Source organism: Salvia hispanica, chromosome 5, assembly GCF_029641045.1.
Source record: "Salvia hispanica isolate PSC_SH4W2 chromosome 5, Shi_PSC_v1, whole genome shotgun sequence".
Classification (NCBI taxonomy): Eukaryota; Viridiplantae; Streptophyta; class Magnoliopsida; order Lamiales; family Lamiaceae; genus Salvia; species Salvia hispanica.
The window spans coordinates 15,472,578-15,527,086 of record NC_142696.1 but is presented as its reverse complement, the minus strand read 5'-3'; the positions used below and the strand labels follow the sequence as shown (position 1 = coordinate 15,527,086).

Below are 54,509 nucleotides of genomic sequence, written 5' to 3'. Positions count from 1 at the left end.
CCGACGAGGAAGCAGAGGCAATGGATAACGAAAAAACCAAGTACATTCAAGAAAGGAAGAGGAAGGGGAAAGCCCTGTCAAGAAGAAACAAGTCATGAAGAAACAGCGCACTGCCAATGCAAGCATAGTGATCAGAGAGCCGGAAGAGAAAGAGAGATCAAGCGACACCGACTACACTTCCAGCGAGGATTCTGACTCAGAGAGTGATATCTCTCTGGAAGGAGAAGACTATCATGAGCAGCAGCTCCCCGACAACCACCTTAAACTAGTCCATCCTCCGGTAGAGAGGATCGTGTACCGGCGGTGGAGGGTAACGCTAACTGATGAGCTTTTGGAGGACATGAAGCACTACGACACCAAAAAGCTTCAAGATGCATTTGACGACAAGGATGACAGTAGCAAGCAAGTCAAATGCGGAAAGGTACTCCATATACCCTCTTTGGATGAGTTGTCTATTCGTGATTCCTTCCTGGCCAGTATGGAAGCATTGGGTTTTGAATGGCTGTTAGAGAATAGGGACCCAGAGATATCTGTGAGATTAGCGAAGGAGTTCTTCACCACGTTTAGATTCCAACCCACTACGGATCTAGACGAGGTGTCAATTTCCTTTAGGATATTCGGTGGAGAACTGTCGATGAGTCTGATAGAGTGGACTGTGCGATTGGGTATGTGTAGCCTGGAGGAGGCTATAGGTCCGGACTGGAGAAGCCGTGAGAGGGGGGTACCGAGGCGACATATAGAATTTGAGCCCCAGGAAGCCTGGGAGGAGCTAACCCACCCCAATGCTGGCCAGTTCGCCTCCACAAAATCCAGATCCACCTACTTCAACAATTCCATGCTGCGATTGGTGCAGCTCTACTTAGGCTATAACCTACTGGGGCAGAGCAACTCCGCTGCAAGAACGTCCATGACCGAATTGTACTTGGTATGGTGCGCTAAGCATGGAAGGAAACTGCACCTAGGGTTTTGGACAGCCTACCAATGCCACCTGATAGCCACCTACCCAGCCAGAAACTTGTCGCTCTGCCACATACTAGGAGCCTTCGTGCGCAACAACATCATCATAACAGAGGCAGAGGACCTGTCTCCAATGTACATGGTCGACGCTCCTGGCATATTTGATATACCCTTCTTCGTCCGCACCAACTTGGTATACTACAGAGAAGGTGTACCACAGTTCTACCCAATGGGAGAAGCCCCTGGAGGAAGGGCAAAACAAGGCCAGGAGGTGCAAGTTGCCCAGATCGACCAAGCGCAGAGGCTGAGGCAAGAAAATCTGGAGCGGGCAGTGACTGAGCTGGCTGAGGAGAATAGACAATCGCGAGCAGAGATGGCGAAACTGACAGCCCTAATGGAGAGCGTCCTAAGGGAGTTGGCAAGAGGGAAAGCAAGCAGTGGAGCTGGAACAAGCGGACATGGAGGACAGGAATAAGAACCCACCGGACCTGAGGAAGAAGACGGCGATGGACAACAGGAGGATGATGACAACCAACCCGGACCTACTGAAGAAGAACCAATGGACCCACCTGCACAGAACCCTGCCCCAAGAAGGAGCAGGAGGAACATCTGACCGAACCACCCCCAACTGACTAGTTAGTTTTCTTTTTAATTTTTAAGTTTTTCTTTTGTTTATGTTTTCGTACTTTTATTAAATAGGTAGATTTATGTGTTTTAATTGTATGCAAACCCCATTCATAACACTTAGCCTATTTAATAGTCTAAGTGTGAGAAGTAAAGGGTTTGCTACTTTGGTGCATGTATGTTTATTATGTTTCTCTTTGTGTTTTGTCGTGGGCATGTTACCTCACACTTAGCCTACTGCGTAGTCTAAGTGTGAGGAGTTTATATGTTTATATTTCATGTTTGTAAATATTTTGCTCAGCTTTTGTTTATATATCTAGGTACATATCTGAGACTCTCCCACTTAGCCTATTGCATAGTCTAAGTGTGAGAAGTTTTTAGATTTAATATGTGTTTGTTATAAGTGTGTGTTTGTCATACTAGCCATTCCCAATTTTCACTTCACAGCCCGTATCTGGGGCAGACACTTGTGAAGTGAGAGGGGGGAGCAAATGGCCAGTATGACATGTATATATGTGTTATTTGAGTCAGTGCATGTTAGTTTTTTTTTAGGGTTTGTTTAGGTCTAGGAATTATGTGTTATGTTTTATGAATGGGCTTAAAACTCAACTGCCTCGAACTGACGGTGAGGGGAATTGAGGGAGATAAGGCATGCCGAAAAACAGAAACCACCCCCTCCAGTAACCCCTAGTCAGTATAGATGATGCAAGTATGAAGGAAAAACCCACCCCTTAGGTCAGACACGAAAGCCCTCTTAAAAGGTGAGTTAGAAACCCCAAAGTGGAACTACTTTCCAATAAATACTGGAAAAAAAAAAGAGGCTACCACATGATGTCTAGGGCAAGGTGACCGCGTGTAGCAAACCCTGAAGGCAGTAGGAAACCCCCTTGAAAAAGAGATAAAAAAGAAAAGAAAAACCTACCCTTAGAACCCCATTTTCTAGCCTAACTTATACCCCGAAATAACCCATCAGCCACTGGAACTGTGTGTGTACAAGGCATGAGGCAAGGAAGCAACTGCCCAGGAGGACATACAAAAGGGACCAACTGAAGAAAAGAAAAGCAAAGAAAGAAGGAGAAAATCGATCTGAAATTTCCAGATACAAAAAATATATAAGAAGGAATAAGGGTGGCAAAGCCACAGACAAGAAAATTGAAGAAAATGGTCGCAAGTACTTGACCACAAAAAGAGAAAGGAGAAGAAGGAATAAGGGTGGCGAAGCCACGAAGAAGCTACTGACCAGTTGGAGGCCAATGTCAGAAATTGTCCAGCCAAAGAAGAAGCCCTAGCCAGAAGCCCGAATGCACACAGTTCTCCCTCATCAAATAAGTAGTTAGTTTTTGAACCCTAGAGCCTTAGGGACAACTACCCCAAACATTACAAACCACTAGCCCCATTACAAGCCTTAAAGACCTTCAGGAGCTGCATGTGAGATCTGAGTCCGAAACATCTGTGGTTTAACATTGAGAGAAGACAGTCCTAACATCCCCTGTGAGGATTGATTGACTGAGTGAACCCAGTGTTTGGCCTAGAATTGGGTGATCCTGACAAGCAGATATACTGACTGGGGAAGAAAAGGGGGGCGGCAGAAGTTCAAGGCTGCCTAAGGCCGGATTGCACCTGATCTCGAGGGGAAGGGTGGTTGAAAATATAGCCCATTCTATGTGTTTAAGTTAACTATATGTGTTATGTGTTTGTGTCGTTATTTTGTTTTCTTTTCTTTTGCGTTAGAGTCTTGAGTCTAGCTAGGTAGAGTCGGTCATGGGGAGTAACCAGGCTCGAATTCGACTTATTGCTTTTTGTTTGTCTTCACGCTTGAGGACAAGCATGTGGTAAGTGTGAGCAGTTTGATAAGTCGTATTCTAAGCCTTGGTTACTGGTCAGTATGTCGTGAAATGCATGTATTATCTGCAAAACAGTTGCTTAAGTGTGCAGGATTAAAGGATCCAAGTCAGTAGGAGACGATTCAGGTGACGCAAGTGAAAAGGGCGCCAGAAGGGTGCGATACTGACCAGGATGCATGCCAGAGAAAAGGCTCGAGATGGAGAAGGAGGATAGCTGGGATGATCATTGACAAGGGCAAAAAGGTCAAAACGCGGGAGAAGTCTACCCTAAAAGCAAGGGCAAGCCTTCCTATAAAAGAAGCCACTTGGAGAGAGAGAAAGAGTTCGATCCACGCCCCTTTAGAGTTGGTTCCGTAGAGTTCGATCCACGCCCCTTTAGAGTTGGTTCCGTAGAGTTCGGTTCGAAGTTCTCAGTTGGACAATCACACTTAGTAGAATTATCTCTAGAAGATCAGTTCCTTCAGCATTATCCCACCTTTCGTTCCTCGCCACAGCCATGGTCACTTGACGTCCAAGAGTCTGCCGGAGAAGTCATCAGTTCTCCGTTTGATAAGGCTAATTTCATGCATCGGTAATGTACAAAAAAATGTTATAAATTGCTGGGTCTAACACGTTTCCTAAGCCAGGTGTGTGAAGAAAATCGCTAGATCAAGGAAGTAATGAAGGAGATGGTCTAGCGAGAGAAAAAGGACGAAATGAGCAGGATTTACAAGGAAAAAATTGGCGTGACGGGGGAGTCTACAGCTGAGGGCAACAAAGTCATTATCAATACCTCGCTGGACCTACTAAAGCGCCTATAAATAGAGAGGAGCATGCAGCGTAATGGGATAGTTTTTCACTCTTCTTAGCTCATACATTTTACACACACTTGGGAAACATTCTGGGGGATAATCGTGATAGGGGGGGTACTTTCTAAAGATCTCGAGTTTGGTAACACCGTCCCAGTGAGGGCGAAGATACATTTGTTTTAATTTCAGCTGTTTTTGCTAGTTTCCACCGTCGAACTTCACTTTTGGGAGTCGACTTTGATGTTGATGATGTTTAACTGCTTATCGCTCATGGATCTGAGTTTAGCTGTTTAATTTCAAGTTACTTTTGCTTAGATCTCTCTACTGTTAGCGTAATTCTTAAATTGCTATGTCGATCTCTATTTATTTCGTTATTGAGGTGTTTGATGTGGAATTGGGTGACAGATCTGTGGTTGATTGAGTGTTCGGAGCTTAAATTTGTAAATCTGACGTGATGGAGAATTCCTTCTGTTTGGAGTCCGTGTCGGACGCTTGGATCCGGAGTGGATTTAGCGTCTGAAGTTGGTTTTGGCGTGTGAAAGAAACAGTAGTGGATAGACTTGTTTTATTTCCTTTGTTTTCTATTTCCCTTCGTCTAGGTATGCAGATCTGTAAGTTCTTCGTTATTTATGCATAGATTTGATTCCAAGTTAGTAGCTCTGTTTTTTATTTGCTTATGTGTTTTCTCAAGAAGTTTTATGCGAATTTGGTTGTAGAAGACGATGTCACTGTCAGTTAGTACTAGAGTTAGTTATTCTGCCACTTTCCAGTCGTACTCTGCTTTTTCTTAGATGTGGTCCCATCGTAGAATTATTTCCTAGGTCTAGCTGTTAGGTTAAGTTTCTTTCTAATATTCCCAAGTCAAGTTAATTTTAATTTTTCCTCAACCCAAGAAAATGCGTGGCAGCAGCCAACACCAAAAATACTCCCAAATCCTTGATTACGATTCTTACGCATCCTTCTCTGTGGGATCGATCCCTACTTCCCTATACTAGGTTTAGTAAAGTGGTTGAGGGTTTTTGAAGCGGGGAAGTACTTGTGTGTCCGACGACCGGGATTCCGCACAACCTACGAGTTCCTAGACCAAGTGATCTAGTGGACTTGCTGGATCTGGGGAACCTGCCTTATTTGAATATCGCAACACTGCACACACACCACACTTGTACTGTCACATCCACACGTAGCTTCAAGTGGCGCCGTTGCCGGGGATGGATGGCGTTTGCTGTTATTAAGGATTTGTTGTAAATATTCTAATTTTTGTTATTTTCTTTCTCCCTGACAGTTTATGAAAGCGGGCTTCCAATCTGGAAGTTGGGCAAGTTCATCTGGAGCAGGGAGTGGCCAGTACGAGTGGCGAATCAAGCAATCTACATTTACCATCACTACTAGATCAGGATTGAGAACGGAAGATCCATTCCCGTTCGAGTCAGAAAGTGAAAAGGAGTGGAATTCATCGACAGAGGAGAATCCAGGGACATCAACAAAACCAGAGCAATCCGAGACCGAGGAGGAGAAGGACCCACATATGGCTCATCTACTAGACCCCGATCCGGAAATAGGGTAGCTCACCGCACATCTTGACGGTGAACCCGCTCATGCTATAGTTTCGAATCCACGACGGAGGTCGATCGACATCAAAACAAATGTGCTTGGAGTTCTACCTACTTTCTCTGGGCGTAGGAATGAATGCCCTTATGAATTTCTGAACGAGTTCAGTAAACTATGCAGCATTTAGAAGCGACCCAACGAGGCAACAGAAGAGGACTACCGTCTTCGAGCAATTTCGTTTGCTCTCAAAGGGGAGGCGAACACTTGGCTGCTGAGCCTTCCACCAGACTCGATCAACACGTGGAAGGATTTTAAACTAGAATTTTTGGATTACTTTTTTCCATCTAATAAGACGAATGCCTTGAAGAAGGAGATTCAGGAGTGCAAACAAGAATACGATGAGTCCCTAAGTTCTTATTGGTCCCGCTTCAAGGGGCTGCTGGATGCTTGTCCAAACTACAGGATGATAGAAGCGGAGACTTACTATTTGTTCTATGAAGGTGCAAACCCTGAATCAAAGGACTTGATGAACTACTCGAGCGGGGGAAATTTTACTAAGAATAAAGCAAGTGAAGCCAGGGAAACGCTGGGGAGATTGATTGAGGCAAAGAAGGCCTATGATAACCCGCGAAGCATATTGAGGAGAGGATCAGCTAATGCAGTGATGGATCAAGAAGACAAGAAGGTGGAAGATAGGATCGATAAACTGGAAAAGGCCTTGCTAAGTGCAATCGAGAAATGCAATCCGCATGCCCCAGTGGAAAATGAGAAATCCCTTGGTCAAGAGGAAAGGCAACTGCAACCATACTACAGCCAACCCTACGAAGGAGAGTGCCACGCTCAAGCAAGTTCGATGGGAAGTTGGAATCCCGATGGAAGTTGGAATCAAGGGAGACAGAGGGACGCTCCATGGAGGACTCACCCAAACTTCAGATGGACTGACCATGATCAAAGCCAGCCACCTCCCTTGCAGCTCACGAATTTTGCACACCCTCCGGAGAGGCAGTCCAATTGGCCAGGGAAGGGTCAAGAAGGACAATTGCAGCTGGGATACAGGAATCAGGATCAAGCTAATTGGGGAAACAAAAATCAAAACAACCCAGGAAACTCCTATGTGCCACCTCACCAAAGGAATAACCAAGGCAATTTTCAGAATTCCCAACAGAACCATCAAGGGAATCAAGGGTCGAGTAACCAATACAACAATCATCAAGGAAATTTTCGACAGAACCAAGGTCAAGGACAAAATTTTGGTCAATCCAACTTCAGACCACAACGGAGTTTGGATGACATGGTCCATGATTTGGTAAATTCACAGCAGTTCATGCAAGGTAACCTACATTCCAATAATGACATGGTGCACAAGTTACAAGATGCTCAGTCAGAGCAAAAAGCCGCCATGGACATGATGGCAAAACAACTTTCCCAGATCGCGGTATCTTTGAATGAGATGCGAGGGAATGAAGGTAAACTTCCTGCTACCGTCAAACCGCCAGATCGGGCAAATATTAGTCAAATTACTTTGAGATCTGGGCGGGGTTATGAAGGGCCAACGTTGGGAGCCGATGAGGAAGCGCCTATGCAAGCCAAAGAAGGGAAACAAAGTCAGAAACAGCATGAAGGAGGCGCTGAACCAAGGGAGATCATTGTTCGGAGAGACCCCTAGAAGGAAGATTTAGGGGGATCTCTACCTCGACCAAGGGACCCATTCTTCCTAGACCCCCAACCTGAGGAAGTAAGTAAGGAAGGAAACAAGGGAGTTGATGAAACCCAGGCTGGGACGTCCACAAATGCAGTAAAGTGAGCAAAACCATTTCCATATCGTGGGGAGGCGAAGAAGAAAAAGGATGATACAGAGGATCTCATGGAGATTTTCAGCAAGTTGGAAATCAACTTGCCATTCTTGCAAGCCTTGACAATGCCCACCTTCAGTAAGTTCATCAAGGAGTTTATTGCAGGGAAAACCAAACTAGATGGGAAGATTGTGATTTGAGAAACTGTGTCTGCTGTGATACAAAAAAGGATGCCCTCAAAATGCACGGACCCAGGTATGTTTACATTACCCATTTCTTTAGGGGATATCAAGGTTGAGCATGCCATGTGTGATCTAGGGGCGTCAATAAATGTTTTGCCTCTTTCAATCTATAAAAGGTTAACTGGGGTAAGAATGGTTGATATCAAAGTAGTAATCCAACTAGCAGATAGAATTTGCATTTGCCCTGAAGGAGTGTTGGAAAATATTATAGTCAGGGTGCATGAGTTTCTATATCCGTCTGATTTTTACGTGATCAAGATGAATGATAATGAGTCTGCTGAGTCCAGTGGGGTACTTTTGGGGAGGCCATTTTTGCGTACGGCTAAGACCATTATCGATGTGTTTGATGGAACAATTTTCTTGGACTATAATGGGGAAAAATACACCTTTAGCATAGATGAGGGGATGAAAAGACCTTTGGATGTTGAGAATATCTATGCTATTGATGTTATTAACCCTTTAGTCCAATAATATCTTGAGACAGAATTGATACAGGAACAGATTGATAACTCGGAGTTGAGCCATTCGATTGACAAAGAAGTTGTGGGATGGTGTGCAGCAGTGAACACAGAGGAATTGACAGATAAAGAGCTCATGGAGGCCATAATGGAATTCTGCAGGAACCCGGAATCAGCTAGGTCCAAGGGATCGGCTTATGTGGCCAGTTTGGAAAAATCCCCTGGGTTAGGGAAAGAGACTTCACCAGAAAATTCAGAAAAAAATCCCTTGCCCCAGGAGACAAATGGAACGAAAAAAGAGCTGAAAACACTCCCACCAGGCCTTAAGTACGCTTACTTGGAGAAGGACGAGACATTTCCAGTAATAGTCAACAGCAACTTGACCAAGGAACAGGAGAAGGAGTTGCTAGAGGTCATTAAAAGGAACAAGAAGGCAATAGGATGGACTCTCTCAGATTTGGTGGGAATAAGTCCAGATCTTTGCATGCACCACATCCGTCTGGAAGAAAGTGCAAAGGCTCATCGAGATGCACAACGGAAGCTGAACCCAAACATGCGAGAGGAAGTCTTGAAGGAGGTATTGAAGTTGCTTGCTCTAGGAATCATTTATTCCATTCCTGACAGTGAGTGGGTCAGTCCTGTCCATATGGTGCCAAAGAAGTCTGGGATACAAGTCGTCAAAAATGAGAAGAATGAATTGGTACCCACCAGATTAGTGACAGGGTGGAGGATGTGCATCGACTACAGGAAGTTGAATGAAGCCACAAAGAAGGATCATTTTCCTTTGCCTTTCATTGATCAGATGCTGGAAAGATTGGCAGGCAAACAGTATTTTTGTTTCCTTGACGGATACAGCGGATATTTCCAAATCTACGTTAATCCGGAGGATCAAGAGAAGACCACTTTTACGTGCCCTTTTGGTACATATGCATACCGAAGAATGCCGTTTGGATTGTGTAATGCAACGGGGACTTTGTGCGACCCCCAGAGGTGTTCAGTGTTGATTATTTCTTCAACAAGGGGTTGCTGCAGACTCAAGGCACCAAAACTCTCTTCTATTCTTTAGGAGACAAGGTGAAGGCGGAGCCGGAGGAAGCAGAAGAGGCCATACCAAGTGAAGAGATCGAGGAGCTGCGGAAGGAAGTCCAGGACATGAAAAAGGAGATGCAGATAATGCGGAAGGATATGATGAAGGAACTCGGTGGGATAAAGAACGAATTGATGGGGAATCGGGAGGCAGTGCAGACCCTGAGGGGAAATATTGCTGATTTGGCAGTGAAATGTGCCAAACAGAATGATAGGATGACGGAAGCGGTGGAGCTTTCAATGAAAACGTTAAAGTGGATGCAGCAGACGCTCCCCTTGGCCCAGTTGAGGACAACTCCTGGGTCCAGCAGTGAAGTCAGGCAGACCACCCATAGCAGTCCCTCCGTCAAGCTACCACAGCAGTCGCTTCAGATGATCTCCCCGACCATTCCCGTGCAAATTCCAGCCCCACCAAAATCAAAATCGATCGTGAGAAAGTCAGTACCGGAAATCCCAGAGCAGAAGGAAGAAGAGCTGGAGCAGCCAGCTAGGAAGAAGGTGAAAGTAACCCGCCCCGGAGTCCCACCCCAATCTGGCTCCCGAGGGAGCCAGCCCCAGAAATGATCGAACATCTCTTGACCAAGTAACTTTTATTTTTCGTTCGTTTCGTTTTTTTTTATTGTCCACCTGTTATATATGTGTTTAACATTTATTATATCTTCTCCCACTTAGCCCACTGCGTGGTCTAAGTGTGAGAAGTTCGTGTTTTCTGTTGTTTTATTTGTTTTTTTTATGTTTTTCTGTGTCTTTCTCCCACTTAGCCCATTGCTTGGCCTAACTGTGAGAAGTTTTATGATTTTAGTTTTGCATTGATCTCTCTGTTCCCCCCTTCACGACGATGGCTTAAGGACAAGCTTGAGTGAAGTGGGAGGGGGAGAGGAGTCAATGCATTACCCGTTTTACATGTTAAGAGTTTGTTAGTTTTAAGTTTTGTCACATGAGCCAGTGGATTTAATACGGCATGATTCCCTTAGTGAAAGTAATTGAAGATAGGAGGCATTTCAACTTAGAAGCTTTTTCCTTAAATGAGCCTAGTTAATTTGAATGAAGCAAGAATGACGGAGAATGCCTCTACTTACTTAGTTGTGAAGCCCTACTATATAGTGAGTTATAAACCTCAGATAACTTTGAGCTAACAAATGTTTAAGGGCCACCACTGAATGCTTAGGGAAGAAGAGCTATGAAGGAGAAAGAAAAAAAGGGGGAATTGGGTTATGAAGGCATAAGCTGGACGAAGTCCAGGAGAAAAAAATGGAGGAACAAGCTGGACAAAGTCCAGATAAAAAAAAAAGAGAGAGAAGAAAAGAAAAAAAAAGAGGAGGAATAAGCTGGACGAAGTCCAGAGGGGGGAATGGTCTAAAACGGGAATAATGATAGCCTGCGCCAGAAAGGAGATAACTCTCATAACCCAACGCTTCAGTGGTGTAGCATTAACTTAAGAGAGAATCGATCCTAACATCCCTGGTGAGGAATGAGTGATCGAGTGAACCTAACAATTGGGTAAGTAGAGAGCTATCTTGACAAACTGACAGATTGGCTAGGCAAAGGAAGGGAAAGGGCCTATTTGGAGGAGTGCAAACTATTGGAATGACCTTAATCTTGTGGGGACAGATGCCTAAAATTGAAACTAGCTCATGTATATATGTGTTTTGCGTGTTTGTGTGATTTTCTTATATTTCTTAGTTTTTCTTGAGTCTAGGTCTAGGAGTCGGTCAAGAGATAACCTCGCTTGAAATTTGCCTTATTCTTTTTCTTTTCTTGTCTTTATACTTGAGGACAAGTATGGTTTAAGTGTGAGCAGTTTGATAAGGCTAATTTCATGCATCGGTAATGCAAAAAAATGTTATAAATTGCTGGGTCTAACACGTTTCCTAAGCCAGGTGTGTGAAGAAAATCGCTAGATCAAGGAAGTAATGAAGGAGATGGTCTAGCGAGAGAAAAGGACGAAATGAGCAGGATTTACAAGGAAAAAATTGGCGTGACGGGGGAGTCTACAGCTGAGGGCAACAAAGTCATTATCAATACCTCGCTGGACCTACTAAAGCGCCTATAAATAGAGAGGAGCATGCAGCGTAATGGGATAGTTTTTCACTCTTCTTAGCTCATACATTTTACACACACTTGGGAAACATTCTGGGGGATAATCGTGATAGGGGGGGTACTTTCTAAAGATCTCGAGTTTGGTAACATCGTCCCAGTGAGGGCGAAGATACATTTGTTTTAATTTCAGCTGTTTTTGCTAGTTTCCACCGTCGAACTTCACTTTTAGGAGTCGATTTTGATGTTGATGATGTTTAACTGTTTATCGCTCATGGAATGAGTTTAGCTGTTTAATTTTGAAGTTACTTTTGCTTAGATCTCTCTACTGTTAGCGTAATTCTTAAATTGCTATGTCGATCTTTGTTTATTTCGTTATTGAGGTGTTTGATGTGGAATTGGGTGACAGATTTGTGGTTGATTGAGTGTTTGGAGCTTAAATTTGTAAATCTGACGTGATGGAGAATTTCTTCTGTTTGGAGTCCGTGTCGGACGCTTGGATCCGGAGTGGATTTAGCGTCTGAAGTTGGTTTTGGCGTGTGAAAGAAACAGTAGTGGATAGACTTGTTTTATTTCCTTTGTTTTCTATTTCCCTTCGTCTAGGTATGCAGATCTGTAAGTTCTTCGTTATTTATGCATAGATTTGATTCCAAGTTAGAAGCTCTGGATTTTTATTTGCTTATGTGTTTTTCTCAAGAAGTTTTATGCGAATTTGGTTGTAGAAGACGATGTCACTGTCAGTTAGTACTAGAGTTAGTTATTCTGCCACTTTCCAGTCGTACTCTGCTTTTCTTACATGTGGTCCCATCGTAGAATTATTTCCTAGGTCTAGCTGTTAGGTTAAGTTTCTTTCTAATATTCCCAAGTCAAGTTAATTTTAATTTTTCCTCAACCCAAGAAAATGCGTGGCAGCAGCCAACACCAAAAAAATACTCCCAAATCCTTGATTACGATTCTTACGCATCCTTCTCTGTGGGATCGATCCCTACTTCCCTATACTAGGTTTAGTAAAGTGGTTGAGGGTTTTTGAAGCGGGGAAGTACTTGTGTGTCCGACGACCGGGATTCCACGCAACCTACGAGTTCCTAGACCAAGTGATCTAGTGGACTTGCTGGATCTGGGGAACCTGCCTTATTTGAATAACGCAACACTGCACACACACCACACTTGTACTGTCACAACCAACAGGTAGCTTCAATGATATCTTTTAATTTAGGAATTAAATAATCCTTAAAATATTCTTTCATCGATATCTTATCGTTCGAGGTTTGCACGAACGATAAACGACGAATATACAACGACGATATGCTCGCCGGAGCGGCAAGTTCGCCGCCCAGCCACCGCCGGTCAACCCGCGCTGGAGACGCGGCGCTTCCTCTCTCCCCTTTCTCCCGGCGAAAAGACGCCGCAAAGATCTCCCCGTCGACGCCGCTTGAACGCAACAATGCTGCGTCGTCTGGCGACTTCCCATCATCGCACTGCCCTCGCTTGAACCAGCAGCAGCCGCGCTCAGCGGCGCTGCTCCGTTCTTGCGTCGCGTGGCTGGGTTCGACTAGGGTTAGGGCTTTTCTAGGGTTAGGGTTTCCGGTGGCTGACGTCTAGGGTTTAGGGTTTAGGGTTATTTGAAATGTGCCATTTGAAGACTTAGAAATGTGCAGTGCAGTGTGTGATATTTCTCAATCTAACAGGTCCAGAGGATTCAACTAGTTCACACAGGGGTCGTTGGATGCACTCTATTTCTTTAAAAACCTCAACCCACTAGACTACAACTAGCACATGGAAGTAAATGATCGATCCCACGAGGACGGATGTGTTACGAAACTGCATTTGGGATGTTTTGGGAAAAGGGGTTGGCTGCTGCCACGCAATTTGTGGGTCGAGCACATAAAACTACTGGGTCTGAGAGATTTAAAAACTACTTTAATCTACCTACTGGGTCTAAGAAATGAGAACGTACAGAACATGCATGACTTTGAGAAATGAAATATACGAAAGTCCTAAGACAACTAGAGTTAAACTAACTAGAATGACTTTCCTAATTTAGACAAACAAAGGTAAAGCAAATAGTGGGGACCAATTTCCTTAAACGACCAGGGTTTGGAAAAGCATGCAGAAAAGTAAAAGATAGGCAGAAAGTACTGATTCTAACTACCAACAAACCTCATCTTCTTCATGAACCAAACGAAAATATCAGAAAGAACAGAGCATTTAACACCATAAAAACAGAGCAAACTTCAGATCTAAACTTAAAACGAGAAATTAAAGTCGAAACTAACAGATCTACGCTACTGGACCTAGAGAATGCAGAAACAGAAAGTAAATAGCCATAATCATGCAAAACATAAACAGCAAACACCAGATCTACGAAACTCTAACTCAAATGCACCACGATTTAACAAATCCAAACACCTCCATACGTAAATCCACAATCTCCAACAACAAACCAACAGATCTCAGCTCCAAACATCCAACAATCAACAAAAACGAAAGCGAAAAGTACTAAATAAACATCAACTCAGCGAGATCCAACAAAAACCAACATAAACTTCCATAATAACGAGAAATAGGTTCGAATCCAGCAGATCAAAGTCAGAAACTAGAGTTACGAAACTTAAAAACCGACAAGTACTTGAAACAAAAGCAAACTAAACAAACCAAGATAAATATTGTTTCTTCGCCTTCACAAGGCGGTGTTACACGACAGCAATATGATGAGAACCACGACGGCGGCCAGAAATCACCCCATCTCCAAGTGCGCAGCAAGTGAAACGAGTTTGAAGCGTGAAAAAACAGGGAGCTAAGAGAGTATGATGTGTTGAAGTTGATAAAAAATATCCTCTTTCTTCCTTATGGTTGAGCTCTTTATATAAGTGGGGTTCTGATCCCTAGGGCATCTTTTTTGTGATTTGACGCTTGTGCCCTTGAATAAGACGCTCTAAAATATCTGCGCTCTGCTTCTTGCTGCTCCTGTCGCCAACTTCTTATTCTCCCAGGTCCGGACGACGACATCTGAATTTCACCTCAATCTCCTCTCTTTTGCATCTGCCAGGTTAGATAACAACAACTCCTAGGTCCGGCAGATTTATTACGCACCTGAACTCAGAAACACAGATTAGTGCCCCAAATGCACAGAATTTTAACCCAAAACCAATGCATGAAACGAGCCTTATCAGTTATAATTGTATAATGTACATACCGTCTTTGAATAATGTACATTACAATGGGTTTAATGTGTGACAGAAGTTAAATTCATTCCCCAAAGGGTTTAGCAATCCATGGAGCTAGAGTATAGTACCGACTCACTAACAAAACCTTGACTACGGGAAGGGAGTTAGAGTCATTCCCATAGGGTTTAACAATCAATAGGGCCAGGGCATATTACTAACCCATATATCAAAATTCATTTTTGAATTATGTACGTGTTTTAGGGAATAATGTTTAGGCTAAGTAAAACTAATTAATGTACACCAAGTGACCTTTAATGTACATGTGTAATACTAAATGATGTACCTATGTAAGTTTAATGTTTGGCGAACGTTGAATCCATACCCTTTAGGTTCAGCAATCCATGGGGCTAGGTTGTAGTACCCACTCACAAACGGAACCATCACAAAGGGCAGAGTGTTTGAATCATTACTCTTAGGTTTAGGAACCCACAGGACTAGGTTATAGCATCACCACATGAATTAAATATCATTTTTTAATGCGTTTAAGATTTGGTAAATAGTATCTAATAATGTGCACGGATCAGTGAATAATATATAGATTGAAGAGAATAATGTTGAAAGGAACTTGAATTCATACCCTTTGGGTTTAGCAATCCATGGGGCTAGGTTGTAGTACTCACTTACATTATTTCATGTATTGTCTACATTATTATATTAACACATGATATTATTACTCTACTTTACTGATTACTAAAGGTTTACATTACTTTGAAGTATATTCACATTATCAAAATATTAGGGCACCAACATATGTATATGTATGTTCAATAATAATGTATATGTTTTACATAAAGTAATGTAATGTTGGGATCCTCTCTGTCCACATTATTTGATAGATAAATGTTAAGTACACTATTTAGATGTGAATGTACATCACAACTCTTTTACATCTCCAAAATCTAAGTTTAACCGTTTCAAAAACATTCATTATTTTCTGTTTCCATCATATTACAAAAAAAAAAAAAAAAATCTAATACAAGCGGACTCCTCACTGTCATCAAATTCGACCCGAGACCTCTTTGTACCTATTCATAAACATATACATTGATTTGTCAAAATGTTACATTACTGGTTAATACGGATTTCATTACTACAAATAACAAATAACACTAATGTAACACATCAAAATAATGTTGATCAAACAATGTCTAAAGGCCTAATGTATGCATATTTACTGTAACCTTATGAAGCCGGTAATTTAAGTAAAAAAGTGTATTAATATAACACACCCTTATATAACACACAATAATGTAGCACATCCGTATCAAATAATGTAAAATGTTTGAGTAAATTAAATAATGTACCAAAAAAATGAAAAAATGTAACAGATCATACTATAACACAAAATAATGTAGCACATCAGTATGAAGTAATGTAAATATTGGGTTAAATAATGTGCATATGACTTTTGAAAGAAGATACAGAGGACCATATAGAGCAGAAACTGTAACACAATAATGTAGCACATCTGTATCGAAAAATGTAAAATTTTGAGTAAATAATGTACAGTAAAAATGAAAAAATGTAACAAATCATACATTCATACTATAATGTAGCACATCAATATGAAGTAATGTAAATATTAGGTAAAATAATGTGCATATGCCTTTTAAAAGAAGATACAGAGGACCATATAGAGCAGAAACTGTAACTCAAAAAATTTAAAAATTGGATCCCAATAACAACCCATTTAAATTAAAGAGTGAACTACATAATTAATCTCTGATCTTGTCATAAAATACACCAATGGTCCCTAAAAATTTTTATAGCATTTTTGGTACCTGTCGGTCTTTTATACCCTTCTGCATTTGAAAAATCTCCTAAATGCCATCGAGTGCATTTTCGTATCTGAAAATTACAATTTTGGTACCTCTTCAATCATGCAATTATTTTGAACATACATAAAAGCACCTTTTACGACAAAAATAATTTTCTTTTGAATTAATTCACTTGAATTTTTTAAATAATTACTTCAATAATGTACAGATCACTTTAATATTTTTAGTAAAAAAATGTTACTTACAAGAGTTCGCTTTAATTTATATTAGATATAATTCACTTAAATTTTAATAATTATATTTAAAAAATATTCTTCACTATACTATATTTTAATTAACGAAATTAAATATCTATTTTTCACTTAAGTATAGTAACATTTAAATATTTAAGTAACATTTTTTAAATAAAAAATTACTATAGTTCACTATAATATTTTTTCTTCTCAAATTTTAAAAAAAAATAGTAAAATTTTTGAGTAAAAATAAATCCCACAAAGAATTTTCTATAATTCACTTTAATATTTATATTTAAAAATATTACTATTAAATATAATATTTTCTTCGCAAATATATATATTAATTCGTATAAAAAATATTTTAAATTTTAAAAATAAATAAAGCATAATTAAAACATATGGTTTCTTATTTAAAATTTTGAAATCATAAAGCATCAAACATTATTTAAATGAAAGTATAATTGAGTTTATAAAAGAAAATGGTGATGAAAGAAAAAATTAAAAAAATTAAAAGGGGAATAGAAAGGTCTAAAATGCCCCAGAACTTAAAATATTCACACTAGTGGTGCCTAGGGTTACTTTATACCAAAAATTATATAAAAAAATTTTAGGAACCATTGGTGCATTTTTTGACAAGATCAAGGACTATTAGTGTAGTTAACTCTAAATTAAAATCAGAATAATGTAGTAATAAAATATTTCACAGAAACACATAACTATGCACAAGAAATGACCAGCAGCGTTGACAAAAATTGGATCCCAATAAGAAAATGTATAAACGGCTTGAAACAAATAGATAATATATCAATTTCATCAAATAGTAAATCAATTAATCCGGCAGCTTTGAATATGAATTTACACTAATTGCATGCATCAATTTCATGAACTAGAAGATTACATTATTAATCATTACTTCGGCGGACGGAGCCGGTGACTTTTGATGGACAATTACCTTACTTCGGCGGACGAAGCTCTCTTTTTGGCGATGATCGGTGATTTTTAACGGAAGATTGCAATACTTCAGCGGATGGAGCCCTCGATTTGGAGATGACCGATGATTTGACCACGTTTTTACGGCGACGGACGAAGGCGGCAGTTACTTCTCGACGCCAATTTGGGGCGACTAGGGTTTTTTGTGGAGAGAAGAATTGAGGGACGTGGTTGATGGGAGAGAGCAGAATGATGGAGTGAGAAGGGCATGTCAATTAGTTCCCAAAAATCCCTTAATTATTGGATCTGCAGTTTTTAAACGCGTGATATAAATGCTTTGTTTACATTTCTACCCTTATAATGTACAAATTCCATCTAATAACGTAACGCGAAACATGATCTCTCCTCAGCATCTAGTCCGTCCAAATCCTAATCTATTTTTAATTCTTTATTGTATTCGATGTCAAGAGTTTTATCCCCTCTTCTATCAACTATTTATTCCAGATCAACATTATGTTATAGTAGTATATTCTAATATCTGAAATATTATTGTTGATGTCAATAATTCTACAAATTATATAAAAACTAAAGGTCAATCAATTCCTTTTCTCTATAGCTATAAAGAAATAATTAAAAATAAATCAATATTTGATTTTTAAAAAATGAAATATTAACCACATTTGTTTTCTATATATTGGAAATATGAGATGGTGTACTTGGTGGGGCAGAGATATAAACTAGAGGCTGGGATTGTGTATTTGTGTATAGACAACACTAGCCTCAAAGATAACAACCCCATCCATCCCCCTATCAAACCAAACAAACACCACCTCTCATCCTCCCATGGCTGCCGCGCCACTCCTCTCTCTCTCCTCCCTCCTCTCCATCTCCAGAATTTCACCCTACAGACCCCGTGACATCCTTCCCTCCACCGCCCGCTCAACTCCGTTGAGGCTCCGAGCAGAGGGCCCCAAAAACATCGACATCCTCGGAGACTTCGGAGCACGGGACCCTTTCCCCGCCGAGATCGAGAGCAATTTCGCCGACAAAGTTCAGGGAAACGTCAGCACCGAGCACAAGATTTTGATACCCAATGCTTCCGCCCTCTCCCTCGCGCAGATGCAGTGCGCTGCCATCGCCGACATCCACCACGCCTTGTCCCTCGACGATGCCAAAAAGCTGCTCTTCAAGGTCTCACTCTCTCTCTTTCTTAACCTTATGAGGATTATATAAAGAAATTACTCTTTTCTGAAATTAAGGTAGTTGGATGGAAACTGCTTGATGAGGAAGATGGTTTGAAGCTTGAAGGGGTGTGGAAAGTTAGAGATGAAAAGTGTGGGGAAGAACTCATCAATCGGATCAATAGCAAAGTCGAATCCACAGGGCATCTACCTCAACTTCATTTTGAGGCGCCAAATCTAGTTAGAGCTCGCCTTTGGACTCCCTCACTTGGTATCATCTTATTCTTATTTTATCTTTCTTTTACTTTACATTATTTACTAAATCTTGTGAACTAAAAGAAATGACTCTACTGTTAAAAAATGATTGTGTGGTCACACTATTAAAAATGAGAAAAGTGAAAGTAGCAAATTTTTAGAGACAAATGAAAATATAAATATGGACAACTTTGATATATTGATTTTATAATAGAATGCGAGTATAATGGGTTAATTGAGAGGTCTATTTACTTAGAATGAAAAAAATGTAAATTGAATCTAGAACATCCCGAAATGGCAAAATGAGACGTTACTTAACAGACGGAATATGGCAAGTGGAGTATCTAACTATTGTTTGTCTGGTTTATGCAGGTGGGCTCAGTTTTAATGACTTCATCGTTGCTGCTAAAATAGACGAGATTAAGGTATCAGATCTTCAGCCGAGGCTCAGAGTGTGGGCTTAAAAAGTTCTCAAATGCTAAATTTTCATAGATTTGTATTGTTTCTTACGCTTTTATAATTATTACATACTAAAATCTTGACAATTATAGTACTACTATAGTAAACAGTAACAATACATGCCAAAATACAAAGCAATATCCAATCGTTACAATTTTCAAAACTGCAAACAATTTAAATAAAGTCAATCAAGAGGGAGACAGACTTCGACGCTGGTGGTCTTCACCATACCGCAAACAGGGCAGCACTTGGCGGCAGCATCACAGCGTTTGCAGACGCAGACGTGGCGGCACGGCCACACCATCATGTTCGCCAGCTCCCTCTCGCACACCTTGCAGTCGAGCCTGACAGGCCCCACGCGGTCAGGGTCCTCGAACGACGACTCCCCCTCCTCCTCCACCGCCTCAGCATAGTGGCCCGCCGCGTTGGCCTCCTGCAGGCCCTCGCTGAGCGACATCACCGCGTGCTCCAAGTACCTCACCCTCGCCAGCAGCCGCTCCGCCTCCCCCTTGTACATCGCTGCCAGCCTCTCTAACTCCTCGTTGCGCTCCGCCTGCGCCTTCACCCGCTTTGCCACTGTCTCCTCCACCATCCCCACCACTGACTGCCGCAGTTTCTCATTCTGTCAGAAACAAAATTCATTAATTAGTTACACTAACTGAACTAATAGTAACATGTTTGGTAGCACAGATAATTCATCTATCTGTCCTACCAAACATGCGTTTAGTGCTTAAAAAGTTCGTCATGTGATTACATGGTAAGTTATAATTTGATTTATTTGGTCGCTCTGGTCCATAATGTTGTCGTTGTCGTCAACATCGTCGTTGGCGGTCAACAGGGCCATGTACGACAATGGCGCGGCGGCGGCAGCGTTGTTGAGTAATTTGTGAACATGAGAGCGGCGGCGATCGACGGGAGTACTGGTGGAAGCGAAGTGAGGATTGAAGGTCTCAACTTCTCTCACCTTCCTTTTTCCTAGCCTCTTCGCGGCTGCAGCGTTGCTGGGAAACATCGTGTATTGAACGATGTTTGAAGCCGGGAAGAAAAAGTGAGAAATGGGAAGAAGAGAAACCAACCTGTGGAAGGGAGGGAGAGTGGTGGAGGGGATCAACGAAGGAGGATTATTATAAAGAGAGGGAAACGGTGGAGGCGATCCATCCCAACTATTCATTACCAACAGACGCCTACTTCCATGAAATATGCTTCCATCAAAAACAACAATTTAACGGACTTGAAAAATAACTGACCAATTTGGTTTTAGTTTCTTTACAATAATCTTTTTTAAATATTTAAAAAGTAATTAATTCACTTCTAATTATGTTTAGAGAAAAAATAAATGTACATAAATTGTATATGATATCCTTAAAATTTACAAATTTAATTAAACTTATTTAAAAGTTAGTTTTGTTATTTATTGTATTTATTGGTTTTAGTTTCTTTATCATAATATTTTTTAAATATTTTAAAAGTAACTAATTCACTTCTAATTATGTTTACAGAAAAAATAAACGTATATAAATTATACACGTACATGATATTCTTAAAATTTTTAAATTTAATTGAATTTAATCAAAAGTTAGTTTTGTTATTTATTGTATTATATGTAGCAATTAGAAAGAAGCGATATTAGAAATTTATGTGAAATCGTAACATGATTTCGAGCTTGATTCGAATTAGGTATACAATATTTAGTGAAAAAATATTTTTTTTTCTTAAATTTACAAATATTTAAGTTAAAATTTCAATTATTTTTTGAAGTGTTGCAAACTGATTAGTAGTATGGAATTTATTTTAAATCAATTACTGTTTATAAATCGATTTTCAATGTAAAATGTTAAAAAAATTTGATTATGCACGTTTATCACTACCCGTATGTTTAATACTCCTTTTGTCCTATTAAAAATGAAATGTTTTCCTTTTTGGATTGTCCTATTAAAAATGAAACATTTCCTAAAATAAAAATAACACTACTACTTTTTCATCTCTCTTACATTATTATCTCCTCATCAACTCACAAAACAACACCACATAAAATTTCATGCCAAAAAGCAAATGTTTCATTTCTAATAGGATGGAGGGATAAGTGTTGATTAAAAATATCCTCTAATTTTGATGCATAACGCTTGCGTACTACAAACCAATGGAATAATTTTCCCGCCCTCAACTAAAATCAATATTTTCACTCTTGTAGTTAAGTCATTTGTAAAACAATTCAATTTGTGATTGGAGGTTAATTTTCTATTTCAGTCCGTTCGTGTCCGTCCATAACTTGAAATTTCAATTCATTTTACTACTCTCTCCGTTCCACTTTTAGGTGAATCATTTATTTTGGGATATCCCACTCTAAATGATACATTTTTAAAAATAGAAATATCTCTCTCTATTTTTTTCCTCCCTCTCTTACTCTCTTTGTCTCATTCAAGAGGTCTACATTCTTGAATGACACGGGATTTAAGATGAAATAGTTGAGTGTGATAAAGTAGAGTAGAAAATGTGATTGAATATTTTAGTGAGGAGAGAAGAAAGAGAGAGAAGAATATCTTGAGTGAGACAAACTCAAAAGAAAAGATGGACATCTTAAATGATATAGAAGAATATTTTATTCTCTCTACTTAACTCATAAAATATACTACATAAAATCTCATATTAAAATAAAAATGTTATACTTAGAATGGGACGGAGTGAGTATAAATAGTAAACAGACTTCGTATGGTATTAGTAATTCATTTTCTCAAATTTTATGATATATAAAAATAAAACTCGCAATCTAATAGTAGTATTCTATAAAGATTACCCCACTTTTGGAGGAAATAAAGTAAGATAAATATGTTTATAAATGTGTTGAGTATACCAAAAAAGAAATATCTCAGCGAACTGAAATGTTCCATATGATGCTAAGAGGATAATCTTTTGACATAACCTAAGACTGAAGTCCTTCCAGAACCTCGTAGCTCGACACTACTGTATGATTTTGTGCACCACAACTTTACAAAAACTAATTCTGTACTGCGTTGTAGTACATCATTGTACTGCAAAACTCATATTCATACACTCAACTACGTTTATCTCGTGTCACACACACGCATTGCATCGTAGCTCTCCTTTTCTCTAACATTTTTATCTCAAGTTATGGCAGCGGCTGTTGCCACTCCTTTAAAATTCACCTTTTCCAGTTCCCACGGCTCCACGCGCCACCTTCAATGGCGGAACAATCAGGTTGGTGCTCGCTTCTTTACTTCCATTGAATTTCTGATTCCTATTGTTAGTGCGGATTAGGTGTTTGAGTAAATGATGCATCAACTTTTTGAAAAACTAGCTTCTCTGTTGATTGCTGAATTGATTTCCTCATTGCAGCGAAGCATCAAGAGGCCTTATCGCGGTGTGATAACAGCGAAGGTCGAGCATAAGCCCCCGCCTTACTCACTTGTAAGATAATTGAACATTGCTATCGCATTTCTCAATTGGTTGTATGTATATCTGCTCAGGCTTGGTGTGTGTTAACTATAATACTATCTCTGATAATTTCAATGATGGGGCTTTGTTGAATTGAATGTGTAGGAAGCTCTAGAACCTCATATGAGCCGTGAAACATTTGAATATCATTGGGGGAAGCATCACAGGGCATATGTTGACAACCTTAACAAGCAAATTGTTGGGACTGAACTAGATACATTGCCCTTGGAGGAAATCATACTTGCCACTTATAACAAGGGTGATCTCCTTCCTCCCTTCAACAATGCTGCTCAGGTATATCGTATTCATCTTCAGTCAGCAATTGGAGTTGTCAAATGTCATCATCTTGTTCATTATTGCTAGGTGTGGAATCATGAGTTCTTCTGGGAGTCAATGAAACCCGGTGGTGGAGGTCAGCCATCTCAACAAGTTTTAGATTTGATAAAGAGAGATTTTGGCTCTTTTGAAGCTTTTGTCACTGAATTCAAGGCGGCTGCAGCAACGCAGTTCGGTTCTGGTTGGGCTTGGCTCGTGTGTAAGCATTTCTCCTCTTACATTGTCTTCAAACTGATAACGAGAGTTGATGGTTCTGGTTTCTACACGTCGCAGATAAAGCAAATAAACTCGACGTTGGAAATGCAGTGAATCCTGTTCCATCGGAGGAAGACAAGAAGCTAGTGGTGGTGAAGAGTCCAAATGCTATCAATCCTCTTGTCTATGATTACTCTGTTAGTAAACTTTATTCTCCAACTCGTCTCATCGCAGTCTTTCAATTGGTATATGTTTATTACAGCTGTGCTTATTTTTATACATATATGTTGTTTTCTTTTTCGTTTTGGCTATGGTGTTGCAGCCGCTGCTGACGATTGATGTTTGGGAGGTAAGCAAAATTGATAGCTAAGTAAACACTTCAAAATTATAAATGGAAGGCCCCAACTAATTTGCTTTCTTGTTGATTTTTTCAATTGTCTCTGTTCAGCATGCCTACTACCTTGATTTCCAGGTAAATCTTCCATCTGTTTAACCATGATACTCGTGTTTATGTGCTTTGTCTGTAGTGATAAAAAAGTGAATTTGTTACAGAACCGGCGGCCTGATTATATATCGACCTTCATGGAGAAACTGGTTTCTTGGGATGCCGTGAGTTTGAGGCTTGAAGCTGCTAAAGCTAGAGCTGCTGAGAGAGAAAGAGAGGAAGAGAGAGCGAGAAATGAATATGAAGGGGATGACAGCCAATCTGATCCGCAACCGGTAGAAATGTATGTGACTGATTCGGATGATTCTGAGGCTGATTGAGTTCAATCCCTATTTCCCACATGCTGTTATCAAAGTTTTGATATAATGGCGGAATCTTAGAAATAGCCAGAATGCGTAGAGCTGTCTGTCCAACAAAACTATAATTTGTTAAATATAAATTTCTGGCATCACTATCTTTATGGATTTTCTCAGTGATCCCAAATAAAATAAAAAACTGAGATGAACGACAATCACAACAAAATAAGGATTGTTGCAATAATACTGTTTGCAACAAATTCAGCTTCCTTGAGTTTCCCTTGAACTTCAAACTCATTTCTCAACTCTTCAAGGCAGCTGAATCCCTTTCTCAAGCAATTCATAGTATAGGCTAAATAAATGCCTCCGTTAGCACAATGATGATTGAATCTGTAAACGTGATGGTTTGGGCTCATCTTGCATGCGTTCCACAAGTAGACTCGAGTATCATTTGCACCACTGGCTAGCATGCTCCCTGCGGCCGACCATTTCAAACCAGAGACTTCACCCTTGTGCACTTTCACATGGCACACTTGACTGTTCCTCACTCTCACTGTCACAACAATTTTTAAGGATAACTGAGTCTTGAGACTATATTAAGGATGAATAAAGAAGCAACCTCATTTACCATCATGGTTGATGATAGCTCCACTAGAGCTTCCACAAGTTAGTGTGTGACCATTCCACGCTATCCCACACGTCCACGCTGCCCCTCTAACAACCTCACCTACGTAAAAAGACATAACAAGAACTGAAAACCAACGTCGTTAACAGATAAATAGTGCGCAATCAGCTTGTTCATCGGGCCACTTACTAGATGGAGCGACTCAGCATCATAGAGATGAATTTTAGAGCAACTATACCCCGCTGCTACAACTTCTCCATTTTCAGACCAGTTTACACTACCAAGATAGTCGGCTCGCTCGCTTCTGATACTAATTCAACTTTATAAGTATTTGCATTCCACAAGTATAATTTTCTGTCAAGAGAGCAGCAGCTAGCAGGTTTGTCTTCCCCCAATCAATAACATTGAGATAATAGTCGTGACTGATTCTTGGCTTGGCGCATCCAAGATACGAGCTTCCCCCTGGCACGACAAGCTAGTTATCATCAAAGGAAGACGAGCAAGATCTTGGAAACACAACTATTTCAGTGAGTCTGAAGAAGCAAACGTAAGGTAGTTAAAGGAAAAACTCTTCACTAATAAGGGTATGTTTGAAAAATTCAGAAATATTAATAAATGATTATGAGCTATTAGAATCAACAATTCAATACTCCCTCCGTTTTTTAAAAATAGCAACTCTTTTCATTTTAGTCCGTTCTTTAAAAATAGCAACTTTCAAACTTTCTATTTTAGGAAATCTTTACACTCCTATACATCAATTTATTTACCATTTATACCACTATAATTAACAACTTAAAGTGGATCCCATGATCCACTAACATTAATTCCATTACTTTTTTCTCTCCCTCTCTCTTACTTTACCAATTTTTCTACACCCTCTCTTACTTTACCAAATTGTGCATTAAAACCCGTGTCGTTTCAAACCTCCCTATTTTTAAAAAACGGAGGGATTATATAGCAGTCTACGGAACCATACAGCACATCAGACAATATAGCACAGCACCCAAATAATTGCAAACAATCAAGTACAAGGTTTCTGTGAAGTATAACCTATTTTCTAGGAAAAATATGGAACTCAATGTAATCCACTGGAATGTTGGCATCTTTCACTGCTTCCATCTTCACCTATACTTTGCTGAAGGCACAATACATACAGTAGAAAGCTGCAAGTAGTGCAACAGCCACATTTTGCAGATGTAAACACTTTAAACTCTGTGCCTAATGTTACAAACACTAAAAATGGAACAAAGAAAGGAAAGTTACCAGAATTTGTTTTTTTAAGTTTTGATCACCACAAACCCAATTTCATCATTGAGCTAACAAACCGTTACGAAATAAGTGCTCACAATAATCCATCTATTATACCACCATTGCAAGGTCAGGAATTGCACGATTGTGATTGCGTAAATCCAAGGACGCTATAATCAGAAGCCATGCATCTGTAAAACATAAATTCAAATAAGAATTGAATGGTTGAAAAAGCATGACCGAATGACAATTGACAGAAACCACATTATTTATAAGATAATCAGAAGTAACAAAATTAATGTTTATTCAATCCAAGTCAGGCAGAATTTCTTCTCTGTGAATAAATTAAGATGCAAATTTGAAGAAACTACAAAAGCATCACACCTTCCTTCAAGATCAGATCTAGCTTCCGAAACAGAGCAAAATGCTGAAAAAGCTACCAAAAAATCAACAAAAAACAGAAATAAAGGAATACATATAAATAGTAAAGAGCAGCAGCATCTTAAGCCAGCAATGAAGTTTTAAATCCTGACATTAATCAGAACAGTAAAGAGCATCGCGTTGCAAGCTTGAAACCTTTAATGCAAAAATGGAAACCATGAGGGAGTAAGAGAGTAGTTACTTACTGTAAGTGATGCAAGAGCTTAAGCTAGAGAGAGAGAGAGAGAGAGAGAGATTTGTGTTCGTCCCTTTCTGTTGATCCCAAATAAAAAACTGAGATGAACGACAATCACATACAAAATAAAGATTGTTGTTTCGATTCAGAGTGTTGCTAGCATGCAATAATTCTCTTTGCAACAAATTCAGCTTCCTTCAGCTTCCCTTGAGCTTCAAACTCATTTCTCAACTCTTCAAGGCAGCTCACAGGTAGCTGAAACCCTTTCTCAAGCAATTCATAGTAAAGGCTAAATGCCTCCGTTAGCTGTCCAGCTTCACAAACTCCAGTCACCACTGCAGCGCACACCTCCACGTCTACATTCTGGTCATTTTTCAGGCTAAACCCCAGCAGCTTCGATGCCTCCAAAAACTGATTATCCTTGCAGAGGAAGGATATCACATGTCCTATGTTCACAACAAACCCCTTTTCATACACACTCTTCACAAGCTCAAATGCCCGCTCCTTCCTCCTAGTCTTGAACAGCAAATATAATGCATCGGTCGATAGATTGATATTCGGTCTAATCTCATTGTTCAACATCAGCATCAACAAGTCTGCAGATTCACTAGCACGTCCCTTTTCATTGAGCTCCATAAGAATACGATGGAACGCAGACGTCCTTGGGAGATGAGAGCTTCTCACCATCCTCTCCAAAGTGTCTAGTGCAAGCGTTACCTCACCTTCTCTCAACAAACCATCAATCAGTGACTCGTAAATCTTCATACTAGGCACCAAGTCTCTTCTAAGCATCAAGATTAGGAGCTTGTGCCCATCCTCAAATGCCCCCTCTCGACACTGACCCAAGATTAAGGTTTCAAAAGCAAGAGGATCCGGCTTCCCTCGTCTCATGAGCTGCCTAAACACTCTCTCAGCTTTTTTAGTCTTTCCATTTGCACACAAATGCTTAAACACCGGATTGTATGACGCAGTAAGAGGTGTGCTGCTCTTATCACGCAACAAAATCTCCTGCTCGTATACCTCATCAAGTAACTCCTCCGCCTTGTCAAAACTCCTCTTGTTGCACAAGGCGCGAATGAGGATGCTATAGGTAGCTGAATCCTGCTCGACCTTCATCTCCTTCATCTTCTCAAAAACATTGAATGCCTCGTCCAAACTCCCCCTATCACAATGTGCACTCAAAATCGTGTTAAAAGTACACGAATCTGGAACAAATCTTACACCATCCTCATCCCCTAAAACCTCTTTCACCATATCCAACCTCTGAGCCTCACAAAGCCCTTTAATGATAGTGTTGTAAGTGATGTGGTTAGGCTTAATTCCTTTACCAACCATCTCCTTCAACACATCCAATGCCTCCTCAATCTCTCCCTTCCCACAATATCCTCTTATCAAAGTTGTGTAACTAACCACATTTGGCCTCAAATTCTCACATTTTTTATGCATACCATTCATCACATTACGCGCAATATCAACCTTCCCAGCCCTACACAATCCATCAACTATCGTGTTGTACGTCACCAAATCCGGCTCACACGCAAATGTATCCATTTCCCTGAAAAATCTAAACGCTTCATCAACCATAGAGTTCTTGCAAAAGCCCCGAATCAAGACGTTAAAGGTGTACGAATCGGGCTTCACCCCGAACGTCTTAAGCATTTCATGATACAGTTGGAAGACCTTCCCAACCCGCCCCCTTTTCAGCAGGATCAAGAACAAGCTATTGAATGTGACAATCGAGGGCGAAATGGCCATTGACTTCATGGCCTCAAATACCTTGACGGATTCCTGAAGAAGGCCAGCATCGGCGTAGCTCCGAATCAAGCTGTTGAAGAACTTGTCGGTGAGAGGGACGGAGTTGCCGGACTTTTTGGGTATGGATAGGAGGAAGTTTCGGGCCGGGTTGAGGTGGCGCGCCCGGCCGAGGATTTCGAGCATCATGAAGTAGGAATGTGAGTTGTGAGTGAAGCCCGAGTGGTGGGCCCAATTGAAGAAACGGAGGGCTTTGGATGGGGTTTTGATGCGGCGGAGGGTTTGGAAGAAGGTGGTCTGAGAGAGAGGGGTGAGGAGCGAGAGACGGGCTTGGAGCTGGGCGGACCAGGGGCTGGTGTTGATGAGGGCGGAAATGGTTCGGGCTTTGTTGCTTTTGAGGGGATTTGCATTGTGAGTGGATGTGAGTGGCGGGTTTTGAAAAAGATGTTTGAGAGTGGGAGGGAAGACTGAGGTGGAAAAAGGAACCTTGAATTGTCGAAATTGAGTTGTTGGGTATGCTTTTAGTTTCGTGCGGTTGAGAGCAATGACGGATCCACCCAGAATCGTCCGTCGACCCATGCTGCTCCAGCTCCGACGCCGCGCTATGGCTGAAGATGACAAGGAGAAGAGAGCGCAGCGCTCTTCTGTTAAACCTATGCTTCTTTTTTTAATTTCTTTTCTCAAATTTTTAACTTAATGAATAAGTATACTTTAATACAGTCTAAGTTAATTGAAAATTATACAGAATATTATTAAGAAATTGGTAATAAATACGACCCATTAATTTAAATTTTATTTTGAATTTTAATTTTAGGTTTTAGGGGACCTTATCTTTTGTATATTTTACAATTAAAATTAAAAAAATTACTCTTCCTCAAGGAACCATTGTGCATGCTCTTATTTTTACGATATAATTAAGAGCACCCACACGCTATGCAAAAAGAGGGGTCATACTGCACCTGGGGTCCGGTTAGGGCCTGGCGCATTGGAGGTGATGCTGGAGCGGCCATGGATGCGCTCGGGGACAATGGAGAGGCTGGGGGCTGCGCCCGTTTGCGGCCCGTCCTGGTGTTGCAAGTGCATGCGCTAAACTCCATGTCCATTTTTTTTTTTATAAAAAATCGATTTTTTGCCTATTTGAATTCCACAACATTTTCACTCCCTCTACATTATTTTCTATGAATTTTTTAAGTAGAGTTGTTCAACGTTTTCAATTTTTAGAAGTTGTAATTTTTGAATTTTAGGACTTGAAATTTTTAATTTCTAGGGTTTGTAATTTTTTTAAAATTTCTATGGTTTGTAATTTATAATTTCCGAATGAAAAATGAATTTTTTAAAATATAATTGTTCAAAGTTTTTAATTTTAAGAATAAAATAGTTTGAAATTGTAAATATTGCAATTTGAAGTTTGTGTCTGAATAGAGCCCGCGGGGTTGTGGGAGTTGTAGTCTATGCAAAAAATGAGTTGAATGATGACGTGGCAGGGACTTGAGGCATGATCCCGAGATAGGATTGTGGAGCCCGGAAATACTCAAAACTGCTGCAATGTTCACAAAATTCTCAAAGTATACGAAAATAGGGAAAATTCTCAAATCCATGTCAATGGATTTAGCTTTCATTTTTTTGGGTCTTGGGACGAATAACAATGTCAATGTCCTAAATAAATTTGCCATAGCTATCAGATTTTAGATGGTAGAGCATCGACAATAGCTTTCACGGCCAACGGCTGACAATACAACATGAGATACTATCTCGCCGATTGTATCTATCCGAAGTGGACGACCTTTGTGAAGACAGCAAGAGACTGCTCAAAAGGATGTGTAAAGAGTGTTCGAGGTTTTTCAAACACTATTCGCGATTATCAAAGCCCGTGTAGTATATGAAAAACTTCTCCTACATCATTTTTCCGTGTATTATCATACAAAACAAGATAATTGAAACCAAAGGGGATGCAACAAATTTGTTCAATGATAATACCCCCAGTAGCTCCACCACAAGAACTCTCCCACGCTAGGATGCACCAACACTATTTTGTGAGCTCCTAGATCGTCGGGCATCAGCGCACGATTCCACTGCTCACCGCTAACTCCAGGATAATCTAATCGAACATATTTGGTCGGGATTTGACAACAAGTAAGAGTTTCGGTCAAGTGAGAGCCATAAATAGTGAAAGGAATGGATAGTTTATGGATGTATAATTGCAGGTGTAGTCTTTTAAATAAGGAATGTAGTAAAAAGTTGTGTGAAGAGGGAAGAATAGGAGAGGAGTTAATTGTTATGAATGCTCTTACATCTTACCAAACCATGTTACCTGACAACTAAAATCATCTTCAATGGTACACTAAACTTAAAATAAAGCAGGAAAATAGATTCAGTGGTACTTGAAAAAAATCTTATTTTTCATTTTTGAGTAAAATATACTCATCTTTAGGTTAACATTTTATGAGTAAAAAAGGTACTCTCTCTATCCCATTAAAAATGAAACGTTTTCTAAAACAGAAATAACACTATCTCTTTTTCTTCTCTTTTATTTTACTTTCTCTTCATTAACTTACAAAACAACATTGCGTAAAATCTCGTACCGGAAACCAAATGTTTTATATCTGTTAAAATAGGAGTATAATATAGAGAATATTCTTTTAAATTTAAATATAATATAAATAATTAGAGTAAAATTACTATTTAATAGTACGATATTTACACTAAAATGTTTTAATATTTTTTTTCAAATAGTTGGAGATTTCGATGGGTAAAAGTGATTTTGAATATGTAGCACAGTAGTCAGTATTATTGACGATCGTGTTTATGGGCCTTCTTCGTATTAAAGCCCACTAAATATCGTCTAAATTTCTCAAATCGCAAATCCAATTTTGTCAGTCTCCTCTCTCTCTCTCTCAAACGAAATCGACAACTGAAACAAGCGCCTCTCTCCCAAAATGCTGCGACATGGTTCACGATCCCTCTTCAACAGAGCCTCCGCCACATCCATGAGGTGGCGCCGCCAGTTTTCCACGGATCTCCCTGCGGAGACTGCCGAAGACACCAAGTTTGTGGAGTCCTGGAAGAAAATGAACCCCAATATGGACCCACCTAAGACCCCGTCGGCGTACATGAAGCCTCGGCCACCCCCCCCTGCCAACATTCCGTCCAAGCTCACTGTCAATTTGGTGCTTCCTTATGATTCTGTCTTATCCTCCAAAGAGGTAATTTCATTATAATCATATCGTTGATGTCAATTGTCCCGGTATTTGTAAATTGGAATTGTCTTTTAATTTTGGCTATTGATTGTAGGTTATTATTGTTTTTTCCCCTCTTTTACTTTTGGCTATGGTTGTATGCTTGTTGAAAGCCCTATAGGTGGATTTGCAAATCTGAATTTTGCTTTCCAGTTTATCTAAATTCGGATTTCAGAGATTCAGAAATCGATATATGTTTCATCGCTTTGTAAGATGGGTTGTCCATACGCATTGATCTTATTGTAGAAGACCGAGACTTTCAGTTAAAAATGCTTGGCTAGTGATGAATTTGCATCTTTTGTTATAACTTGTTTTGTACTTGTAGACAGTAAGCATGTAGTTAGGGCCTTAATATGTCTTTACATGGCAATGCACGTTATAAGGAGCAAATTATAGATTTGTTCCTTATTTATTTGAGTCAACCTTATGGATTACTTGTGTTCGTGTTGTCTTATGGATTTGTTCTCTCTTTAGGTCTTGGGAAGGACCTGTAAATATTTCTCCTTATCAGTTTCTTGATAAGTTAATTGTACTTTTATGTTCAAATCCAACCACTCTTCAAAAATATTACTCTGTTACGAGGTTTCGGACTAAACTCTTTGGCTAAGAAGTCTTGGGTTTGGTGTAAACATCAGGTGCTCTCGTAACATTTACAAGTTGGGTTATCTTTTATCATTCATTTTAGATGCGAGTATCACTGAGAATAGTATGCTCATACTATTCAATTCCTACATCTATTTGTTCCCTGTCTAATTCGACGTTACTGTAGTCTCCTGTCAAGTTAATGCAGCTAACAGTATATCACATGTTTTCGAACTTGGAAACGCAGTAGGACAGTTCATGGTTAATTTGTTTTCCCAGTTGGAAACTTTCCCATTTTAATAGTACTCCCAGCAATTGCCACTATGTTACCCTATTTGGACTTAAACCTAAGATCCATATCATATAAACAAGTCAGTCACTGTAATTTAATTTATTGGAATCAAATAATCAATGTATCATAGGTACTTCATTTGTTTCACTTCTTGCTCTGATCTGTTCAAGGCGGGTTGATGTTGTAGTCAAAACTTAGTAGAGAATATGTATATTGATGACTGTGCGCCTGTTGTGTCTACAGGTTGATATGGTCATAGTCCCGGCAACTACGGGACAAATGGGTGTTTTACCTGGTCATGTAGCTACAATTGCTGAGCTAAAACCTGGGATTCTATCTGTTCATGAAGGCAACGATGTGACTAAGTATTTCCTGAGCAGTGGTTTTGCTTTTGTCCATGCAAACTCTGTTGCAGATATAATTGCTATTGAGGCCACACCAGTAGATCGCCTGGACCCAAATTTAGTTCAGAAAGGCCTTGCAGACTTTCAACAAAAGCTAAACACTGCATCAACAGACGCGGAGAAAGCTGAAGCACAAATTGGCATAGACGTACACAGTGCTCTCAATGCTGCTCTTACAGGTTAAACGTACTGTGGAGTCGATTGATTTATTTCTGCTAAGGGAATTCTTTTTGTACCCTTTTTCAAGGCTTTATGCTTGTTGATCAAACTTCGATCTCAGAATTTGTTGTGAAAGGATTTCTCAAATGAATAATGCTCCCATCTGGGTCTGATGCATTTCCCTTTAACTTGTGATCTGGTGGTGGTAGCCAGAAAACAAATTTACAATTGGATGATTTCATCTTTACAAGGTCATAATCCTGTATTCTTAACTCAGTTGCCATAAAACTTGTGTATTGTAGTCGATGAATACAATGGTATGTTGATCAAAACTGTTGTTGTGTAAACTATTGCATTCATAGATTCATATAACAGCCCACTTCTTAAGCTACATTAGTTGGAGAGTTGAAAATCTCATCACCTTATGGCTGATGTCTTGAGAGAGAGAAGGCTCTCCAAATAGGACATCCTTGAATTGCCAGGGGCTGCTGGACCAAATACATTCCAGAATCGAAGGGCCTCGTCTTCTCCGGCTGAGGCGACAGTCAGACCATCAGGGCTCTGTCGACGACTAATAATAAGTATACACACACATTGGTAACACTACAGTTCTTATTGCATCAGGTTATAAATCAGACCTGAGTTAGATGAAGAACCCGAGACGTCGCGTTGGCAGACTCTCCTATTCGGGACATGGAAGGGTACTTCCACAAGCATAACTGGTTTTGGCATTCGTAGCCGTAGCCATGCCCGCTTAATAACTCTTTGTGATGCCTGTTCCATTGTAGCCCACATATCTGTCAACAAAATCATCACCATAATCAATAAATCTTCTGATCACAAAAGGAAATCAAACAATCAAACTCGCCTGTGACTTAGTTTCTGTGCTAGAGGTGCAGGTCCCTTTTTGAGTGTTCCATAGCTTTATATTGCCATCGTCCAAGCCACCACCGGATGCCAGCACGTTATAGTCGTGAGGGCACCACGCCAGAGCTTTAACCGCTGCACAATGATGATCGAATCTGTAAACGTGATGGTTTGCGCTCATCTTGCATGCGTCCCACAAGTAGACTCTAGTATCATTTGCACCACTGGCTAGCATGCTCCCTGCAGCCGACCACTTCAAACCAGAGACTTCACCCTTGTGCACTTTCACACGGCACACTTGACTGTTCCTCACTCTCACTGTCATAAAACTCTGATCATTTCAACAGCCTTGAGACTATATTAAGGATGAATAAAGAAGCAACCTCATTTACCATCATGGTTGATGATAGCTCCACTAGAGCTTCCACAAGTTAGTGTGTGACCATTCCACGCTATAGATCCCACACGTCCACGCTGACCCTCTAACAACCTCACCTACGTAAAACACATGACAAGAACTAAAAACCAACGTCGTTAAGAGACAGAGCGAGCAATCAGCTTGTTCATCTGGCCACTTACTAGATGGAGCGACTCAGCATCATAGAGATGAATTTTAGAGCAACTATACCCCGCTGCTACAACTTCTCCATTTTCAGACCAGTTTACGCTAGCAAGATAGTCGCCTTCGCTCGCTTCTGACACTAGTTCAACTTTACAAGTGTTTGCATTCCACAAGTATAATTTTCTGTCAAGAGCAGCTGCTAGCAGGTTCGTCTTCCCCCAATCAATAACGTTGAGATAATAGTCGTGGCTGATTCTTGGCGCATCCAGGATACGAGCTTCACCCTGGCACGGCAAGCTAGTTATCATCAAAGGAAAAAACGAGCAAGAGCTTGTGAACACGTTTACCTTGGGGAATCTTCGCAACGGTCTACAAGTAAGGGTCTCGTTGTTACAACATCGCGTCTCATCAATCATAGGGCTCAGTTTTCTACTTGATTTGGGACTGCCCCTGAAAACAAGCATTTGAAATGGCCTACCTTCAGCATTCAAGGTCAGATTGCTCAAAGATTTCCTATATTCAATCTGTGATGAAAGAAAACATCAGTGGAACAGCTCATAAACTCAATTGCCACAAAGTAGAATCGAACAAAGCATCATAACTTTTGAATTTTGAGGCCATTGAACCCAAATTTAATCCGAATCAAGAAATACTGAATTGAATTTGAAATTCAAGAATAATTCGAAAATTGAAGAACTGACACTAGATTTGGTATGTGTGGGTCGTGCAACAGTGGTGTTGGTCAATGTACCGTGGGCTTGATCGAGATCCATAAGACTCCGATTTGGGATAAACCTATCGCCCTTGTCAAACAAAACAACAAATTGACAGAAATATAAAGTAATTATCGAAGAAATTGCGAGAAATCATTCAAAAGAATAGGTACCGGAAAATCATATTTGACGGGGCTGTCGTGGAGGCGAGTTGGAGAGTACCAATCGGAGGCCAGTCTCCAATCAGTCTCATTATCCATTGTTACTGCTTCAAAAATTTTGCGGAATAGTGAAAATTATGGTTGAGAGGAATTCATTTTCCAGATGAAGACTGATGCTATTTGGCGCCAAAGGCGTTGCGTTTTGTTGCCGTTGGATCTTGTCAAAACCGTTAATTTTTTAACCCTTCCTCTTCTTAATTTCATTTTCTTTTCGATTTTTTTAAATTTTCTTCGAGTCAAAATGAAATATGTCTATATATAAAAGAAGTTGTTGAGATAATTACCGCCTCCAACCATACACCAAATTCCATTTTTGGTGTAAAAATGTTCTCTAACCATACTCCATATCCAAATCCATTTTTGATTTTTTTTTTCTAATGAAACAACACCAAATTTAAAGTAAACACCAAAATTGAATATCTACTGCAAAAAAAATTTATATATTGCATAATAGTTCTTATAATTAAATAATTATACTGCCATAATTTATGTACTGCTTAGATAGTTGAATCAGCCACATTATTTGCACATATTGAGTAGAGATATGTAAGCTTGTTGTACTAGGGTCTAGGAAATCTTTTACACACATTTTTTTTATGGAATTTGCAAATAATTTTCCGAATAATTAAATCGGAATTAGCAAGCTCACCATATCTTATGTTTTTTTTCTTTGCAAATAATAACTAATAAATTTACTAATATAGGAATGAATATTTCCAAAAAAAATCTTGTTATTGTTGCTTACCGTTATAATTATGTATCAATAGATTAGAAGTTGTTCAGCTGAGATTCATTCATTACTAAAGAGCTATGGATAGATGTCGCAAAACAAAAGCAAGTCTTTATTAAGAAAGCAAGTTAAACCTCAATGCATTAAAATAAAATTAAACACGAACAACAAATGATTGTAATAAAATGAAAAACGTAATAACAATCTAGTAAATCAGAATCGGATCCTCCAATATTGTCAAAGTACAAAGAATATGCTCTAATTGCAGTCATCTGGTTGGTCTTGTTGCTGAGCTCTTTTCTATAAAATGTGTTTCCGTTCAGCTTGAAAATAAGCACGACTTTGAGGATCGTCTATGGAGCTCAAGTTCATAGCCATTATTTTATTTTCTTCTCTCATTGTTTTGAGTTCTTGAGCCACCTTTTGATTTTCCACAAACTTAGCCATGTGATCATTTGCTTTTTTAATACCTTCGTTTAGTTCCTCATTTTGTTTTTAAAGAGTAGCAATAAGAGATGTTGTATTCTCGGATTGCTTTTTCTTTCGTTTAGCCTTCTTTATTCCGATTGGTCTTGATGAAAAGGAACCTCCCTTTCCCTCCTCATCATCACAACTCATAGGAAATGAAGACAAAGTTTGAGAGCAATGCAAAATATGAGTCTGGCCTTCTGAATTAGAAGACTGAATTCCACGTGATGCTTGTTGTCTAGAGGTCCCTACATAATCTTGGAAATTTTCAAAATTCTTAATCATTTCCCAAACATGAGAAAATTTCCAACCTAATTTGTAGTTTGCATCTTTCTTGAGCAATTGTATAGCTTCATTCATCTACAAATGGTTATAATCAATTAATCACAGGTACATAAGAGGAAATTTAACATTAAAAACTATGATTAAATACTCACTATGTCAGCATTTGAAGAACCGCTTAGATTTCTTGCTTTAGCTGCTCGGATACATCCATGAAATTTCTTTGCAGCTTTTTCAATCGTTTGAATACGAGCTTGCATAGATCTTTCTGTATGCTCTGGCCAAAGTTACATCTCTAGCTTCATTGAATCCATCTTTGATACGAGTATATCTATAGAATATCCCCATATCTATATTATTTCATATATTATTGATTTCCATATCTTTCCTACTTCTTGATCACTAAGTTAGGTTATTAGGGAGTATTATAAATAGGAGTCGTTGTTATCTTTTGAAGGAATCATGGAAGAAATATAATTATCTTTTATCATTCTGTCTTTTATTTTTCTGCAATTTACTTTTCCTGTCTTTCATCGGTTGCTCGACGGAATTCCTTCTATGAACAAACCTCTTTTATCCGGTGATTTATCACCATTATTCTCCGATACGAGTTTACTCGTATCATTTGGTGCTTTCATTCGGTTCTCATCCTCCGAATTTCTGCCATCATGTCATACACCTACACCGCCTACCACCATCACCAATTCGACAGACAGTTCGCCTTGCCACTGCCCATGCCGAGCCCCACATCGTGTTGGTACTCCCAGAGACTAGACGTGCAATTTGGGTACCCCAATCCAGATCTGGCGTGCCCGATTCCCGCGCTACCCTTTAGCGTGCCAAGGCCCTCTTCGGTGTTCTATCCGTGCCCCGAACCTGGCCCTCCCGATGGGCACCCACTGTACACCCCTGCACAACCGCCTTACCAGCCCTTCCAGCCGCCATCGTCTCCATATCAGCCGCCTTACGACGGTGTTGGCCATACAGAGCCTCTTGGCATGGCATGTGATCCAGTGATGCCGAATTTGGAACCGAACCTACAGTTGGCTGCCTTGGTTTCACAGCTTGAGCACTTGGCCGCAACTGTCGAGCAATTGGCGTCTCGGATGGATGCAAACAAACGCTGCCTGGGCGATCCACACGCCGCGATGAGGTCGACGAGCCATCTCCGCACAGCCGCCCCACTGGCCGCTACAACTGCTGTCTCGCCCACGAATCTGCCCCAGCTAGCTCCTCCGTGCAGCCCTGATATCAGTGGAGATGAGGGCGAATTGTTAGACGATGACCCACTTCCACTAGCCGTGATCTCTCAGTCGGGCGACTCCAATACCATTCTGACATCAGTCCCTCATTCTGTACTTGTTTTCCCCGGTTCTATATAATTGGGGATTTCAGAGGGTGTGAAACACGACCGTTGTAGTTCTTCTCTCGGCAAGAGAAGAGTTACAGAGAAATTTCACAATTTTGATGATATAGGTTTTAATGATGACGCGAATCCAATTGATGGTGATGTTGCAAGAATGAATCATCGAACAACATCACTTGACGGTGATACACGGTGAAACCCTTAACGATGAATTTTGGCAACCACAATGGTCATCCTTTGATGATTTTTGATGGAGGTGATGAAGGGAGATACTCTATTGTTCGGTGTGCGTTTGATCCGGGAGGAGATACCTCGCCAGAGCTTCGTCTTTAATTCTCGTCGTGGCTTCATGGTTTCCACCTTGAGGACAAGGTTAATTTTAACCGTGGAGGAGTTGATACGAGTATATCTATAGAATATCCCCATATATCTATTATTCCATATATTATTGATTTCCTGTAACACCCGCACTTTTTGAACCATAGCCGAACAAATATCACCTTGCATTAGTTGTTATTTCTTGTTTGTTCGGGTTTTAAAATGTGTGCGATCTCGATAATCATAAAAAAAAGGACGTTTAATAGTTTTAGTAAATGCGGTGTAAAAATCTATGAGTTCGTTTAACACAAGTTCAAATAGAATTTGTAAAGTCCTACACTATTACAATTTAAATATCGAGGATAAAGCAAAACAAGGAGACGTGCCCCGAATCTCGGCGGTTGTGCACGTTCCGGGACCTCCAACTTCATTTCGTGCTCCTATCTATTTCTACATCGCACACTTCTGGAACCTACAAAAGATAGACAAATATTAGTCGCATCACCATCACATCTTTCAAATCAAGACAAGACTTTTGACGAAATCACATCACATCAAAGCACGAGTCCCAAACGACGGCACACGATTCCCAAACGACGGTCGTACTTGCTAGCCGTCATTTTGAGTGACGAGATGTAATATTCTTGCCATTTTTGGTATATTGAATGATTGATTTGCCAACTTGCTCCTTTTAGTAAAAAGTCTCTAACTCTTGTGTAATAGTTTGCTCCCTTTGAAACATAGAATTACCCATGTAGAACCATACATCCTCTTTACCTATAAATACTTCACCACCTTCTTTCATCTTCCTTTTGTTTCTCAAAATAAAATCTCCAACATCATTAAAGAAGAGAGCAAGTGAGATACGCATAGTGAGTTCAAGGAACAAGAGGATCAAGCTCTCTCACCCATCACCCTTTACTCCACTCTTCATGGAAGGTAAATGCTCTTAAAACCCAAGTGTTATTCATAGTTCTTTCATTTATTCTTTTTGCCAAGCATGACAGAAGAGATAGCATGCTCAACATAGTACCACGAATTTAGGTATCTCTACCAAATTCTCAATATCAACAAGTTCATATTCTAGTGAAATAACCAAGCATCCGATAATTTAAAGAAAACCAAGCCCAAGTTCATATATATCCTCATAACTCAAATTAAGTAGAGCATGACCTTTGCGATAACCATAAAAGCAATAATAATAATCGGGCATGAAGCATGATTGAGAACTTAGCTTGTACGAGTGCATCTTTGAGCACCTACCGAAGGGGCGCCAGTCCGCCGCTGCCACCTCGCTCGGAGCAGTCCGCCGCTGTTGCTGCGTTCAGCAGCATCACACGCTGCCGCTGCTGTCACGCGGCGGCAGCCCTACGCGCAGAACCCCCCGCCGCTGCCGCCTCTGCCGGGAAGTCGCCGCTGCTGTCACACACACGCAGCTGCTGCCACGCGCGCACAGATGCTCGGCAGACCCCACTGCCGCTGCTGTCACCCGGTGGCAGCCCCTGCTGCCCCTGGACCGAGCAAACAACGTTGCCCTCTTCTCCACTCGCTCGACGAGCTCGGTGACTGAAATTTAACCTTAGAAAGAAATGTGAGTGTGTGTATAACATATACATGTGTTATGCGTGGCAAAGAAAAAAGGAGGGGAAGAAGAGGAGAGGGAGAAGAAGATGTACATGGAATAGTAACCGGCGACGGCATCGGAGGTCGAACGCCGCCGAGCCCTTCACGGCCGAGAGCAAGAGAGAGGGAGAAGGTGCGACGGAGGGAGTATGAAGTGTGAGATACGGTTTACTCTTGTTGGATCCAACTAAATTGATTGGACATTCTTTTAGTTAGGCCGAATTAACGAGAATGAAAAAAGAGAGAGAAGTTAAGAGTTTCTTTTAAGTCTTGAGGTCCTTTTAAATTAACAAGCTTTCAATTACTCAAAGTATAGACTAAATGTTTTAAATTGGGTTCAGAGATTAATTGCATAAGTAACTGAACCTTCAATTACTCACTAAAGTACTTGATCGAGAAATTTAAATCTCCCGATGTAATTATCGCAAAGAATTGAAGTCGTTTGAACAAGATAAGAACGTAGGATGCACACTCCCCCCCTTAGGATCATTGCATATCATTCTTTATGAATGTTCTTTAACTAATTAGCTCGTAATAATCTTTCAAAAAGGATTTTTGCGAGGAGTTTAATTTATTGAAGTGGATCTTTGCTTAGAGCTATGTATTTTGGAAGCATCGAGGTGGGCTTTCTAACCTATGTATTAATGTGGCTTTGTGAATAATATTTCAAGCCTATTTTAAAGTGATAATGATTTTATGTTTGAGCTTTGCTATCCTATACTTTTATGTGGATGAACTTGTCAAATGTTACGAATGATTTATGAAGTGATTGTTTATTTAAAATCGCACTTTCTTTTCTACAAAAGATTGTCAATGCCATAAATGTTTTTGTTTTGTCGAGATGCCTATCTGTTTGGCTATGCCAAAATGAATGAATGAATGAACGGAATGATTACGAACTCCAATAGGATTGAAATTCCTATTCGAGTAGTGTGCACAAAAGAAATGGACCGTGAGTCATCGAGAGGGTTGGCTGGTCAATGTGTCGTGGAAGGTGACACCCTTCCCGTCACTTAAGGAATGTACAGATATGGCAGATTGATGGAAAGAACTTAGACTGCGGTCGAACTTTAAGCTCACAAATAACTTAGTAAGCTCGGGCCTTTTAAGATAAAACCCCCGAGTGTTACTGTGATGGCATGGCAACAAATCTTTTATTGTATATATGTATCTTTTGGCAAAGTGTTCACTGAGTACTCTCGTACTCAGCCCTGCATATATTTCTAAATGTGCAGGTTGAGCCGTGGATGAAGGGGTGCTGAGTGAGATTGGTGCTTTTTGTATCTCTGTAGGACCCTCGAAGACATATGTCTCCATACATATTGTCGCGTTCAAACCTTTCTTCCGCTGTGCATTTTATCATTGTCTTGTGATAGACTTATTGATGAGAACTATGATAGGAATGTGAAGTACAAATTGGTGAACTCTTTTTTTTTTCTTTTTTTTGAGCCTGCATGACCATGTAAATCCCTTGTGAAATCCTAATATCTCTCGTAATAAAATGGACGTTTGGTTCACGATTGGTTTCCTTTTTATTTCCTTCTTATTTTCCCTTTATTGTCATGATTTCCTTTCTTTGCTATCCTTAGCAAAGTGCGGTCGTGACATTTCCATATCTTTCCTATTTCTTGATCACTAAGTTAGGTTATTAGGGAGTATTATAAATATGAGTCTTTGTTATCTTTTGAAGGAATCATGGAAGAAATATAATTATCTTTTATTGTTCTGTCTTTTATTTTTCTGCAATTTACTTTTCCGGTCTTTCATCGGTTGCTCGACGGAATTCCTTCCGCGAACGAACCTCTTTTATCCGGTGGTTTCTAGCCATTATTCTCCGATACGAGTTTACTCGTATCAATCTTTCACACGCTTCCAAAATCGTTGTGCTAATTGAGATATTCCATTGATTGGATCTTGTGAAATTTGCATATAAATTTGACATAAAAGAATGTCTTCATTCTCTAAATAACTTTCTTTACGAATCGACATTTTGTGAGGAAAATAGCAAATGTAGTTTTCTCTAATTGATGAGATTCTGTCATTTATATAGGGAGAGTAAGAAAGAGAGTCTATACTCTATAGTATCCTGACTATATCATCCAGTCCAACTTTTGAATTATTATGTTTAGGATGTTTGAATTAGTATGTTTACAACTGATTTAGAGAAACTTAGGATGTTTGAATAAGTATGTTTACAACTAATTTAGAGCAATTTAGGATGTTTGCAACTGGACCGAGTCAGTATTTTTTACCTTTTCTGTAGGAGAAAATTTGTGTGTTTGCAACTAATTAAATTTGACTTTGAATTTGATGTATTCAATAAATTCATTTTTAGGAATCTAAATCGTAATCATCCAACCACATGCTGCCACGTGGCAAGTATAAGCAACATAATAACGATATTAAGCAACAAAGGATGACACATAAGAATTACCTTAGATTGCATAATAGACTGTTTATGTTGCATAGTACAATTTATTTTTGCATTATAGACTAAAATGCAAAATAAATTGCATTTAATGCAACATAAACTATCTTTTATGCAATCCGCTCATCTAAGTCATCCACTAAGTTTGTTGTTTAATAACGTTGTTTTGTTGCTTATATATGCCACGTGACAGCATATAATTGGAAGGATGTTGTGATTCTAATTTGAGTTATTTTTGAAGCACACCTCTATATATACATATACTTTGTTGAAGCTATACTCTATTTCTATTTTTAAGTGATGATGAATCCCAATTGTATTCTAGATAGTTCTTCATCTTCATCAAGATGAAGATGATGAAAATTCTAATATGATAAACACTTACCAATATATGCAAAGTATGCAATGAAGAATCAACAATAACAACCTATTGATTCAACACCTTTGCGACCATCAAAGTCTACAAATACATCGTGGATCAATTCTGGGGCATATTGTCATCAATCGTGATTGAGAGGGTGCCCACACTAGATTGTACAATGATTATTTTGCAGATAACTCATTATATAATGAAACCATGTTTCGTAGGAGATTCCAGGTGGCTCGTCCATTGTTCGTTCGCATTGTGGATGCAGTTAAGGAACACGGTGACTACTTCATACAACGACTAGATGCAACCGGAAGGCTTGGACTATCATCTCTTCAAAAGGTAACAACAGCTATTCATATATTGGCGTATGGTTACTGATGAGTAACCATATTGGCATATGGTTATTAATGAGTATGTGAAAATAAGTGAGAGTAGTACCATCAAAAGCCTAAAATGTTTTTGTCGTGCAATAATAGAGATCTTTTCAACTCAATATTTGAGAACTCCAACGGCTAATGATATTGCTAGACTTTTATATATTGGCGAGCAACGTGGATTTCCAGGGATGTTAGGCAGTTTAGATTGTATGCATTGGAAATGAAAAAAATGTCATATAGGATGGAGTGGTTCATATCCAGGTTGCAGTGGAAGTCCTACAATTATTCTTGAAGTTGTAGCTGATTATGATCTTTGGATATGACATGCTTATTTTGGATTGCCTGGCAGTAACAACGACATCAATGTGTTTGAATCATCTCATCTTTTTTATAATCTCACTTAAGATATCACTCCTCCAGCTAATTAATGTTATTCAAGGAAAAGAATACAATATGGTTATTACTTAGCTGACGGTATTATACCCAAATGGTCTACGGTTGTGCAAACAATTCAAGAGTCGCGTACATCAAAGACAAAATATTTTGTAATGAAACAAGAGGCATGTAGAAAAGATGTGGAGCGTGCATTTGGCGTTCTCCAATTACGTTTTGCAATTGTAGCAGGACCAGTGTGTTACTACTGGGATAAAGAAGTATTGTGTGACATCATGATTACATGTATAATATTCACAATATGATAGTTGAAGATGAGCGTGACCTTAGTTCTCCAATTGAAGTTGCTAGACAAACGCCACAACCCGAAGTTGATATGATGACAAATGAAGATGTTCGATTTCAAGAGTATATGGCCCGATATGACGCAATAAGTAATAAAAGTACTCATCTGGAACTTCGAAATGCACTAGTTGATCATTTGTGGGAACAATACACAAATTTTGAGTCTTGAATTTTAGCTATTTTTTATGTTTATCGTGATATGTTTTATTTAATTGAGATATATTTAAATGTGTTTCAATTTATATTTGAATTTTATTATAGTAGTTTAGTGTTTTTTAATTTTAAAAGTAGTGTAATTTTTTTGAATATAAAGTTTATTTAATACATAAATATATTAATAAGTAATTTTGTATACTTATTTAATTTACATAAATATAACATTATCTTTATTTTTCCCTCTCTCTTATTTTACTATCTCATCTTTAACTCACAAAACAACTCTACATAAAATAACGTGCCGAAAAACAAACGTTTCATATTTATTGGGACAGAGAGAGTACTATAAAATAGTTAAAGTGGAGATAATGTAAAATAAGAGAGAGAATATTATAAAGAAGAGTCTTATCTATATTATGATATCTCTTACTTTACATTTTATCCACTTTAACTATTTTATACTACTCCCAGCGTCCTAACTAATTTGAGTTGTATTCCCTTTTGGGATGTCCCAACTAAGTTTAGTCATTTCCGTTTTTAACAAAAAATAAAACATCCAATCACCCTTACTTTATTCCAGAGAAAAAATTTAGTGGACTCGACACACCACGTGACATGATGATGTGGTGTGTTCCACTAATTAAAAATTGACAAATGGAAATATTAAGAATATATAGATTAAATTATATAAGGTATTTAGTTCTCGTTTTAGAGAAAAAATTCAGTGGACCCGACACACCACGAGACATGATGATGTGGTGTGTCCCACTAATTAAAAATGGACAAATGGAAATATTAAGAATATATAGATTAAACTATATAAGGTATTTAGTTCTTGTATATGGAATATAATTTTTAAATTAAAAAACTTTCCATATTAATACTCGCATATACTACATAATAATATATTTAATTTTTTTCTATCATATATTCACATCATTTTAAGACTAATTTATATTAAGTGATTTTTTTATTTTGTGTAATAATAAAATAAAATTATATAAATACTTTTAATTTCATGCCTATAGGACTAATATGATTAATTATGATTTAGTATATTAACAAATGGAGTATTATATTTTTATTTGTAATTTTTTCATATATAAATTCAAAATGAAAAAAATAGTAAACTTAAAGTTAATGTATTGTGATTATTTGAAAAACACACAATACTAAGTAATTAATTAATTTTGTCTAATGGTAAAATAATACTATAAATATTTTTATTTTCGTGCATAGTACTAACACGATTTATTATGATTTAGTTTATCATTATGTTTTTGTATTTTCTATTTTTTTTTTCATGTGTAAATACAATTAGTTGTACTAATATTTTTCATATATAAATACAAAATGAAAAAAAGGTAAACTTAAGTTAATGTATTGTGATTATTTGAGATGCATACAATACTAAAGTACAGAATAAGTGTTGGATTGATCGAATGTGATCATTGATTTCGGGATTGAAATTCCAATTTTTAGTTTCAAACAATTTCCACAATCGACAAGCAAGACGACGACGCCACACACACGCAGATCTCAAAATAACGACCGAAATATGAAAACTAGGTTAGGTGATTTCAGCCTCGCCTTAAGGTGCATCGACGATTACAAGTTGCGATCAACGCCGCTAGTTGGGCAGAATATTATTTGGAAGCCTACTACGTCACGCCAGAGATGAAGACGAAGCAGTATGAGGTTGAAGGGGAGCATGAAGTGACGAGGGCGCAGCCGGTGGGCTACAGAGAGGAGATGACAGGGGGGGAGGCAGCTGCAAGAGGAAGCCGGTGGAGGAGGGCGTCGCCGGAGAGGAGGTTGATTCGTGTTCCTCCACCTCCTTCGTGTAGAGAGAGAGAGAGAGTATGCATGAATGTGATGTTTATGTCAAAATATGGAACAAAGTTAATTTCCCAAATTATCCCATGCAATTTTTATTAATAGAAAATGAATACTTAATTTAGTCATTAGATTAAAATAATGAGTAACTGAGATTTATTCTCTAGTTATACACTTAAAATTAGTTAGACCTGGATCACTCTCATCTATTAGTAGAAATAGACAAATGAAGTAGAATGTTTATTACATTAATGAGGATAATTATGACATTGATTGTGTCGATCGACTATTAATTACATGAGTGATTTTTTGTGGTGTGGATCATGCGATGCCATGGACAAAAGACAAGCCCATTTAGAAAAAAGGTTAAATTACTAAATCTTCTATTAAAATAATTTTGCATCTTTTGAATTTATGATAATAATGTACTCCCTTCGTCTCTTTGCAATACATGTATTCTTCTAAACATGAGATTTTAGAAAATTGTATTAAGTAGATTAAGGAGAGATAATAAAATAGGAAAAATAATAAAGTAGAAAGATGAAAAGAGAATAAAGTAATAGAAATGAGTTATATTATATTTTATATAAAAAAAATGACTCAGTTACAGTGGGACAACCCAAAAAGAAATACGACTCAGCTACAAAGGAACGAAAGGAGTATTACAATGTGTAGTATATTGTTTAGAATAAGAATGGGAAGAAGTGAAAGAAGAAGAAGAGAGAGAAGAAGTCCAATAGAACATTTACACCGAAAAATGGATGACGATTGCTAATTCTGCACATCGATGATGCACTTGTTGCCCGTGATGAATACTTCCTAGAACGACATGTCGGATTTGGCTGCTCTAGCCTCTTTATGTTGCAGAAATGCATGATAGAACCACTTGCGATTTAAATGTTTAAATGTTTAACTGAGTCATTTAAATGTTTAAGAAAAATCTTATAAATGTATAAGCAAACACCAATATGGTAGAACCACTTGCGATTTCGAGACCGAGAGAGATGGCTTGTAAATCAGCTTCCAAAACCGAGGAAGCACTGATCCTCTTCTTGAACCCTCGGATAATGTTACTCCTCAAGTCTCGAATGATGCCCCCGGCTCCTGCCTCCGATTGCCTCCATATTCCTTTTGTATTGATTTTAATCCACCCGTTGTCCGGTGGAATCCATCTCACGAGTTTGATCAACTTGCGGGCATTAGGTTTCCATGCTGATGTGTTAAACCCTTCGAGATTATCGCAACCATTCCATTCTTTCTTTCCCATCCTTCCCGCCGAGATCAGCTGTTGGAAATATACCTTGATACGGTTGAACACCGTGTCTGCATTAAACTTCATCCCGCGGTGGATGTTCCCGTTACGTTCTGACCAAATAAACCATAGAACTAGGCATGGGGAAATCATGCTCGCATGAGTCTCGCTCGCCTGAGGTGCTCTGCGGTGCTAGAATCTAATACGCGTCTCAAAGTTCGTGATTCTAAGGTTCCATCTCGGCATCTTAATGAACCAATTTGCTACTCTTTCCCAGACCCCAGTAGCTACTTCGCCTTGTAAGAAAAGATGCTCCCTTGTTTCCACATCCGGGGATTTGCAGCACCTACACTTTGAGGCAAGGCTGGCTCTTCTCCATTGGAGCTTTATGTCAACCGGAATCCGATTGGCAAGCAGCCTCCAACGAAGATGGAGATTGAAGGAAGGATGCACTCGTTCCAAATTAATTTGAAAACCGGCGTGTGGGGGTGGCGGCAGAGCTCCCATGCAGAGGTTGTGGTGAAGTTGTCGTGCACAGCACCACTCCATCTCAAGGAGTCTTTGCCCCCGAGTTCAATCGGGATTTTTCCAACCTCTTCGATCACCGCCTGTGGAACACCAAGCGGAGCAAGTACCCCCTGAAGAAGAAGAAGAGGAACATTCCAAGCTCCATTCATCCAAAAATCTTTAACCAGCTTGAAAGGTAGCCTTGACCCTGGGTTGCACATTTCACTCAACGGTTTGTCTCCCCACCAAATATCCTCCCAGAAATGGATGTCTCCATTTCCTAGTGCCCAGCAAATGTGTTTATGAATCTTGCTCCCAGCTCTAGCCATGCGTTTCCAAGTTGAGCTCTGGTTACCGGAGTAGTTTGCTTTCGAGGGAGCGACCTTGCGGCAATATTTATGGAGCATGAAGTTTTCCCATAATGAATCTTGTTCCCAAAATCTCACCCATAGTTTCATTCCGAAAGCCTCCACCATTTCCCCGAGCCTCCGGATACCCAAACCACCCTCATCATAGGGATGACAAATTTGTTCCCAACTTATCCAATGAGTCGCCCTCTTGTCTTGTGTTGATCCCCAAAAATACTTGGCTAAGAGACTCTCCATTTGTTTCATAGCCTCTTTAGTTGGTTCCAAGACCTGGAACACATGCAAAGGAATAGCTCCTAACGTACTTTTAATCAAAGTTAACCGACCTCCAAAGGATAGAAACTTATGTGACCAAGAGTGGATACGGATGGAGATTTTCTCTCGCAAGAACATGAACATGTCGGTTTTCTTCCTTCCTTTGAAAATCGGGACCCCAAGATAAATAAAAGGGAACTCCCCCTGTTGAAATCCTCATGTCGCTTGGATATTAGGTGCCCAGCCCGCATGCTTGTCGTCCACGTAAAACTGGCTTTTTTCCATGTTAACTTTTTGACCCGACACTGCCGCATAGTGCCGAAGACATTCAACAAATTCTCAGATGGATTCCTGTCTCGCTTGAGTGAAGACAATGACATCATCCGCGTACGCCAGATGTGAGACCTCCAAACCATACCGCGATGTAAAAAACCTCATCTCTCTCATTCCCATAATTAACTTATTTAAGCTCTGAGAAAGATATTCCGCCGCAAGAATAAAAAGAGAGGGGGAAAGAGGATCACCTTGTCTAAGTCCCCTTGTTGACTTGAAGAATCCAGTCGGCACTCCGTTAATGAGAATCGAGAACCAGCATGAATTGTTGCAACGTTCAACAAGCCCAATCCAAGTTTCGGAGAAACCCATGCGGCGTAGTACTTTGATTAGAAATGCCCACTGAACCCGATCGTAGGCCTTGGCCATGTCTAGCTTGATTGCCACGTTCGGGGTGGGAGAGCAGTTTGGTAGATCCCGGATAATTTCTTGCGCAAGTAACACATTGTCACTCAATAATCTCCCTTTGATAAATCCGCTCTGGTTAGGGGCAATCAAAGTAGGAAGCAGCGGCGCAAGTCTAGTGGAGATGATCTTGGATATTATTTTATTTGTGACGTTGCATAGACTGATCGGTCGATAATCCGACCACGTGCTAGGATTTTCTTTCTTTGGGAGGAGCACGATCATGGTGGCAGTGAAGCTTCTTGGCATATACCCTCCTGTAAAGAAATCCCCCACCGCTGTAGCTAAATCCCCTCCTACAATCTCCCAAGAGGCACTATTTGCTGATATTCTGAATACCGCCTGTTTGACCTCCTCCATGAGCAGTATGTTACATAAATTCCCCGTATCAAGGTTGTCCGGGAGCGGATTGATTAGCTCCAAAAGCGGCTCCTCCAGCAAGTTGGCATTCGAAGAGAGGAGGTTTTGATAAAAACTTACTGCAGATTGTTGAAGCTCCTCCTCGTTCGAGATTGAGATGCCATCTACCTCAATTTCATGAATTCTCGACTTAACTCTTTTTTGACGCACCCAACCTTGGTAGAATTTGGTGTTCCGTTCTCCTTCTACTACCCAACGAATGCTCGCCTTTTGTCTCCAAATATCCTCCTCCATACGGAGGCATAAGAGGTATTCAGCTGTTCGTCTATTCTGATATTCTCTGTTGGTTGGGGAAGGCTCTGCTTCAAATTTGATCTGTGCTTCCCCTGCCTCCCTCTCTGCATTTCGAAGGCGGACGAAAATATTTCCAAAGACTTCCTTATTCCACGCCTTGAGCCCTTTCTTGACGTTACCGAGCTTGATTTGCAGATTCCGCATGCCATTAGCTCCGGTTTCAATACTCCAAAGTTTCTTAACCTCCTTAAAAAAACGGTGATGCCTAGTCCACATGTTTTGGAACCTGAAGGGTGGGTGCCTCCTAGTTTCTGATTCCATGCACCTGACTAACAATGGGCCATGGTCTGACACAACCCAAGGTAGCACCGTGACCCTTGTTGAGGCTATATGTGATGCCCAACCTTCATTGATGAGAATCCGATCCAGACGTTCAAACAACTCGCCTCTTGCCCAGGTGAACAAAGGGCCATCGAAGCCTGGGTCGACTAGGTGGCAATCGTTAATAGCCTCTGCGAAGTCCAACATTTCACCGGTTTTACTCCGTGCTCCTTCAACCGCTCCTCCTCTCCGTTCTTGCTCATTCAGGCAGATGTTGAAATCCCCCCCCCCCCACGATCCTCCCTCCATGTTGTCTGTCAGATTTCTGAGGGATTCCCAGAGCGGAAGCCAGCCCCCTCTCGAGCATTTTCCTTAAATCACCGATACAAAGAGGCTTTTTCTAAGGAGATTTGATGAGACATGAACATGAAGCACCTGTTCAGAGTCGAGACAGGTTTCCACCTCCCAACTCCGGTCCGCAAAAATCCAAATTTTGTTATCGGTGTTACTGCCCTTGAACTCCAAACGTACCAGCCTGCAAATATCTGGACGAGGTAAGGCAAGAGGTTCAATGATAGCAACAAAAGACAGTTTATATGTTACAATTAGATAGATGATTTAGGACACTTTGGGTATTGGCATTCGCCATTCCCCGCGCATTCCAGATCAGCATGTTGTACGACATAAACAACTCATATCGCGTTGGGGGTGGACATCCCCTGGTTCCGTTGTGGGAAAATTTTCCCTCCGTCCTTCACAAGGCTGAAGGCTTCATCTGGCGCCTTTGTCGAACATTCACCCACCTCCTGAATGACATGTTCCTCCTCCATCTCATCGTCTCCTTCTAAGTTGCCGTCCACATAGTCCTCCGACTCAAGATGCCTGAAGTAGTTGGGCTTGGCAAAGTGTTGTAGGGACCAGTCATGGCTTCCGTCATGCACCCTGTGTCTCGAAGGCTTATTCCCCAGGTTGTCGGTGGTCAACGCATCACAATTCCACTGTTTGTCCTGTTTTCCGGAGGCTAGGTCTCCCATCATCGCTTTGTCCGCAGAGTTGGATCTAGGTAGCTCGCCATTTTTTTACGCCATTTTGCTTACCCTTCCTACCCCGGCGTCCTTGTTTGATAAACCCATCTTTGTTCAAAAAATCTGCAATTGTAGGCGATTTTGGTCGAGCCGAGGCGTCGAATTCATCTCTTGGGTTCGGCTCCCCGTTCTTGCGATTAAGGTTATGACCCCGGTTTTCCTGTTGTGTCCCCTGTTTCCTTTCAATGTTTCTCTCCCTTTGTTCCTCTTGGTATTAAGAGGTAGAACCTCCAGTCTTGACTTGTTGTCGTCTCGGCTGATTCTCCCATTGCCTCCGGTGGTTGTTGTTATTATAGTTCTTCAAAGGAGGGCCATCCTTTTTCCCAGCTGCATGGCAGTTTGCTCTTGTATGTCCAACATGCCGGCATTCTCTACAATAAAGAGGGATTCTATCCCACTTAACTTTCAAGCACGTCTCCTTTCCAAGTATATCTAGTACCACTTCCTTTGTCAGAGGTTTAGAGATGTCAATTTCAACGCAGATTCGAGCAAATGACAATCTCATTTTGTTTGATGTAGCATGATCGAGCTGAATCGGCTTACCCAAAAGAGATCCAATTGCGTAGAGTGCCGACACTTCAAAAAGATGTATCGGAACAGCTATGACATTGCACCATACCGCCGCAATCGGAGTTTCGAAGAAGGAATTGAAATTCGGCGTCCATTTGAACACCCGCATCGGGTGATGATCAATGAACCATACGGGAGAGCCATTCGGCCCATTCATCATCTTTGCATAATCCTCAATATCTTCAAACTGTATTATGATATGTTTGGCTTTGATGTAGTTCCATGTGAAGCTTTTGCAAAACTCAATGTTGCCCAACATCTTTTGCACTTGAGAATTTGACGGGATAGAGTGGGAGAACTTACCTACTACCACGTGGCCCATCTTCTCTGTTAGGAAGGCCGTATCCTCCCCTGAGAAGTAAAGTGAAGGCCTCCCTTCGCTCACTCCAATGCTCCCAATCTTGGTTATTTTATCCGGCTGAAGAATGTATGGTTCCTTGTGTTGAGTGAGCCCCCCCCCCCTCCCCCCTTCTTCTCCCTGTTTGATGTGGTGGTTTTACTGCCTCCTTCCGTCTAGGTGTGGCTCCGAGATTCTGTTTTTGTGGAACAGGTATCCTTGAGGAAGGCTCGCCTTTTTGACTATGCTGCTGATCACTCTTCGAGCCTTGTGAACCCCCTATACTAGTTCTATGACTCCATGGGTTATCTCCCTGAAGAAGACCTTCATGTTTTTCTTTTAGTTTTAGAGCCGGAAAGTCATGGTCAAAAACAGAGGTTGTGGCTGGTTGGAGTTGAAGCAGGACTTCCACGTCATTTTGAGGATTATTTTGACTAGTCAACTGTAGAGGGGAGGAAATTTGTATAGGCTTTGAGGATACTAAGTCCAGCTGTAAATCGTTGTCTAGACATGAGGATATGCCGCTGACCGAATATTCTCCAAATCTGACTTTTTCAAACCATCACTTTTAGCGCCTCCAATTGTTTCCTTCTCAAAATGGAAATTAGACATTAGTAGTGCAAGCAGCCAAAACCAAGGCCTGTGACCCCTGCGGTTCTATTTTGTCGTCGAGCTGCATCCGGAAGGGAGAATAGCCGTTTCCGGCAAGATGTTTTCGTTGTTGACCGGAGCCGAGTCCTTTACCGCTGGCTGTGGCGACTGACCTCCGATTCCACTGTGCCCTCTTCTAGCCCGGGTCAGAGCCTTCCTTATTATCCGCTAGTTGTGGAGGATTGTTGGTAGTTTTCAATTTTGCAGCCGCCATGATGGTTGTTTCCCAGCATTATTGACTGTGAAGGGGTTGCTCGCCCCGCATTGTCCGCAACTTTATCCAGTTCTTCCATCAGATTGCGTTTATTTTCGTCATTTCCCTTGTCCTCCCCGGCGGTAGCTGGGATTTCTCCCGGCGGAGGAGAGAGGTTGAATCTTTTTCTGCTTGCACCTTTCACTTTTCCTTGTTTCCTTCCTGCTCGTTTCCGCCTTGGAGCTGCCACTCTCGACTGCCTTGAAAGTGATCGGCGGTGAGACGTTTTTGCCCAAATCGGGCTCTTCCATATTGGGTGACACCAAGTTTTTGAGTCTTGCTTGTGGTATTTCCGGCAACGGGAGCGCTTTGTGTTACTCCACCGACGGGGAATGCCGCCGGTGACCGTGGGGAGGCTCCGAGATTTAGAGAGAGAGAAACTAGAGAGAAGCTAGAGCTAATATGGTAGAACCACTTTTTCTAGCCTTAGAGCATCCGCAATGGTGCTTAGGCCAGCCATAGGCCAGCCATTCTCTCCCCTGCCACGTCAGCAACACTAAAAAACCACATGTTGACGTCCTTCCGCTCCCTCCCCTTCCGGACCTCCTCGTTGCTGAAGTCCTTCCTGTGCGGGCAGTGCCTCTTATAGGCAGCACTGATCTTCGCCCACATGTTGACGACCCGCTGGTTGTTCGCAACCAGTGGATCGTCGCACACCTCCAACCACCCCTTGGCCACCCCGGCGTACTCATCCTCCGTCCACTTCCTCCGGCCAGTGGCAGCGGGCTGCGATGACTCGCCGACCGCCTTGCCCTTCCCCTTCCCCCTCGGCTTCTTCTTCGGCGCGGCCGGCGTCGCTGGAACGGGAGTATCATCGTCCCCGAGATCGATCCCCATATCATGCAATGACAGAAGGTCATCGCCAGAGAACTGCGTCACCGGGGTCGACGTGTGACACGAAGCCGTCAAAAAATCAAGCGAGGGCCAATATACCGCGTCCCCTCCCGGTGACCCCTGCACCCCCCCCCCCCCCCCCGGCATCCCGGGATGCATACCGTGCGGCATCCCCCCCTGCCACATCATCCCCATCATCTGCTGCTGCATCTGGGGCATACCCCCCCACCCGGGCGCTGACTGCCCGCCGCCCGGCATCCCCCACGGCATACCCCCCCTGGTTCCCCCCCATCGCCCCCCCCGGCGCACCAGCCATCATCCCCATCATCTGATTCCAAAGGATGTTAAACCCCGGGCCCATCTGCCCCCATCCAGATCCCACGGGTACTGTGGGAGTCTGAGATCCGCTCGTCGCCGGACTGATGATCCATCGCTCGATGATGCTCTTGTACAGAAAGTTAGAGAGAGAGAAAACTCGTTAAAACAAGTGATGCAAATGAAAATGAAACGAAAATCGCGTTTATATATGATTTAAAAAAAAAATTGA

At 40.4% G+C, this 54,509-nt stretch overlaps 6 protein-coding genes and 2 pseudogenes across 13 annotated transcripts; 4 read left to right on the top strand and 4 right to left on the bottom strand.

Moving 5' to 3' along the window:
- The first annotated feature begins 18,292 nt into the window (after nt 1-18,292).
- On the top strand, nt 18,293-19,529 carry LOC125187077 (Transcriptional coactivator/pterin dehydratase). The gene is made up of 3 exons (XM_048083587.2): nt 18,293-18,739; nt 18,808-19,000; nt 19,357-19,529. Exons 1-3 carry the CDS (start codon nt 18,392-18,394, stop codon nt 19,446-19,448), a joined length of 633 nt encoding a protein of 210 aa, XP_047939544.1. The 5' UTR covers nt 18,293-18,391; the 3' UTR covers nt 19,449-19,529.
- LOC125187076 (uncharacterized) lies at nt 19,325-20,595 on the bottom strand. Its single transcript, XM_048083585.2, has 2 exons — nt 20,198-20,595; nt 19,325-20,065 (listed from the first exon to the last, which is right to left on the bottom strand). The coding sequence occupies exons 1-2, from the start codon at nt 20,453-20,455 to the stop codon at nt 19,628-19,630; spliced, it is 696 nt and encodes a 231-aa protein (XP_047939542.1). The 5' UTR covers nt 20,456-20,595; the 3' UTR covers nt 19,325-19,627.
- Nucleotides 20,596-22,376: 1,781 nt separating this feature from the next.
- On the top strand, nt 22,377-24,332 carry FSD2 (Fe superoxide dismutase 2). The gene is made up of 8 exons (XM_048087741.2): nt 22,377-22,659; nt 22,798-22,869; nt 23,002-23,190; nt 23,260-23,431; nt 23,506-23,624; nt 23,750-23,776; nt 23,876-23,899; nt 23,980-24,332. Exons 1-8 carry the CDS (start codon nt 22,573-22,575, stop codon nt 24,190-24,192), a joined length of 903 nt encoding a protein of 300 aa, XP_047943698.1. The 5' UTR covers nt 22,377-22,572; the 3' UTR covers nt 24,193-24,332.
- On the bottom strand, nt 24,275-29,081 carry LOC125190423 (Tetratricopeptide repeat (TPR)-like superfamily protein). 8 transcript variants are annotated; one of them, XM_048087737.2, is made up of 7 exons: nt 26,668-29,081; nt 26,426-26,477; nt 26,057-26,232; nt 25,844-25,956; nt 24,983-25,255; nt 24,797-24,895; nt 24,275-24,721 (listed from the first exon to the last, which is right to left on the bottom strand). In XM_048087737.2, the coding sequence occupies exon 1, from the start codon at nt 28,986-28,988 to the stop codon at nt 26,814-26,816; it is 2,175 nt and encodes a 724-aa protein (XP_047943694.1). In that variant the 5' UTR covers nt 28,989-29,081; the 3' UTR covers nt 24,275-24,721; nt 24,797-24,895; nt 24,983-25,255; nt 25,844-25,956; nt 26,057-26,232; nt 26,426-26,477; nt 26,668-26,813. The 8 variants fall into 8 exon arrangements, with proteins under 8 accessions (XP_047943694.1, XP_047943695.1, XP_047943691.1 ...); XM_048087738.2 differs by having other exon boundaries at nt 26,426-26,468; XM_048087734.2 differs by having other exon boundaries at nt 26,426-29,081.
- A 2,182-nt stretch (nt 29,082-31,263) lies between these two features.
- On the top strand, nt 31,264-33,270 carry LOC125190426 (ATP synthase subunit delta', mitochondrial-like). Its single transcript, XM_048087742.2, has 2 exons — nt 31,264-31,612; nt 32,763-33,270. The coding sequence occupies exons 1-2, from the start codon at nt 31,346-31,348 to the stop codon at nt 33,105-33,107; spliced, it is 612 nt and encodes a 203-aa protein (XP_047943699.1). The 5' UTR covers nt 31,264-31,345; the 3' UTR covers nt 33,108-33,270.
- Nucleotides 33,271-33,442: 172 nt separating this feature from the next.
- LOC125190424 (cell division cycle 20.2, cofactor of APC complex-like) lies at nt 33,443-35,519 on the bottom strand. Its single transcript, XM_048087740.2, has 8 exons — nt 35,398-35,519; nt 35,213-35,314; nt 34,859-35,035; nt 34,529-34,795; nt 34,342-34,444; nt 33,951-34,267; nt 33,721-33,879; nt 33,443-33,643 (listed from the first exon to the last, which is right to left on the bottom strand). The coding sequence occupies exons 1-8, from the start codon at nt 35,482-35,484 to the stop codon at nt 33,500-33,502; spliced, it is 1,356 nt and encodes a 451-aa protein (XP_047943697.1). The 5' UTR covers nt 35,485-35,519; the 3' UTR covers nt 33,443-33,499.
- Nucleotides 35,520-36,253: 734 nt separating this feature from the next.
- Nucleotides 36,254-37,003, bottom strand: LOC148926347 (uncharacterized; annotated as a pseudogene).
- Nucleotides 37,004-42,900: 5,897 nt separating this feature from the next.
- On the top strand, nt 42,901-44,387 carry LOC125189806 (uncharacterized; annotated as a pseudogene).
- The last annotated feature ends 10,122 nt before the right edge of the window (nt 44,388-54,509 follow it).

Coding starts and splice junctions, on each gene's coding strand:
- LOC125187077 (XM_048083587.2), top strand. CDS start 18,392: ATGGCTGCCGCGCCACTCCTCTCTCTCTCCTCCCTCCTCTCCATCTCC. Junction 18,740..18,807: donor CCAAAAAGCTGCTCTTCAAG/GTCTCACTCTCT, acceptor TCTGAAATTAAG/GTAGTTGGATGGAAACTGCT. Junction 19,001..19,356: donor CCTTTGGACTCCCTCACTTG/GTATCATCTTAT, acceptor TGGTTTATGCAG/GTGGGCTCAGTTTTAATGAC.
- LOC125187076 (XM_048083585.2), bottom strand. CDS start 20,455: ATGTTTCCCAGCAACGCTGCAGCCGCGAAGAGGCTAGGAAAAAGGAAG. Junction 20,066..20,197: donor ATCAAATTATAACTTACCAT/GTAATCACATGA, acceptor TGTTTCTGACAG/AATGAGAAACTGCGGCAGTC.
- FSD2 (XM_048087741.2), top strand. CDS start 22,573: ATGGCAGCGGCTGTTGCCACTCCTTTAAAATTCACCTTTTCCAGTTCC. Junction 22,870..23,001: donor AGCCCCCGCCTTACTCACTT/GTAAGATAATTG, acceptor TTGAATGTGTAG/GAAGCTCTAGAACCTCATAT. Junction 23,432..23,505: donor TGGTTGGGCTTGGCTCGTGT/GTAAGCATTTCT, acceptor TACACGTCGCAG/ATAAAGCAAATAAACTCGAC.
- LOC125190423 (XM_089058573.1), bottom strand. CDS start 28,988: ATGGGTCGACGGACGATTCTGGGTGGATCCGTCATTGCTCTCAACCGC.
- LOC125190426 (XM_048087742.2), top strand. CDS start 31,346: ATGCTGCGACATGGTTCACGATCCCTCTTCAACAGAGCCTCCGCCACA. Junction 31,613..32,762: donor CTGTCTTATCCTCCAAAGAG/GTAATTTCATTA, acceptor TTGTGTCTACAG/GTTGATATGGTCATAGTCCC.
- LOC125190424 (XM_048087740.2), bottom strand. CDS start 35,484: ATGGATAATGAGACTGATTGGAGACTGGCCTCCGATTGGTACTCTCCA. Junction 34,445..34,528: donor ATGCTGAGTCGCTCCATCTA/GTAAGTGGCCAG, acceptor TGTTTTACGTAG/GTGAGGTTGTTAGAGGGTCA. Junction 33,644..33,720: donor GGGTTCTTCATCTAACTCAG/GTCTGATTTATA, acceptor AGTCGTCGACAG/AGCCCTGATGGTCTGACTGT.